Source organism: Aegilops tauschii, chromosome 5 (genome assembly GCF_002575655.3).
Source record: "Aegilops tauschii subsp. strangulata cultivar AL8/78 chromosome 5, Aet v6.0, whole genome shotgun sequence".
Lineage (NCBI taxonomy): Eukaryota > Viridiplantae > Streptophyta > Magnoliopsida > Poales > Poaceae > Aegilops > Aegilops tauschii.
Window position 1 is genome coordinate 326,171,569 of NC_053039.3, and position 72,089 is coordinate 326,243,657.

General features: G+C 44.3%; 3 protein-coding genes across 5 annotated transcripts; all 3 read right to left on the bottom strand.

Moving 5' to 3' along the window:
• Positions 1–30,108: 30,108 nt before the first annotated feature.
• Positions 30,109–33,659, bottom strand: LOC109747126 (cyclin-D2-1). 3 transcript variants are annotated; one of them, XM_040390346.3, is made up of 6 exons: positions 33,222–33,659; positions 32,893–33,114; positions 31,728–31,826; positions 31,421–31,618; positions 31,200–31,330; positions 30,109–31,090 (listed from the first exon to the last, which is right to left on the bottom strand). In XM_040390346.3, the coding sequence occupies exons 1-6, from the start codon at positions 33,232–33,234 to the stop codon at positions 30,908–30,910; spliced, it is 846 nt and encodes a 281-aa protein (XP_040246280.1). In that variant the 5' UTR covers positions 33,235–33,659; the 3' UTR covers positions 30,109–30,907. The 3 variants fall into 3 exon arrangements, with proteins under 3 accessions (XP_040246280.1, XP_020161802.1, XP_020161803.1); XM_020306213.4 differs by having other exon boundaries at positions 31,421–31,622; positions 33,222–33,658; XM_020306214.4 differs by having other exon boundaries at positions 31,421–31,622; positions 33,028–33,114; positions 33,222–33,656.
• A 6,027-nt stretch (positions 33,660–39,686) lies between these two features.
• On the bottom strand, positions 39,687–41,291 carry LOC109747122 (protein PLASTID REDOX INSENSITIVE 2, chloroplastic). Its single transcript, XM_020306207.3, has 3 exons — positions 40,991–41,291; positions 40,758–40,859; positions 39,687–40,045 (listed from the first exon to the last, which is right to left on the bottom strand). Exons 1-3 carry the CDS (start codon positions 41,216–41,218, stop codon positions 39,857–39,859), a joined length of 519 nt encoding a protein of 172 aa, XP_020161796.1. The 5' UTR covers positions 41,219–41,291; the 3' UTR covers positions 39,687–39,856.
• A 1,569-nt stretch (positions 41,292–42,860) lies between these two features.
• Positions 42,861–45,587, bottom strand: LOC109747120 (succinate dehydrogenase subunit 7, mitochondrial). Its single transcript, XM_020306205.2, has 3 exons — positions 45,301–45,587; positions 44,159–44,261; positions 42,861–43,186 (listed from the first exon to the last, which is right to left on the bottom strand). The coding sequence occupies exons 1-3, from the start codon at positions 45,415–45,417 to the stop codon at positions 43,143–43,145; spliced, it is 264 nt and encodes an 87-aa protein (XP_020161794.1). The 5' UTR covers positions 45,418–45,587; the 3' UTR covers positions 42,861–43,142.
• Positions 45,588–72,089: the final 26,502 nt, after the last annotated feature.

Here is a 72,089-nt window from a genome sequence, read left to right on the forward strand (position 1 = left end):
GATTTGTTGAGCAAGTAATGAATCGCGCTCCTTCTGAAGATCTTCATAACTCACTCTTAGCTTCTCAAGATCTTGCTTTCTTTGAAGAAATTCATATGAAAGCTTCTCATGATCAGATAAGAGAGTGTTATGATGACCTTGAAGGTTGTCATACCTAGTCTCAAGTCTCTGAAGATTTTCGGTCAAGGTTTTAGTGCGATCCATTTCTTCACCCAACATATCATCACTCTTGTCTAGCATGTTTTGAAACTTTTCAAGAGCCCTTTGTTGTTTCACAGCAATCTTAGCAAGTTTAGAATAACTAGGCTTAAGGTTTTCATCAAATTCATTTTCACTTGATTCAGATGAGGCATATTTGAGTACCTTGGCACCCTTTGCCATGAAGCAATAGGTGGGAGCGTAGTCATCATTGCCTTCATCAGCCTTGTTGGTGAGATAATTTTCTTTAGAGTTGAAGATAGACTTGCTGACGAATGCAGTAGCGAGGGCTAGGCTCGCCACACCGGATTCGGAATCCTCAGATGCCTCCTCTTCCTCATTTTCTTCAGATTCAGCCTCAGAGTCCATTTCCTTGCCAATGAATGCCCGAGCCTTCTTGGAGCTACTCTTCTTGTGAGATGAAGACTTTGAGGATTTTGATTATGAAGATTTTGAGAATTTCTTCTTTTTCTTCGTATCATCAGAACTGTAGTCCTTGTAGTTCTTCTTCTTTGATTCCTTTTCCCACTGAGGACAATCTTGAATGTAGTGTCCTGGTTTCTTGCATTTGTGACAAAGCCTCTTCTCGTAGTCACTGGATGAGGAATCATTGCTCCTTGAGGGTCTTCCAAAGCGACCACGTCTTGAGAGTTTCTGGAATTTCTTCACAAGTAGTGCTAGATCATGACTCAGTTCTTCAGGATCACCAAGACTGCTTTCAGAGTCTTCATCTTCAGATTCAGAAACTGCCTTGGTCTTCAGTGCACGTGATCTGCCATAGCGCGAACCATAGAGATCTCTCTTTTCAGCAAGCTGGAACTCATGAGTGTTTAGCCTTTCGAGGATATCAGCGGGATCAAGTGACTTGTAATCAGCACGCTCTTGTATCATCAAGGCCAGAGTATCAAATGAGGAATCAAGCGATCTCAGCAGTTTCTTCACCACTTCGTGGTCGGTGATGTCAACGGCACCAAGTGCTTGAAGCTCATTTGAGATGTCAGTGAGGCGATAGAAGGTTTGTTGAACATTCTCATTGTCGAGTCTTTTGAAGCGGTTGAAGAGATTGCAAAGAACATCAACTCGAGAGTCACGCTGTGTTGAGACTCCTTCATTTACTTTGGACAGCCTATCCCAGTTAAGCTTAGCAGTTTCCAAAGCACTCACTCTTCCATACTGTCCTTTGCTCAGATGGCCACATATGATATTCTTCACTTGAGAATCGAGTTGCTTGAATCTCTTCACATCGGCAACGTTCAGTGAGGGTGAGACTGAGGAAACACCTTTTTTCCACAACATACCAGAGATCGTCATCAATTGCCTCAAGATGCATTCGCATCTTATTCTTCCAGTAAGGGTAGTCCGTCCCATCAAAGGTAGGACACCTAGCAGAGACCTTGATCATACCTGCGGTCGACATAACTAAAACTCCAGGTGGTTAAACCAAAATCACACAGAACAAGGGAGTACCTTGCTCTGATACCAATTGAAAGTGCGTTATATCGACTAGAGGGGGGTGAATAGGCGATTTTTATAAATTCTTCACTGAGGAATTTGTGGGTGAGGAAATTAGCGAAGAACTACTTGCAGCGGAATAAGTACTCAAAAGTATGCATAGCAGAACACAAGCATAGTCATCATGATGAAATGAAAACAAGCACAGAGTACAGAAAGCGTAAACACAGGATAACACCGGACGAAGACAAACAGACTGAGGAAATTGAACTGAGGAGATTGAGAAAGTCTTCAGTCAAAGTCTTCAAACACAGATATGAACTATTGAACAACACAGGAATGAGGAAATGAAAGAGTTGAGGAAATAGAACCAATTGGGTTGGTGAAGACAATGATTTGGTAGACCAGTTCCAACTGCTGTCTCAGTTGTACGTCTGGTTGGAGCGGCTAGGTATTTAAACCTGAGGACACCCAGTCCCGGACACACAGTCCTCACCGTATTCTCCTTGAACTAAGGTCACACAGACCTCGTCCAATCACTCGTGGTAAGTCTTCAGGTGACTTCCGAACCTTCACAAACTCGGTCACTCGGCGATCCACAATTTCCTCTTGGATGCTCTAGACCATGACGCCTAACCGCCTGAAAGAAGCACAATCTTCAAAGGTAACAAGCGTCGAATCCACGCAGGATCAATCTCTTCAGTGATGCTCAATCACTTTGGGTTTGTAGGTGTTTGGGTTTGGGTTTTTCCTCACTTGATGATTTTCGCTCAAAGTCCTCGGAGGATGGGATGCTCTCAAATGACAGGTGTCAGTTTCTCTCAGAGCAGCCAACCAGCTAGTGGTTGTAGGGGGCGGCTATTTATAGGCTAGGGAGCAGCCCACATGATAAGACATAAATGCCCTTCAATGATATGACCGTTAGGTGGGTAGATATTTTGGGACAGCTGGCGCACAGCACAACAACGGTCGGAAATTTGAGTATCAAATTCCTCAGGGCTATCATGTTCCTCACTGTGTAGGCAATCCGCACTGGTGAATTCCTAACTCCTCAGTCAGAACAAATTCCTCAGAGACCAGAAGAACTTCGTCTCTGTCACTGAAGAATATGACTGAACTGTATGAGATTTCCAATGGCTTCACTCGAAGGGATTGGTAGGTGTAGGATTTGAGTTGAGCATCACATGGAAATTTTTCCTTAGTATTTCCTCGACCCCCTTTAACAATACGGTGTTTCCTATGACTCAAGAAAGAGAAAATGAAACTACGAAAACAAAAGTCTTCACGCTTCATGTTCCTCAAATGAATACCAAGTCTTCAAGGTCACACCAATTTCTTCACTTTCAAAGTCTTCAGAAAGTCTTCAGAAATCCAAAGCCTTCAGTCGAAGAACTTCATTTTTAGGGGTCGATTTTCTCTGTAATTATCAAACTCCTCATAGACTTATAGATCTGTGTACACTCACAAATGCATTAGTCCCTTAACCTATAAGTCTTCAATACACCAAAATCACTAAGGGGCACTAGATGCACTTACATCTTGCCTGTGTTACAAGGTGTGAAATTGAGTAAGACTCAAAGCCCGACCACGGCAGAAGATAGAAAGAGAATGAAAGTCATTCCCTATGCCTCAGCCAGAGGTTCTATAAAGTATGCCATGTTGTGTACCAGATCTATTGTATACCCTATACTGAGTTTGGCAAGGGAGTACAATAGTGATCTAAGGGTAGATCACTAAATAGCGGTCAAAATTATCCTTAGTGGAATAAAGATATGTTTCTCGATTATGGAGGTAACAAAAGGTTCGTCGTAAAGGGTTACATTGATGCAAGTTTTGACACTGATCTAGTCTCAATCTGGGTACATATTGATAGTGGGAAAAATTAGCTAAAGTAGCTTCATGCAGAGCATTGTAGACATAGAAATTTACAAAATACATACAGATCTGAATTTGGCAGACCCGTTGACTAAACTTCTCTCACAAGCAAAACATGATCACACCTTAGTACTCTTTGGGTGTTAATCACATGGCGATGTGAACTAGATTACTGACTCTAGTAGACCCTTTGAGTGTTGGTCACATGGCGATGTGAACTATGGGTGTTAATCACATGGTGATGTGAACTATTGGTGTTAAATCACATGGCGATGTGAACTAGATTATTGATTCTACTGCAAGTGGGAGACTGAAAGAAATATGCCCTAGAGGCAATAATAAAGTTGTTATTTATATTTCCTTATATCATGATAAATGTTTATTATTCATGCTAGAATTGTATTAACCGGAAACTTAGTACATGTGTGAATATATAGACAAACTAAGTGTCACTAGTATGCCTCTACTTGACTAGCTCCTTGAATCAAAATGGTTAAGTTTCCTAGCCATAGACATGAGTTGTCATTTGATTAAGGGGATCACATCATTAGAGAATGATGTGATTGACTTGACCCATTCCGTTAGCTTAGCATTCGATCGTTTAGTATATTGCTATTGCTTTCTTCATTACTTATACATGTTCCTATGACCATGAGATTATGCAACTCCCGAATACCGGAGGAACACTTTGTGTGCTACCAAACGTCACAACGTAACTGGGTGATTATAAAGGTGCTCTACAGGTATCTCCGAAGGTACTTGTTGGGTCGGCAAAGATCGAGATTAGGATTTGTCACTCCGATTATCGGAGAGGTATCTCTGGGCCCTCTCAGTAATATAAGCCTTGCAAGCAATGCAACTAATGAGTTAGTTGCAGGATGATGCATTACGGAACGAGTAAAGAGACTTGCCGGTAACGAGATTGAACTAGGTATTGAGATACCGACGATCGAATCTCGGGCAAGTAACATACCGATGACAAAGGGAACAACGTATGTTGTTATGCGGTTTGACCGATAAAGATCTTCGTAGAATATGTAGGAGCCAATATGACCATCCAGGTTCCGCTATTGGTTATTGACCGGAGACGAGTCTCGGTCATGTCTACATAGTTCTCGAACCCGTAGGGTCCGCACGCTTAACGTTCGGTGACGATCGGTAATATGAGTTTATGTGTTTTGATGTACCGAAGGTAGTTCGGAGTCCCGGATGAGATCGGGAACATGACGAGGAGTCTCGAAATGGTCGAGACGTAAAGATCGATATATTGGACGACTATATTCGGACTTCGGAAAGGTTCCGAGTGATTCGGGTATTTTTCGGAGTACCGGAGAGTTACGGGAATTCGCCGAGAAGTATATGGGCCTTATTGGGCTTTATGGGAAAGAGAGAGGGGAGGCTGCGCGCCCCCCCAAGGCTTAGTCCGAATTGGACTAGGGGGAGGGGCGGCGCCCCCTCCTTCCTTCTCTTCTCTTTTCCCTTTCCTTCTCTCCTACTCCTACTACTTGGAAGGGCTCCTAGTTCTACTAGGAAAAGGGGAACCTACTCCCAGTGGGAGTAGGACTCCCCTAGGGCGCGCCATAAAGAGGGACGGCCCTCCCCCTCCTCCACTCCTTTATATACGGGGGAGGGGGGCAACCCATAGACACACAAGTTGATTGTTCCAAGCCGTGTGCGGTGCCCCCCTCCACCATAATCCACCTCGGTCATATCGTAGCAGTGCTTAGGCGAAGCCCTGCATCGGTAGCATCATCATCACCATCATCATGCCGTCGTGCTGACGGAACTCTCCCTCGAAGCTCTGCTGGATCGGAGTTCGTGGGACGTCATCGAGCTGAACGTGTTCTGAACTCGGAGGTGCCGTGCGTTCGGTACTTGGATCGGTCGGACCGTGAAGACGTACGACTACATCAACCGCGTTGTTCTAAACGCTTCCGCTTTCGGTCTATGAGGGTATGTGGACAACACTCTCCCTCTCGTTGCTATGCATCACCATGATCTGCGTGTGCGTAGGAATTTTTTTGAAATTACTACGTTCCCCAACAGTGGCATTCGAGCCAGGTTTTATTCGTAGATGTTATATGCACGAGTAGAACACAAGTGAGTTGTGGGCGATACAAGTCATACTGCTTACTAGCATGTCATACTTTGGTTCGGCGGTATTGTTGGATGAAGCGGCCCGGACCGGCATTACGCGTACGCTTACGCGAGACTGGTTCTACCGACGTGCTTTGCACACAGGTGGCTAGCGGGTGTCAGTTTCTCCAACTTTAGTTGAACCAAGTGTGACTATGGCCGGTCCTGATGAAGGTTAAAACAACACTAACTTGATGAAATATCGTTCTGGTTTTGATGCGTAGGTAAGAACGGTTCTTGCTCAGCCCGTAGCAGCCACGTAAAACTTGCAACAACAAAGTAGAGAACGTCTAACTTGTTTTTGCAGGGCATGTTGTGATGAGATATGGTCAAGACATGATGCTAAATTTTATTGTATGAGATGATCATGTTTTGAAACCGAGTTATCGGCAACTGGCAGGAGCCATATGGTTGTTGCTTTATTGTATGAAATGCAATCGCCATGTAATTGCTTTACTTTATCACTAAGCGGTAGCGATAGTCGTCGAAGCAATAGTTGGCGAGACGACAACGATGCTACGATGGAGATCAAGGTGTCGCGCCGGTGAAGATGGTGATCATGACGATGCTTTGGAGATGGAGATCAAAGGCACAAGATGATGATGGCCATATCATATCACTTATATTGATTGCATGTGATGTTTAACTTTTATGCATCTTATTTTGCTTAGATCGACGGTAGCATTATAAGATGATCTCTCACTAAATTTCAAGGTATAAGTGTTCTCCCTGAGTATGCACCGTTGCGAAAGTTCATCGTGCCGAGACACCACGTGATTATCGGGTGTGATAAGCTCTACGTTCACATACAACGGGTGCAAGCCAGTTTTGCACACGCAGAATACTCGGGTTAAACTTGACGAGCCTAGCATATGCAGATATGGCCTCGGAACACTGAGACCGAAAGGTCGAGTGTGAATCATATAGTAGATATGATCAACATAGTGATGTTCACCATTGAAAACTACTCCATCTCACGTGATGATCGGACATGGTTTAGTTGATATGGATCACGTGATCACTTAGATGATTAGAGGGATGTCTATCTAAGTGGGAGTTCTTAAGTAATATGATTAATTGAACTTTAATTTATCATGAACTTAGTCCTGGTAGTATTAGCATATCTATGTTGTAGATCAATAGCTCACGTTTAGCTCCCCTGTTTTATTTTTGATATGTTCCTAGAGAAAACTAAGTTGAAAGATGTTAGTAGCAATGATGCGGATTGGATCCGTGATCTGAGGATTATCCTCATTGCTGCATAGAAAAATTATGTGCTTGATGCACCGCTAGGTGACAGACCGATGACAGGAGCAAATGCCAACGTTATGAACGTTTGGCAAGCTCAATATGATGACTACTTGATAGTTTGGTGCACCATGCTTTACGGCTTAGAATCGGGGCTTCAAAGACGTTTTTGAAACGCCATGGAGCATATGAGATGTTCCAAGAGTTGAAATTAGTATTTCAGACTCATGCCCATGTCGAAAGGTATGAGACCTTTGACAAGTACTTTGCCTACAAGATGGAGGAGAATAGCTCAGCTAGTGAGCATGTGCTCAGAATGTCTGAGTACTACAATCACTTGAATCAAGTGGGAGTTAATCTTCCAGATAAGATAGTGATTGACAGAGTTCTCTAGTCACTATCACCAAGTTACTAAAACTTCGTGATGAACTATAATATGCAAGGGATAACGGAAACGATTCCCAAGCTCTTCATGATGCTGAAATGGATGAAGGTAGAAATCAAGAAAAGCATCAAGTGTTGATGGTTGACAAGACCACTAGTTTCAAGAAAAGGGCAAAGGGAAGAAGGGGAACTTCAAAAAGAACGGCAAGCAAGTTGCTGCTCCCGTGAAGGAGCCCAAAGCTAGACCCAAGCCTGAAACTGAGTGCTTCTACTGCAAAGGAAATGGTCACTGGAAGTGGAACTGCCCTAGATACTTGGCGGATAAGAAGGATGGGAAAGTGAACAAAGGTATATTGGATGATCGGGTGTGATAAGCTCTACGTTCACATACAATTGGTGCAAGCCACTTTTGCACACGCAGAATACTCGGGTTAAACTTGACGAGCCTAGCATATGCAGATATGGCCTCGGAACACTGAGACCGAAAGGTCGAGCGTGAATCATATAGTAGATATGATCAACATAGTGATGTTCACCATTGAAAACTACTCCATCTCACGTGATGATCGGACATGGTTTAGTTGATATGGATCACGTGGTCACTTAGATGATTAGAGGGATGTTTATCTAAGTGCGAGTTCTTAAGTAATATGATTAATTGAACTTTAATTTATCATGAACTTAGTCCTGGTAGTATTAGCATATCTATGTTGTAGATCAATAGCTCGCGTTTAGCTCCCCTGTTTTATTTTTGATATGTTCCTAGAGAAAACTAAGTTGAAAGATGTTAGTAGCAATGATGCGGATTGGATCCTGATACATCTCCGTCGTATCTACTTTTCCAAACACTTTTGCCCTTGTTTTGGACTCTAACTTGCATGATTTGAATGGAACTAACCCGGACTGACGTTGTTTTCAGCAGGATTGCCATGGTGTTATTTATGTGCACAAACAAAAGTTCTCGTAATGACCTGAAACTTCACGGAGATTATTTTTGGAAATAATAAAAAATACTAGCAAAAGAATCAAGGCCAGGGGGCCCACACCCTTTCCACGAGGGTGGGGGGCGCGCCTGCCCCCGCCTCATGGGCCCCCTGGAGCTCCACCGACCTCAACTCCAACTCCATATATTCGTGTTCGGGGAGAAAAAATCAGAGAGAAGGATTCATCGCATTTTACGATACGGAGCCGCCGCCAAGCCCTAAACTCTCTCGGGAGGGCTAATTTGGAGTCCGTTCGGGGCTCCGAAGAGGGGAATCCGTCGCCATCGTCATCATCTCCCATCCTCCATCACCAATTTCATGATGCTCACCGCCGTGCGTGAGTAATTCCATCGTAGGCTTGCTGGACGGTGATGGGTTGGATGAGATCTATCATGTAATCGAGTTAGTTTTGTTAGGGTTTGATCCCTAGTATCCACTATGTTCTGAGATTGATGTTGCTATGACTTTGCTATGCTTAATGCTTGTCACTACGGCCCGAGTGCCATGATTTCAGATCTGAACCTATTATGTTTTCATGAATATATGTGAGTTCTTGATCCTATCTTGCAAGTCTATAGTCACCTACTATGTGTTATGGTCCGGCAACCCCGAAGTGACAATAATCGGGACCACTCCTGGTGATGACCGTAGTTTGAGGAGTCCATGTATTCACTATGTGTTAATGCTTTGGTCCGGTACTCTATTAAAAGGAGGCCTTAATATCCCTTAGTTCCCGTTAGGACCCCGCTGCCACGAGAGGGTAGGACAAAAGATGTCATGCAAGTTCTTTTCCATAAGCACGTATGACTATATTCGGAATACATGCCTACATTACATTGATGAATTGGAGCTAGTTCTGTGTCACCCTATGTTATAACTGTTACATGAATGATCGCATCCGGCATAATTCTCCATCATCGATCAAATGCCTACGAGCTTTTCACATATTGTTCTTCGCTTATTTACTTTTCCGTTGCTCCTGTTACCACTACTATCATACTAAATACTTTGCTGCAGATATTAAGTTATCCAGGTGTGGTTGAATTGACAACTCAACTGCTAATACTTGAGAATATTCTTTGGCTCCCCTTGTGTCGAATCAATAAATTTGGGTTGAATACTCTACCCTCGAAAACGGTTGCGATCCCCTATACTTGTGAGTTATCAAGACTATTTTCTGGCGCCGTTGCCGGGGAGCATAGCTCTATTCTTTGAGTCACTTGGGATTTATATCTGCTGGTCACTATGAAGAACTTGAAAGACGAGAAAACTAAAATTTATCCCTCAACTACGAGGGGAGGTAAGGAACTGCCATCTAGCTCTGCACTTGATTCACCTTCTGTTTTGAGTAAGCTTGCGACACCTAAATCTGCTTCTGCTATTAATTCTGATATGTCGCATGTTATTGATGATGCCACTTCTGCTATGCATGATACTTATGATGAAACTACTTCTATGCTTGATACTACTGTGCCACTTGGTGAATTCCTTGATGACCAACTTGCTAGGGCTAGAGAGAATGAAATTATTGAAACTGATAATATTGATGATGAAAGAACATGCGGTGCCCCCATGTTTGGTTTTGGTAATTGATGACAATCTTTATGGACTAATGGTTGCCTTGAGTTATATTTGAAGGTTTTGTCCATAGGCTTTTCTTGGAGTACATGTGTTGGTTTTAAGGAGAGTTTGTGTCGACCAAGGTGCTATTCGAGGAATTATCCAAAGATTGGTCATGTGAGTGTTGAGCTTATTGCAAGCATGTCTTGGAGAAGAAGATTGTGTGATCATTCATGTATATCTTCAAGACATCATCCAAATGAAGAGAGTTGGAAAGATTCAAGGTTGATCAAGACTAAGTCAAGAGTGAATCAACTTGATCAACTCACAAAGCGTAGAAGATGTACCGAGAGGGATCAAGCGATCCCATGGTATGGTAAGCATTGTCAATTACACTTTGTGTACTAACCCATGATCTTCGTGAGAGTTCTTTGTGGGGTTAGGTTGCGGTGTGCAAGGTCAAGTGAAGCATCATGAAGAGATCAAATGCTTGAAGCCTTCCGTCCATTGTGGTGACAATGGACTTGTGAAGATGTGCGGAAGAGTGGCTCACCCATAGTGGAGTATGGGGGAGCAATCAACTAGTCTTCATCGAGCCAACGCAACCAAGAAAGGTGGTCCAACTTGAGGGAGTCAAGATCGTCATCATCTAGCTCAAGTGGACCATGTGCAAGGCAAAGGTTTGCCCTTGATAGGTTTTCTATTTTACCGGTCTCATGATGGTAGTTGGGAGACCGGGTTATAGGATCGATTGCCGTACTATCAAGGGGGGATCTCGATGAGTAGCTTGATCGTATCATTCGTAGAGAGCTCAAACCATTGCATCCTTGCATCATCTTTCTTGGTTCTTCTTTGCTTCTCTTTGTGAGTTTTGGATCTTTTGGTCATCTTGTTGACAAGCTCGAGTTCATCGAAAACGGAGTTCACTTGCATCTTCTATGATGTTTTCGATGTTGGAGGTCATGTTCGTTCTTCTCTGTTGGAGGTTTCACTCCTCCATTTGTTAGGCATACCTCCCCTGTCGCTGTTTTGATGCTACTTGTCGTCTTGTTTCCAACAAGCTTGAGTTTGCTCAATTCGGAGCTCATATGCAGAAGTTATGGCAGTTTTGGTTTTCCGTGGAGTATACTTGTTTTCGTGGAAGTGGCTTTAGGATGGCGCCAGCGGTAGTACCGCTGGGCCGGAGCGGCAGTACCGCGTATCGCCACAAGCGGTAGTACCGCTGTCCCACAGCGGTAGTACCGCCCATGGCCATAAGCGGTAGTACGTCTCCGGTTGCGCGCTGGTACCGCCTCGACTCGAGACGTGGTTTTCTCGTGTCGAGTTCAGCGGCAGTAGGAGCGGTAGTACCGCTCATGTGCGGTAGTACCGCGGCTACCACCGCCCCTAGTGCCGCTCAATGGCCCTCCTCTCTGTTCCTTCTCCCTGTGCTCGTGGTAGGCGCTGTGCACGGTCCCAGCGGTAGTACCGCTGGGCCAAGCGGCAGTACCGCTGCGGCCAACGGTAGTACCGCTGGCTCCAGCGGTAGTGCCGCTCATACGGCTCTGCCTCGCCCTCTGTTTTGCTCCGCTCTCCGTGTTCTACCGCCCGGGCGGTAGTACCGCTTGTGCGCGGACTAAGCACATAACGGTTGGATTCGGGAGCCCCTATAAATGGGGGTCTTCTTCCCCATTCAACCTTATCCCTTGAGCTCGTGTTCTTCCCCCATTGTTGACCTTGTTCGAGCTTGCTAACTCTCAATCCCTCCATGGATTCTTGCTAGTTTTTGGGGGAAAAGAGAGAGGAGATCTAGATCCACATTTCCACCAATCACTTTCTCCTCCATGTGAGGGGAACCCTTTGGATCTAGATCTTGGAGTTCTTTGTGTTCTCTTCTTCGTTCTTCCTCTCATTTTCCTCCCTAGCATTAGTTGCTTCGGTGGGATTTGGGAGAGAAGGACTTCGGCACTCCGTGTGCCCGTGCCATTGCATTTGGTGCATCGGTTTGAGTTCTCCACGGTGATACGTGGAAGTTACAAGTTGAGAAGCTTATTACTCTTGGGTGCTTGGTACCCTTGAGATTGTTCCTCTTGGGTGCTTGGGCACCCTAGACGGTTGGTGGTGTTCGGAGCTCAATCATTGTGGTGCAAAGCTCCGGGCAAGCGTCGGGGTTGTTGGGAATCGTAGCATAATTTTAAAATTTTCCTACGCTCACCAAGATGCATCTATGGAGTGTACTAGCAACGAGGGGAAGGGAGTGCATCTACATACCCTTGTAGATCGCGAGCGGAAGCGTTCCAATGAACGTGGATGACGGAGTCGTACTCGCCGTGATCCAAATCACCGATGACTGAGTGCCGAACGGACGGCACCTCCGCGTTCAACACACGTACGGTGCAGCGACGTCTCCTCCTTCTTGATCCAGCAAGGGGGAAGGAGAGGTTGATGGAGATCCAGCAGCACGACGGCGTGGTGGTGGATGTAGCGGGTCTCCGGCAGGGCTTCGCCGAGCTTCTGCGAGAGAGAGAGAGGTGTTGCAGGGGAGGAGGGAGGCGCCCAAGGCTGTGTGTTGCTGCCCTCCCTCCCCCCCACTATTTATAGGACCCCTGGGGGGCGCCAGCCCTTGGGAGATCAGATCTCCAAGGGGGGGCGGCGGCCAAGTGGGGGGAAGGGGGTGCCTTGCCCCCAAGGCAAGGGGGAAGCTCCCCCCCTAGGGTTCCCAACCCTAGGCGCATGGGGGGAGGCCCAAGGGGGGCGCCCCAGCCCACTAAGGGCTGGTTCCCTTCCACTTTCAGCCCACGGGGCCCTCCGGGACAGGTGGCCCCACCCGGTGGACCTCCGGGACCCTTCCGGTGGTCCCGGTACAATACTGGTAACCCCCGAAACTTTCTCGGTGGCCGAAACTGGACTTCCTATATATAATTCTTCACCTCCGGACCATTCCGGAACCTCTCGTGACGTCCTGGATCTCATCCGGGACTCCGAACAACTTTCGGGTTTCCGCATACATATATCTCTACAACCCTAGCGTCACCGGACCTTAAGTGTGTAGACCCTACGGGTTCAGGAGACATGCAGACATGACCGAGACGCCTCTCCGGTCAATAACCAACAGCGGGATCTGGATACCCATGTTGGCTCCCACATGTTCCACGATGATCTCATCGGATGAACCACGGTGTCGAGGATTCAATCAATCCGTATGCAATTCCCTTTGTCAATCGGTATGTTACTTGCCCGAGATTCGATCGTCGGTATCCCAATACCTTGTTCAATCTCGTTACCGGCAAGTCTCTTTACTCGTACCGCAATGCATGATCCCGTGACTAACGCCTTAGTCACATTGAGCTCATTATGATGATGCATTACCGAGTGGGCCCAGAGATACCTCTCCGTCACACGGAGTGACAAATCCCAGTCTCGATCCGTGCCAACCCAACAGACACTTTCGGAGATACCCGTAGTGCACCTTTATAGTCACCCAGTTACGTTGTGACGTTTGGCACACCCAAAGCACTCCTACGGTATCCGGGAGTTGCACGATCTCATGGTCTAAGGAAAATATACTTGACATTGGAAAAGCTCTAGCAAACGAAACTACACGATCTTTTATGCTATGCTTAGGATTGGGTCTTGTCCATCACATCATTCTCCTAATGATGTGATCCCGTTATCAACGACATCCAATGTCCATAGTCAGGAAACCATGACTATCTGTTGATCAACGAGCTAGTCAACTAGAGGCTTACTAGGGACAGGTTGTGGTCTATGTATTCACACATGTATTACGATTTCCGGACAATACAATTATAGCATGAATAATAGACAATTACCATGAACAAAGAAATATAATAATAACCATTTATTATTGCCTCTAGGGCATATTTCCAACAGTCTCCCACTTGCACTAGAGTCAATAATCTAGTTCACATCACCATGTGATTAACACTCACTGGTCACATCACCATGTGACCAACATCTAAAGAGTTTACTAGAGTCAACAATCTAGTTCACATCACTATGTGATTATCACTCAATGTGTTCTGGTTTGGTCATGTTATGCTTGTGAGAGAGGTTATTAGTCAACGGGTCTGAACCTTTCAGAACCGTGTGCTTTACGAATATCTATGTCATCTTGTGGATGCTACCACGCGCTATTTGGAGCCATTTCAAATAATTGCTCTACTATACGAATACGGTTTACTACTCAGAGTCATCCGGATTAGTGTCAAAGTTCGCATCGACGTAACCCTTTACGACGAACTCCTTTCCACCTCCATAATCGAGAAAATTCCTTAATCCACTAGGTACTAAGGATAAGTTCGACCGCTGTCATGAGATCCTTTCCCGGATCACCATTGTACCCTCTTGACCAACTCATGGCAAGGCACACTACATGTGCGGTACACAGCATAGCATACTATAGAGCCTATGTCTAAAGCATAGGGGACGACCTTCGTCCTTTCTCTATCTTCTGCTGTGGTCAGGTCTTGAGTCTCACTCAATACTCACACCTTGTAACACAGCCAAGAACTCCTTCTTTGCTGATCTATTTTGAACTCTTTCAAAATCATGTCAAGGTGTGCTATCTTTTGAAAGTATCATCAGGCGTCTTGATCTATCTCTATGGATCTTGATGCCCAATACGTAAGCAGCTTTATCCAGGTCTTCCTTTGAAAAACTCCTTTCAAACAACCCTTTATGCTTTCCAGAAATTTTACATCATTTCGGATCAACAATATGTCATTCACATATACTTATCAGAAATGTTGTAGCGCTCCCACTCACTTTATTGTAAATACAAGTTTCTAACAAACTTTGTATAAACCCAAAAACTTTGATCACCCCATCAAAGCGTATATTCTGACTCCGAGATGCTTGCTCTAATCCATGGAAGGATCGCTGGAGCTAGCATACCTTTTAGCATCCTTAGGATCGACAAAACCTTCTGATTGTATCACATACAACCTTTCCTTACGAAAACTGGTAAGGAAACTTGTTTTGACATCCATCTGCCAGATTTCATAAATGTAGCTAATGCTAACATGATTCCGACGGACCTAAGCATCGCTACGGATGAGAAAAACTCATCGTAGTCAACTCCTTGAACTTGTGAAAATACTCTTTGCCACAAGTCGAGCTTCATAGACGGTAACATTACCGTCCATGTCCGTCTTCTTCTTAAAGATCCATTTATCTCAATGGCTTGCCGATCATCGGGCAAGTTCACCAAAGTCCATGCTTTGTTCTGACACATGGATTCTATCTCGGATTTCATGGCCTCGAGCCATTCGTCGGAATATGGGCCCACCATCGCTTCTCCATAGCTCGTAGGTTCATAGTTGTCTAGCAACATGACTTCCAAGGCAGGATCACGCATTACTCTGAAGTAGTGCGCATCCTCGTCGTCCTACGAGGTTTGGTAGTGACTTGATCCGAAGTTTCATGATCACTATCATAAGCTTCCCCTTCAATTGGTGTAGGTGCCACAGGAACAACTTCCTGTGCCCTGCTACACACTAGTTGAAGCGACGGTTCAATAACCTTATCAAGTCTCCACCATCCTCCCACTCAATTCTTTCGAGAGAAACTTTTCCTCGAGAAAGGACTCGTTTCTAGAAGCAATTAATTTTGCTTCCAGATCTGAAATAGGAGGTATACCCAACTGTTTTTGGGTATTCTATGAAGATGCATTTATCCGCTTTGGGTTCGAGCTTATCAGCCTGAAACTTTTTCACATAAGCATCGCAGCCCCAAACTTTTAAGAAACGACAACTTAGGTTTCTATAAACGGTGTCGTCTCAACGGAATTGCGTGGTGCCCCTTTTAAAGTGAATGCGGTTGTCTCTAATGCCTAACCCATAAACGATAGTGGTAATTTGATAAGAAACATCATGGTATGCACCATATCCAATAGGGTGCAGTTATGATGTTCGGACACACCATCACACTATGGTGTTCCAGGCGGTATTAATTGTGAAACACTTTCCACAATGTCTCAATTGTGTGCCAAACTCGTATCTCAGATACTCATCTCTATGATCATATCACAGACATTTTATCCTCTTGTCACGACGATCTTCAACTTCACTCTGAAATTACTTGAACCTTTCAATAATCCAGACTAGTGTTTCATCAAGTAAATACACTCATCATCTACTCAAATCATCTGTGAAGTAAGAACATAACGATATCCACTGCATGCCTCAACACTCATTGGACTGCGTACATCAAAATGTATTACTTCCAATAAGTTGCTCTCTTGTTCCATCTCACTGAAAACGAGGACTTTCAGTCATTTTGCCCATGTGGCATGATTTGCATGTCTCAAGTGATTCATAATCAAGTGAGTCCAAACGATCCATCTGTATGGAGTTTCTTCATGCATATATACCAATAGACATGGTTCGCATGTCTCAATCTTTTCAAAAACGAGTGAGTCCAAAGATCCACCTACATGGAGCTTCTTCATGCGTTCTACACCAATATGACTCAAGTGGCAGTGCCACAAGTATGTGGTACTATCATTACTATCTTATATCTTTTGGCATGAACATGTGTATCACTACGATCGAGATTCATTTTAGGTGCAAGACCATTGAAGGTATTATTCAAATAAACAGAGTAACCATTATTCTCCTTAAATGAATAACCGTTTTGCGGTAAACATAATCCAATCATGTTCAACGCAAACACCAAATCTCGATGGTAGAGGGAGCATGCGATGCTTGATCACATCAACCTTGGAAACAGCTCCAACACATATCGTCATCTCACCTTTAGCTAGTCTCCATTTATTCCGCAGCTTTTATTTCGAGTTACTAACACTTAGCAACCGAACCGGTATCTAATACCCTGGTGCTGCTAGGAGTACTAGTAAAGTACACATACATATAACGTATATCCAATATACTTCCGTCGACCTTGCCTGCCTTCTCATCTACCAAGTATCTAGGGTATTACTGCTTCAGTGACCGTTCCTCTCATTACAGAAGCACTTAGTCTCGGGTTTGGGTTCAACCTTGGGATTCTTCACTAGAGCAGCAAACGACTCTGTTTCATGAAGTATCCCTTTTGCCCTTGCCCTTCTTAAACTAGTGGTTTTACTAACCATCAACAATTGATGCTCCTTCTTGATTTCTACTCTTGCGGTGTCAAACATCGCGAATAGCTCAAGGATCATCATAACTATCCTTGATATGTTATAGTTCATCACGAAGCTCTACTAGCTTGGTGGCAGTGACTATGGAGAACTATCACTATCTCATCTGGGAGATTAACTCCCACTCGATTCAAGCGATTGTGGCACTCAGACAATCTGAGCACACGCTCAACGATTGAGCTTTTCTCCCTTAGTTTGCAGGCTTAAGAAACTTGTCAGAGGTCTCATACCTCTTGACGTGGGCACTAGTCTGAAATCCCAATTTCAGTCTTCGGAACATCTCACATGTTCTGCGACGTTTCAAAAACGTCTTTGGTGCCACAATTCTAAACCGCACTGAACTATCACGTAGTCATCAAAACTTGTATGTCAGATGTTTCGTAACATCTACAGACGACGCTGAGGTTCAGCACACCGAGCGGTGCATTAAGGACATAAGCCTTCTGTGCAGCAATGAGGACAATCCTCAGTTTACGGACCCAGTCCGCATAATTGCTACTACCAACTTTCAACTAAATATTCTCTAGGAACATATCTTAACCAGTAGAACTAAAGCGCAAGCTATGACATAATTTGCAAATACCTTTTTGACTATGTTCATGATAATGAAGTTCATCTGATTATGAACTCCCACTCAGATAGACATCCCTCTAGCCATCCAAGTGAAACATGATCCGAGTTTAACTAGGCCGTGTCCGATCATCACGTGAGACGGACTAGTCAAGATCGGTGAACATCTCCATGTTGATCGTATCTTCTATACGACTCATGCTCGACCTTTCGGTCCTCCGTGTTCCGAGGCCATGTCTGTACATGCTAGGCTCGTCAAGTCAACCTAAGTGTATTGCGTGTGTTCCGAGGCCATGTCTGTACATGCTAGGCTCGTCAACACCCGTTGTATTCGAACGTTAGAATCTATCACACCTGATCATCACGTGGTGCTTCGAAACAACAAACCTTCGCAACGGTGCACAGTTAGGGTGAACACTTTCTTGAAATTATTATAAGGGATCATCTTACTTACTACCGTCGTACTAAGCAAATAAGATGCAAAAACACGATAAACATCACATGCAATCAAATAGTGACATGATATGGCCAATATCATCATGCTCCTTTGATCTCCATCTTCGGGGCACCATGATCATCTTCGTCACCGGCATGACACCATGATCTCCATCATCATGATCTCCATCATTGTGTCTTCATGAAGTCGTCACGCCAACGATTACTTCTACTTCTATGGCTAACGCGTTTAGCAACAAAGTAAAGTAATTTACATGGCGTTATTCAATGACACGCAGGTCATACAAAATAATAAAGACAACTCCTATGGCTCCTGCCGGTTGTCATACTCATCGACATGCAAGTCGTGATTCCTATTACAAGAATATGATCAATCTCATACATCACATATATCATTCATCACATCTTCTGGCCATATCACATCACATAGCACTTGCTGCAAAAACAAGTTAGACGTCCTCTAATTGTTGTTGCAAGTTTTTTACGTGGTTTGTAGGTTTCTAGCAAGAACATTTTCTTACCTACGTATGACCACAACGCGATTTGCCAATTTCTATTTACCCTTCATAAGGACCCTTTTCATCGAATCCGTTCCGACTAAAGTAGGAGAGACAGATACCCGCTAGCCACCTTATGCATCTAGTGCATGTCAGTCGGTGGAACCTGTCTCACGTAAGTGTACGTGTAAGGTCGGTCCGGGCCGCTTCATCCTACAATGCCGCCGAAACAAGAAACGACTAGTAGCGGCAAGAAGAATTGGCAAACTCAACGCCCACAACTGCTTTGTGTTCTACTCGTGCATAGTAACTACGCATAGACCTGGCTCATGATGCCACTGTTGGGAATCGTAGCATAATTTTAAAATTTTCCTACGCTCACCAAGATGCATCTATGGAGTGTACTAGCAACGAGGGGAAGGGAGTGCATCTACATACCCTTGTAGACCGCGAGCGGAAGCGTTCCAATGAACGTGGATGACGGAGTCGTACTCGCCGTGATCCAAATCACCGATGACTGAGTGCCGAACGGACGGCACCTCCGCGTTCAACACACGTACGGTGCAGCGACGTCTCCTCCTTCTTGATCCAGCAAGGGGGAAGGAGAGGTTGATGGAGATCCAGCAGCACGACGGCGTGGTGGTGGATGTAGCGGGTCTCCGGCAGGGCTTCGCCGAGCTTCTGCGAGAGAGAGAGAGAGGTGTTGCAGGGGAGGAGGGAGGCGCCCAAGGCTGTGTGTTGCTGCCGTCCCTCCCCCCCACTATTTATAGGACCCCTGGGGGGGGCGCCAGCCCTTGGGAGATCAGATCTCCAAGGGGGGGTGGCGGCCAAGTGGGGGGAAGGGGGTGCCTTGCCCCCCAAGGCAAGGGGAAGCTCCCCCCTAGGGTTCCCAACCCTAGGCGCATGGGGGGAGGCCCAAGGGGGGCGCCCCAGCCCACTAAGGGCTGGTTCCCTTCCACTTTCAGCCCACGGGGCCCTTCGGGACAGGTGGCCCCACCCGGTGGACCTCCGGGACCCTTCCGGTGGTCCCGGTACAATACCGGTAACCCCCGAAACTTTCCCGGTGGCCGAAATTGGACTTCCTATATATAATTCTTCACCTCCGGACCATTCCGGAACCTCTCATGACGTCCTGGATCTCATCCGGGACTCCGAACAACTTTCGGGTTTCCGCATACATATATCTCTACAACCCTAGCGTCACCGGACCTTAAGTGTGTAGACCCTACGGGTTCGGGAGACATGCAGACATGACCGAGACGCCTCTCCGGTCAATAACCAACAGCGGGATCTAGATACCCATGTTGGCTCCCACATGTTCCACGATGATCTCATCGGATGAACCACGGTGTCAAGGATTCAATCAATCCGTATGCAATTCCCTTTGTCAATCGGTATGTTACTTGCCCGAGATTCGATCGTCGGTATCCCAATACCTTGTTCAATCTCGTTACCGGCAAGTCTCTTTACTCGTACCGCAATGCATGATCCCGTGACTAACGCCTTAGTCACATTGAGCTCATTATGATGATGCATTACCGAGTGGGCCCAGAGATACCTCTCCGTCACACGGAGTGACAAATCCCAGTCTCGACCCGTGCCAACCCAACAGACACTTTCGGAGATACCCGTAGTGCACCTTTATAGTCACCCAGTTACGTTGTGACGTTTGGCACACCCAAAGCACTCCTACGGTATCCGGGAGTTGCACGATCTCATGGTCTAAGGAAAAGATACTTGACATTGGAAAAGCTCTAGCAAACGAAACTACACGATCTTTTATGCTATGCTTAGGATTGGGTCTTGTCCATCACATCATTCTCCTAATGATGTGATCCCGTTATCAACGACATCCAATGTCCATAGTCAGGAAACCATGACTATCTGTTGATCAACGAGCTAGTCAACTAGAGGCTTACTAGGGACAGGTTGTGGTCTATGTATTCACACATGTATTACGATTTCCGGACAATACAATTATAGCATGAATAATAGACAATTACCATGAACAAAGAAATATAATAATAACCATTTATTATTGCCTCTAGGGCATTTTTCCAACAGGGGTCTCCAATTAGGTTGTGGAGATCGCCCCGAGCAATTTGACGGGTACCGGTGACCGCCCACAAGGGTTGCCAAAGTGTACGGGTTCGGTGACCGCCCCCAAGGGTTGCCATTTGTACGGGTTCGGTGACCGCCCTCAAGGGTCCCTTATTGGAATCACGACATCTTGCATTGTGCGAGGGCGTGAGGAGATTACAGTGGCCCTAGTGGCTTCTTGGGGAGCATTGTGCCTCCATACCGCTCCAAACGGAGATTAGCATCCGCTAGGGTGTGAACTTCGGGATACATCGTTGTCTTCACGTGCCTCGGTTATCTCTACACGAGCCCTTTACTTATGCACTTTAATTTGTGATAGCCATATTGTTTCTTGTCATGTATCTTGCTATCACCTAGTTATTTATCTTGCTTAGCATAAGTTGTTGGTGCACATAGGTGAGCCTAGTTGTTGTAGGTTTTGTGCTTGACAAATTAACGGCTAGGTTTATTCCGCATTTGTTCAAGCCTAAACCGTTATTATTTTAAAGCGCCTATTCACCCCCCTCTAGGCAACATCCACGATCTTTCAGATGAAAGTGATGATGAAGACTCTCCCCCTAGATATGAATTACCTGTTGTGCCTGAGGGCTATGTTATGGATGAAGAAACTGCTAGAGACTTTCTTGCTTGCAATGATAGGAATGATCTTAAGAAATTATTAGCTAAGTTGAAACAAAAAAATCTGAATGCTAGAATGAAATATGATCCTGTTTATGCTACTTCACCTATCTTTGTTACTGATAAGGATTATGAATTCTTTGTCGACCCTGATATAATTACTTTGGTTGAATCTGATCCTTTCTATGGCTATGAATCTGAAACTGTTGTGGCACATCTTACTAAATTAAATGATATAGCCACCCTATTCACTAATGATGAGAAAACTTGCTACTATTATATCCTTAAAATATTTCCATTCTCATTAAAGGGTGATGCTAAGATATGGTTTAATTCTCTTGATCCTGGTTCAGTGCGTAGTCCCCATGATATGATTTATTACTTCTCTGCTAAATATTTCCCTGCTCATAAGAAAAGTTGCTTTAAGGGAAATATATAATTTTGTGCAAATTGAAGAAGAGAGTCTCCCACAAGCTTGGGGGAGGCTTCTCCAATTACTTAACGCTTTTCCTGATCATCCTCTGAAGAAAAATGAAATACTTGGTATCTTTTATAATGGACTAACCGATGCTTCCAGAGACCACCTGGATAGTTGTGCTAGTTGTGTTTTCAGGGAAAGAACAGTTGATCAAGCTGAAATTCTATTGAATAATATGTTGACAAATGAAAATAATTGGACACTTCTTGAACCAACTCCTAAGACAACTCCGAAGAAAAGGGGTGTTCTATTTCTCAGTCCTGAAGATATGCAAGAGGCAAAGAAATCTATGAAGGAAAAAGGTATAAAAGCTGAAGATGTTAAGAATTTACCTCCTATTGAAGAAATGCATGGTCTTAATTTATCGCATGTTGAAGAAACTCATGGTCTTGATAACCCGACACAGGTAGTAAAGGTAAATTCTCTCTATAGATATGATAAAGCTGAAATCCCTCCTACTAAGTTTGCTAGCCAATGCCTAGACGAGTTTGATAATTTTATGGTTAAGCAAGAAGATTTGAATGCTTATTTTGGCAGACAATTAAAACACAATGCTTATATGATTGAACACTTGAGTGATTATATGTCTAGAGTTAAAGGTGAACTTAAACTCATTAGTAAACATGCTTTCATGGTTACCACTCAAGTAGAACAAGTACTTAAAGCTCAGAATGATTTGCTCAATGAATTAAATAGTAAGAACAATAATGATTTTGCTGTTAGAGTTGCAACTAGAGGGGTTAAAGTGACTCAGGAACCTTTGTATCCTGAGGGCCACCCTAAGAATATTGAGCAGGATTCTCAGAGAAATAATTTAGATGCACCTAGTCCTTCTAAAAAGAAGAAAAAGAAAAATGATAGGACTTTGCATGCTTCTAGTGAACCTATTGCTGACACACCTGAGAATCCCAACAAAATTTCTATTTCTGATGCTGAAACACAATCTGGTAATGAACATGAACCTAGTGATAATGTTAATGATGATGCTCAACCTAGCAATGATAATGATGTAGAAATTGAACCTGTTGTTGATCTTGATAACCAACAATCAAAGAATCAACGCTATGATAAGAGAGACTTTGTTGCTAGGAAGCATGGTAAAGAAAGAGAGCCATGGGTTCAGAAACCCATGCCTTTTCCTCCTAAACCATCCCAGAAAAAGGATGATGAGGATTTTGAGCGCTTTGCTGAAATGATTAGACCTATCTTCTTGCGTATGCGATTAACTGATATGCTCAAAATGAATCCTTATGCTAAGTACATGAAAGATATTGTTACTAATAAAAGAAAGATACCGGAAGCTGAGATTTCCACCATGCTTGCTAATTACACTTTCAAGGGTGGAATACCTAAGAAGTTAGGAGATCCAGGAGTACCCACTATACCATGCTCCATTAAAAGAAACTATGTTAAAACTGCTTTATGTGATCTTGGAGCCGGTGTTAGTGTTATGCCTCTCTCTTTATATCGTAGACTGGATTTGAATAAGTTGACACCTACTGAAATATCTTTGCAAATGGCCGATAAATCAACTGCTATACCTGTCGGTATTTGTGAGGATGTGCCTGTTGTGGTTGCAAACGTTACTATTTTAACGGACTTTGTTATTCTTGATATTCCCGAGGACGATAGTATGTCTATTATTCTTGGAAGACCCTTTTTGAATACTGCAGGGGCTGTTATTGATTGCAACAAAGGCAATGTCACTTTTCATGTCAATGGTAATGAGCATACAGTAGCCTTTCCGAGGAAACAACCTCAAGTTCATAGTATAAACTCTATTGGAAAAATTCCATCGATTATTATTGGAGGCTTTGATTTTCCTCTTCCTACTGTCAAAAAGAGATATGATATTCTTATTATTGGGGACGTGCATATCCCCGTTGAGGTAACTTAGTGTTATTCGAAATTTCTCCGGTTTCATGCAATTCGGAATGAGTTTGTTAACAAGACTTGATCAACCTTGTTAGTGGATTCCTTTTGATGAGCATGAGATGGATGAAGTTAGAAAGCACAACCTTCTGTAACCTCCTTTTATTTTCTGTTATTTAGTTGAAATAGAATAAAAAGAGTATTTTCTGTCTGTTTTCTGAATTATCCGTGCAATAAAAAATACCCCGAAAATAAAAGTTCTCCAAATGCCCTGAAATTGAAATATGATTTTTTCTGGAATATTTGAGAATATCTGGCACTAAGAACACAGTAGGGGGAGCTGGCACCTGGCCACGAGGGTCCAGGGCGCGCCCACCCCCTAGGCGCGTCCCCCTGCCTCATGGGCCCATGGTGGCTCCCCTCCACTTATTCCTGCACCTACACACTCCTTCCTCCCAATAAAAACACCAACCAGCTCAAGCACGAGTTCTAGCTCATTTTGCTGCGATTTTCGATCTCCTAGCTCAAAGCACCTCTCACAAAACTGCTTTGGGGGATTGTTCCTTGGTATGTGACTCCTCCAATGGTTCAATTAGTTTTTGTTCTAGTGCTTTATTTATTGCAAATTTGTGCTGCCTAGGTGACCATGTTCTTGAGCTTGCATGTCAAATTTATATGGTTCCAAGTAGTTCTAATGCATGATATTGTGACGCCCCGAGACCGGTGCTTCAGAAGACTTCCATATTTTCATGATCACCGTGTGTTTGTTTTGTGCTTGCTCTTTTATTTTTGCATTGCATCATGTCATCATGCCATCATGTCATTAATCTTTACATCTCAACTCAACTAATAAATTGCATAGATGGTTGATCTATTTAAATCGAGGGAAGGGTGACTTCTCTTTATAACATATCCTCCCAATATTAGGGAGCTATATTAAATATTTCTTTAATTTGGAAATCACCATAACACACTTGCAAATTATCCCAATGCCTTTGTTATCTTAATTCTTGGTCTCCAACCTTGCCATATTCTTTCATCATATTCCGGAGCTCCACCAAAAATCCGAACATTTTTGGACCTTCCCAACCCTCACTTCCTATTCAAATCATTTGAATTTAAATCAAATGAGTTTGAATTTAAATCTTTCAATCATGGCCTTTTCTATTTTCTCGGAACAAGCACATTTTTGTGAGTCCGGGAAAATTATCCGCGTGTCCAACTTCTTCCCCTAACCTCTCTTTCTTTTCTTTCTTATCTCTGTTTTGTTTTATTTTTCTTTAGAGGGAGAGAGAGAGAGCCCAGCCCAGCTACAACCTATGCCCAGGCCGACCCAAAGCCCAGCCACCTCCCTTTTAACCTAGCGTGCACCTATCGATCCCCTCTCCCTCTCGATTCCTCCAGCGCACTGGAGCTCCACCGACCTCAACTCCAACTCCATATATTCGTGTTCGGGGAGAAAAAAATCAGAGAGAAGGATTCATCGCGTTTTACGATACGGAGCCGCCGCCAAGCCCTAAGCTCTCTTGGGAGGGCTGATCTGGAGTCCGTTCGGGACTCTAGAGAGGGGAATCCGTCGCCATCGTCATCATCAACCATCCTCCATCACCAATTCATGATGCTCACCGCCGTGCTTGAGTAATTCCATTGTAGGCTTGCTGGACGGTGATGGGTTGGATGAGATCTATCATGTAATCGAGTTAGTTTTGTTAGGGTTTGATCCCTAGTATCCACTATGTTCTGAGATTGATGTTGCTATGACTTTGCTATGCTTAATGCTTGTCACTACGGCCCGAGTGCCATGATTTCAGATCTGAACCTATTATGTGTTCATGAATATATGTGAGTTCTTGATCCTATCTTGCAAGTCTATAGTCACCTACTATGTGTTATGATCTGGCAACCCCAAAGTGACAATAATCGGGACCACTCCCGGTGATGACCGTAGTTGGAGGAGTCCATGTATTCACTATGTGTTAATGCTTTGGTCCGGTACTCTATTAAAAGGAGCCCTTAATATCCCTTAGTTTCCGTTAGGACCCCGCTGCCACGGGAGGGTAGGACAAAAGATGTCATGCAAGTTCTTTTCCATAAGCACATATGACTATATTCGGAATACATGCCTACATTACATTGATGAATTGGAGCTAGTTCTGTGTCACCCTATGTTATAACTGTTACATGAATGATCGCATCCGGCATAATTCTCCATCACCGATCAAATGCCTACGAGCTTTTCACATATTGTTCTTCGCTTATTTACTTTTCCGTTGCTCCTGTTACCACTACTATCATACTACTTTGCTACTAAATACTTTTCTGCAGATATTAAGTTATCCAGGTGTGGTTGAATCGACAACTCAACTGCTAATACTTGAGAATATTCTTTGGCTCCCCCTTGTGTCGAATCAATAAATTTGGGTTGAATACTCTACCCTCGAAAACTGTTGCGATCCCCTATACTTGTGAGTTATCAGATCCGTGATCTGAGGATTATCCTCAGATCCGTGATCTGAGGATTATCCTCATTGCTGCACAGAAGAATTATGTTCTTGATGCACCGCTAGGTGACAGACCGATTGCAGGAGCAAATGCAGACGTTATGAACGTTTGGCAAGCTCAATATGATGACTACTTGATAGTTTGGTGCACCATACTTTACGGCTTAGAATCGGGGCTTCAAAGACGTTTTTGAAACTCCACAGAGCATATGAGATGTTCCAAGAGTTGAAATTAGTATTTCAGACTCATGCCCATGTCGAAAGCTCTGCTGGATCGGAGTTCGTGGGACGTTATCGAGCTGAACGTGTGCTGAACTCGGAGGTGCCGTGCGTTCGGTACTTGGATCGGTCAGACCGTGAAGACGTACGACTACATCAACCGAGTTGTTTTAAACGCTTCCGCTTTCGGTCTACGAGGGTATGTGGACAACACTCTCCCCTCTCGTTGCTATGCATCACCATGATCTGCGTGTGTGTGGGATTTTTTTTGAAATTACTACGTTCCCCAACACCCCCTCCTCCACTCCTTTTATATACGGGGAGGGGGCACCCCTTGGAGACACAACAATTGATCATTGATCTCTTAGGGTTTGCGGTGCCCCCCTCCACCATAATCCACCTCGGTAATATCGTAGCGGTGCTTAGGCGAAGCCCTGCGTCGGTAGCATCATCATCACCGTCATCACGCCGTCGTGCTGACGAAACTCTCCGGCGAAGCTCTACTGGATCGTGAGTTCGCGGGACGTCTCCGAGCTGAACGTGTGCAGTCCGCGGAGGTGCCGTAACTTTGGTGCTGGGATGGGTCGATCATGAAGACGTACGACTACATCAACCGCGTCGTCATAACGCTTCCGCTTACGGTCTACGAGGGTACGTAGACGACACTCTCCCCTCTCGTTGCTATGCATCACCATGATCTTGCGTGTGCGTAGGAATTTTTTTGAAATTACTACGTTGCCCAACAGTCGCTGCCATGCTGTCCTCTCCACGTCGTCACCATCTCCACCTCGCTCCCTTGACCTTTAACGATTTAACGTATACACTATCTAAAAGATGGACATATGTTGATATTGACATACTACAATCCAAACCTTGAAAAAAAAGGGTACATGAGAATTGAAAATACAATAAAATTTGCTGCTTATGCTAGAACTAAGGGAAGTTTTTTTATGATGGGCAGTGTGGCACCTAGTATAACTGATGTAATCTTGAAAGACGGTACCCCGGGTAGAAGCAATATATAAGCTCTCTTTTCCCCCTCAAACAAATAAAAAATAAAAGTTGTAGCAAGCTATTAAAGATTTTAAGAATGGCTGGATTAAATTTTAGAAACCGAGTAAAGTTGTTGTTGTTATTATTATTTTAATAAATTCACATATTTTTAAAAAAAATCATCTATAGTATTTAATTTTTAGTTCCCTATTATTTTTATTTTTCCTTCTACTTTCTTATTGCTCTTTTTCTTGATTTTATTGTAACCTCCATCTAAAAGGTTTTTCAATTACAATTTGAGTTCCATCGTATGTTTACCTTTTATTCACAATATATTTCTCCTCACTCTTTTTATTCAAATAGAATTTCACCAAAAATATATATATTTGGTTGTTTTTTTCAATTTTCCTAAGTGTTGTCAATCTTTGTTGACTAGGTTGTCAGGGGTGCAAAGTTGCTGCCATGTCCATCACTAAATCCATTTTCAGCGGGAAAAGGACATATTATGTGCAATTAACAATAGTCAAGGTACCAAAAGTATTTCTTTTCATAGATGCATACTACATCGTTCCGAAATATAATGTGTACAAATTTTTAGAAGTGAAACTTCTATGTTTGTCTAAGTTTCTATAACAAAATATCAACATGCACAATACCAAATCGAATCATTAGATCCATACAATACCAAATTAAATCATTAGATCCATCACGAATAATATTTTTTTCTATAATTTGGTCAAACCTTCTAAAGTTTGACTTCTAGAAAAAAAATTGGTCAAACCTTCCAAAGTTCGACTTGAAGAAAAAAATCTATAATTTGGTCAAACCTCGCAAAGTTCGACTACTAGAAAAAAATATACACACACTATATTTCGGAAGGGGAGGAGGGAAAAAATGATAACTTATTGGTCAATTATAAATTACGACCCCTTAAACATTACATTTGCAAGTCCGGTTAGCAATCTCATATCTTGAAATTGATATATGCAATCATGCTTCACAAGTGGCATTCGCGATGGTGGGCATTTGCAATTTACCACCATACGTCATATATACCCTACTTACGTGAGGTATGCCTAAAAGAAAATCCAAGAGAAGTCCACGGACATTGCAATGCGCAAGGACGGGGCATGGCAGCTGTCTCCCCACGCGAGCACAAAAGAAACACATCCGCCCCTCTCCAAATATTCTCCTATCATGCCAGCTTTTGACCATTCGTCGGGAGTCGGGACCAAAACACGCCATCGGTTCATCACCAACCGCAGCAGCCTAGAAGCATCCGACAATTCCATCTAAGCTTGAAAATTTGCAGCGACAGAATCTCACTAGAATGTCACCGTGCTCCAGCCAAAACCCAGAGCCTCTCATTGCTCATCAATGGCGCTGGGATCGATCTCCATGTCTTGGTTTTCCGGAAAAGAATAACGTTGCAAAAGGTACGTATGGGGTATCCATGCATGCAGCTGCGATTGCAATCTGTGCGCGCGTACCGGTCTTTCGTCCTCGTGGCTTTCGGGCTCGTCCGTGCATGGGATTCCAAAGTTACCTGAAAATCGTGGCTTTTTTGCGCGGGAGGAGGAGGAAAGTGCGACGTCGAATCAGCAAAGGGGTGTTGCGAAAGCTGGATCCGCTTGTTGCACCTGCACCATCACGTTGGATTCATCGGTTTTCTTGTAGAAAAAACAAGCATGAGATTCAGCTCTTTTCGCCCGGGGACATCGCCGCCGTCCGATCAGGAATCAAAGGCGATCCTTGGCTGTCAAAAAGAAAAAAACTTCCTCCCAAGTGGGTGTAACACATAGGCAAGACCATCTCAAAGCTGCTTTCCTCTCTTTTGGAAAGACGAATTTTTTCCCCCTCTCAGCCTCCTAGAAAGACTTCCCAAGATCCAACCCCTGTCAAAAGGCACCTGCAAAATTGCAACCATTTACACATAGTATGTACTCCACTCAGCTGTCTAGGATCAGGCTTTCCCCATTGTGTTATTTGGGAAAGAAATTAAATGAAGAAGGACAAGACCAAGATCAAGGATGGCATGCATGGCGCCATGCCATGGCCATATGACTTCCATGTGTGCCTCCCTTGGGTCATCATGGTCATGGTCATATGACTTTGGAAATTACCCTTCCAGAAACACTGAAAAGAGGGATTAAAAAAGATGTGACCAACTGTCTCTGTACACCTCCAATGATTCCTGAAAGCCACTACTGTTGACCATTGACCACTGTTATGAATGCATGAGTAGGCATGATGGGAATTACTATATTATTCCTCCTATGTGGCATGGCAGGGATATATATACATTTACAGAGTGCCTACCCTGCACCACCATGGGGATGTATATTATGTTCAGATTCGTTCCAATTGTAGTTTCATTACAATCAACTTGCAGTGCCCGAGCAGATTAATGTACGCTAATAACTATCGGTTAGGCGGCTTAGAGCATTATGATGTCACATTGGTTGAGTTGATAATTCTTTCTTGTTGGGAAGAAAATGGATGTGAAGTCAAGTCAATACTACTTGCAATGCATGTCTACTTCCTACAGCGCTTTAAGCATGTAGGAGGAGCCCAACCTACCCAATACTATATAACGGGCTTTCAACAATCATGTGATGTTGTATTGTTACTTGTTTGACATGTTGGGATCATTAGCAAGACAATTCAAACTTTCAAAGGATCAGTCCCTTGCTTTGTGGGGCACTTTCTGACTTTCAGTTTCCCAATTAGGCTGACAATGTACACACCAACTACATTGAGCTCTGTTTGAAAAATAAGAGGAACAGAATGCAAAGCATGGAAATTCTCACATTCTTTCAAGATAATGTAGTAAACGGCAACGTCTTTTATTGCTGATGATGGAAAAATAAAGTACAAATAGCAAGGGCCCCCAAAAGCCTCATGCTCGGACACTGTTCAGCCTGGAGATGGACAAATATTTCACTCCAGGGCAGCACACTAGCTAGGGCATGCATGTGCCTCCCAGTACACCATGCCCCCCCTCTCTCTTCAGTAACATCAACAACAAAAAACAAACAAACCACTCGGAAACAAACAAATTTCTCCCTCATGAATATGAACAGAGCTTGGCAGCGAGAAGGCCCCTACTACCACACCTTGGCTGTAGCTCTGACCACTCCTCCTTGACCACCACCATGATTTCACCCACATCTATCTATCTATCCCCATGCAATGTGCCATGCAAACATGCTGTTCATTGCCATCATTTTTACTTTTCTTGTATCTGCCATTGCATGCCAGCCATGGCTTCTTCTTCCCTCAGCATCTAATCAATGTATCCTCTGCAGTTCTGCATCGGGGTGAAGACCCATAGCCACAGGGTGGTAAGCACACATGTTTCTCTCTGACCCTCTCTCTTTCTTTGATATTTCCCACATCCTTCACAGACTGGCAGCGCAGGGGCCGCCATGATAGCACGGCCAAGCAAGGAAGAGCCCCCACCAAGGTGTAAAAAGAAAGAACCCCAAAAGAAGAGAACAAATGGGAAAAAGAATCACAACAACACAACAACAGCAAGAAATCAAAATCAAGCTCTGTTAATCTAACCCCCTCCCCCAAAAAAACCATGTAAAATGATGGTTTATCTACTCGCCGTTCCTTTGTTTTCATGTGATGACCGGTGGAGGTGACCTCTTCCTCCTCTTGGGTGGGGGTGGGGTGGTGCAGGAGGAGGAATCACAGGACAGAACCTCGTCTGAGCACAGGTTAACTGCCGCTGCTGCTGTGGTTTTTGCCCTCTTTCCACCCACCAGCTGCTGCATTAGTTGGTAGCAGCTGCTCACCCCTTCCTATTATCAGGGAAAAAAGATATATGATGTTACTTACACAACTTGATCACGATTTATAACTTGTCAGTGTGCTGAAGTTTCTGTGGTCAGAAGTTGATCCTTCTCTTACCTCTGCTAGGCCAATGCACCAATTGACTGCAAGCCTAGGGTTGAGCAATGTGAGGGACGGCGTCTCACCGGCGGCGCACAGCACCGCCGCGGCAGCCATCGACGACGGGCAGTGGTCCAAGAACTCGATGTCTGTGGCATTGCATTTTGCAGCATTATTACATTAGTGCCATGTGGCAACAGCTATATGTAGTCAACCAACAAAAAATTGCTGTAATATACCATGTATCGCAGCTAAAATAATTTGTGTGGCTCGGGCGATCAGGTATCTCATGTGCCTCCCTCTCGGGTCAACTTTGCAAGCGAAGAAGTCGATGAATGTGAACGGCGTGACCGATCGGAGCCTCCAGTTGAGCGCCGTGAGGACGAGAAGCTCCATTCGAAGGATCGTTCTCGGCTCGAAGATGTATCTTGTGCTCTCTATCTACCAATATACAAATCCATAATTCACATTACAACTCTGATGAAGTAACAAAGTTGAGGATCAGAATAGAAGTGTATGACAGTGGAATCAGGTGGGTGTAATTGCCTGAAGGTCTAGGAGGGAGGGCACCAGGGTCTCCTCCATCTTGGCAGCCAAGGAGAGGCAGGTCACAGCTAGCAGCTGCATTGCCCATCCATCCTCCTGCTGCAAGAACACAAACAAACACTGCAATTAATATAGCTGAAACAAGGATCCACAAAGCAAGGACAGATAATGTAACACTATGTCTATGTGTTCTTGTAGCACGATCTATCTCTTGTTCTTTTATGAGCAAACATGAATGAATAAACCCTCTTCAAATTCCTTAAATCAAGTGTATATGGAGTCCGGAACCGTACATAAATAGTTTGCTGAAGGCAGACTAGATGCATAGTACCATATACTACATACAGTGGGACCCCTGTAGTTATGCTAAGAGGACAACATTAACCACTGTTACCTACTGTGGGTAGCACTAGGAGAGTGATATTATAAGCCTGTTTGTTTACCATCTTAACATTGGCCCCAAAGTAATAAGGTTGGTGAGATATGCAGTCACATCAGCAATTGGATTATTCAGCTAGCATATCATCACCATCTAGTAGTAGTATCACTTGGAACCACTAATCCTTGAAAGAAATCATGGAGTGACGCCAGCATGCCATGTCTACTGTAGCTCCCACACTGAACTCCATCTAACATAACTAAATAATCCAAGGGCCTGTGTTTTACTACTAACACAGCATCCACAAAGCAACAAGAAAGTCAGAAAAACAATGCTGCTTTGTAAATAAACTACTACTGCTGGCTGTCACCACCCCACCATGCATTGCATTGCAGAGTCACTGAGGCTGAGAGGAGATAGATACCTGACGCCAGTGGCTCCAAACACTATCCCATACGGCATAGGCCATATGCTTACTTAACACGAGGATGCGGAGCACAAGGGCAGGCAGTCAGGCAAAGCACAATGATAAGGCCTGTTGTTCCACGATACTAAAAGCTTGGGCTTGAGCTAAAGCACGCTGCAAAGCCAAAAGACCGCTCTGTCTGTCTTGAGCGCATAAACAAATCCACACGCCCCCGATGATGCCCCATTCATTCCGTCTGAGGGTATAACCGTAATTGGCCGGTTCGTTGGGTTGATGGGCTAGCAGCAGTCTGCACGCCAACTTCCAAAACTTTTCTTTTTATACGGAGGAAAAAATAGCATCGGCCGAGCACTACGCACCATGGCGAAAGATACAGAGCACGAGCTGGTTATCTGATACGCGCGTGACATGGTTGTCTGACATGGTGAGATGTGTGTGTTGAGGGTTGGTGACGTGGCGGGGCGAGGACGGCGGGCGCCGGGCGGCGAGCTTACCGGCAGCCGGTGGAGGGAGAGGAACCGGTCCATGTAGTTCACGGCGAGGTAGGCCGTCAAGGGAAGGAATCCGTAGTACTCTTGCACCTGAACAAGGAAGACATAACAATACGGGATGAGATAAAGATACAGATAGCAGAAAACTACACACGCAAACATGCACCATCCAATCCAAACAAGCTCATCTATGTCACCTTGAGAGTCCATGCAACAGAGTCGGCCCGGGCGGCGGGGTCGACGGACCGCGACCGGAGCCGGTCGGAGTAGTCGGACCGGGGCGAGTAGTCGGCCTCGCCGCCGATGAGCTCGGCCACGAAGGAGGCCGCCGCCGACTCCTCCTCGGCGCCGGAGCACCAGCCACCGATCTGCTCGGCGGTGGTGCAGGTGCTGGCGGTGGCGGCGTCGACAAAGAAGAAGGCGTCCTCGGCGCACAGGAGGAAGGACGCGTCGTCTTCCGGCATAGCCGGGCCGGTGGGGGCCGTCACTGAGCAGCGGCCATTGCCGTCGAGTGGGCGGCGTGGTGGTGGTGGTGGTGGTGGAGCAGAGGCGATGCGATGCGGTAGTGGAGCTGAGATGGTGGCTACAGATGAGTAGCCGCGCTCTACTAGTGTGAGCGATGTGTGGGAGCGCAAGGGGATATATAATACAACATGTGTGCAAGTGTAGGACAGAAGTGTTCACTCATGAGTGTGTGTATGTATGTACGAGCTTTTTATCCTTTGCGTATATGTTGTGGTACAAGAAAAGATGAACAGCCTCCATAACTGATAAGTAGGGAATGATTAGTAAAAATACTCCACGTGCCATGATGCTAAGCTGTGTCCGAAATGCAGTCAGTGGAATGCAGTGATGACAATTTTTTTCAGAACATAGTACATACGTGCTCATACATATGCACATATACTCATCCTATAAAAGCAAACACACACCCTACACCTATGAGCACCTCCGAGAGATTGAGCCGGCGCATTATTTTAAGATTGACGAAGTCGTCACAGACGTCTTCGTACTTGACGGGAACGTCTCTCCTCATTGAATGCACTGATGACAATCATATACCTATATGTGAATTCCAAAAATGCATGAATAGGAATGTTATGATTCGCTCAATCTTACAAAAAATCTAAACACAAGAATCTAATGACAGAAATCCACAATTTCATTGTAGATCAATGGTCTTGCCACTTAATCATGTTGGTGTCGCGTTTTACACAATTACTTATGTTCGTTGGGTAGCTTGGTTTCCTTGGAGTTATGGAAGAATACTACCATATTTTTAGAAACCATGGTTTTAAATACTTCAATATATTTGGCATTAATTAATAGAACGTTTCTTAAACGTAGCATACCTAATACTATGTTTTAAGAGAATTGTTTTAAAAGAGGTGTCAACATCTTTTTTTTCTTCTTATAAACCAAACTGAAAAGAGGTGTTTAATGATTAAAAGAAATAGCCCACGTGCCATGTATGCCAAGTTGTGTCTGAAACGCGGTATATCTATGAATTCCAGTGGAATGCAGTGATTTCTACTACAGTCGTAGGACTATACTATGTGAATTCCAAAGATGCATGGATAGGAATGTCATGATTCACTTAATCTTACCAAAAAATCTAAACACATGAATCTAATGACAAAAATCCACAAACATTGCAAATCAATGATCTTGCCATCAAATCGTGTTGGTGTCACGCTTTACATAACTACTTATGTTCATTGGGTAGCTCGGTTTTTTTGGAGTTATGGAAGACTATTGTGGTCTTTTTAGGAACCATGGTTTCACATACATTCATATGTTTGGCATCAACCAATACCGTGTTTTAGAATTGTTTTAAAAAGAGGTATATGCATTTTTTTATAAATCGGACTGAGAAAACCACATTTTTTTGAAAACTAGAGTATTCATCACCTAAGCATTGGAATGCCACAGTTATAGGAAACTTTGCCGCCAAACCAGGCTCTTCTCATGTACAAACAGCATAAAATAAAACACATAAACCTGTAATTTGTACAAACTGCAATGAAAGATGTCTAGTATTTTTAGTATAAAAAAATCTGGATCATAATTTTGGGAACTATATTATTTTGATTTTTTTAATTTTTTGACAAAAAATGGTGTAAAGATGAACTTGGGATGAAATTTGAAGGTACAAACATTTTGATAACCGCCAAAATCATCAACAAATACTTAAAGTTCAGGGAATATGTTGATAAATTTAAGTCTCACTGCCACCCACAATTGATCTTGTGTTGGAGGTCAAAAGGTTTGTTGTGCCTAGGAAAATAGGGGGAATCAACTTACTTGCTTTGTTTCTTTTTACTCCGGTATTAGATATCTAAGAATTGATGATATTTATCTTCCAAATATTAATATTTACAATACCAAATAGATACAATATCGAGAATATTGAATATTTTCTACAAACTTAGACAAGGTTCGAAATACTTGACTCAAGACATTCCTAATATGCAAAGTAAAAAAATCGGTGGAAGTATTAAGTTAGGTAATACTCCCTCTGTTCCCGTTTCAAGAAGCATGCGGACTATATTTATATTTGACCGTCATCTAGACCAATAGTGTATGAGTTATGATAATGGTAGTAGTATAATTTTTTATGTCACATAACTAATACTCAGCAAGTACAGTTTATTATTGAAATGCGTGTGCGCCTTATAAATGGAACTTATGAAGTTTGGCCAATGAGTTAAGTGCAAACACCATATGACAACAATAATTTTATACCCCCTCTATGTATTTACAAATGGAAATATTTGTTAGACTTTATATATTGGCTCGCGGAGCTGTTTGACATAAATACTCCCGATGCATTGGCTCGTTGTGTCTCAATTTTCTAATATGTTGTAATGTGAGTATTAACATAAAAGCCTAGACAAGGTATATCATGAGAAATGAGGGAGCGTTATTTTAGGGCCCTATTTTAGTAGGTGCCATGACACCTGAATCTGCCCATGGAAAGTGTGTGCATGGAACATATAAAAATAATAATGAGATAGTTTAGTCTCTTAGTAAAGATTTGGGTCGGCAGTGCGCCCAACGCGTCGACCCATATGTGCCAACGTGGCCGGCTGACCGCTCTATTTCAACAAATACCTCGTTTTTGCATTGCTTTTGCATTCAAACATATAGTCAAATAACATAGTTTCAACCGAATAAAATAGCATAGTTTTACAAGCCGAATAAAAGTAAAAATGTCTTGTATAGTTCTGCAAGCCGAATAAAGAAGATACATCTATTGGTTGTCAACATGAACCCACATATGCTCAACCAAATCATTTTGCAGTTGCACGTGAGTTTTTCAAACACGCATGTCATGATGAAATTGGATGAACTGTCAAACGTTGCTGCTCCTCCATACTCAGGCACAATATTCTCACCCTGAAACTAAAACCCTTAATCGTACGGACGTTCCGGGCGCTCATCTTCTACGATCATGTTGTGCATGATCACACAAGCAGTCATCACCTCCCATAGTTTCTGCGTGCTCCAGGTATTAGCAGGATACCGAATGATGCCCCATCGAGATTGCAAAACACCAAAGGCACGCTCGACGTACTTCCTAGCACTCTCTTGCTCTTGGGCAAATCTTTTCCTCTTCTCTCCGATAGGGGTTGGGGATTGTCTTGACAATAGTGGTCCACTAAGGATAGATATCGTCACTCAGTTAGGATCCTTTATCGTAGTTGTGGCCGTTGATAGTAAAGTTCACCGGTGGGCTGTTACCTTCGGCAAGCCTAGCAAACACCGGCGAGCGCTGAAGCACGTTGATATCATTGTGTGATCTGGCCATGCCAAAGAAAGTGTGCCAGATCCAGAGATCTTGAGACGCCACGACCTCTATTACGACAGTGCAAGCCTTGACATGGCCCTTATACTGCCTTTGCCAAGCAGAAGGGCAGTTCTTCCACTCCCGGTGCATGCAGTCTATGCTGCCAAGCATCCCTGGGAAGGCCCTGCTGGCATTCATCGCCAACAAACGGGTTGTATCTTCAGGAGTCGGCTCTCTCAAGTACTCAGCGCCAAACACAGCAATAACATCCTTGCAGAACTTATACAGGGACTCTAGGCATGTAGACTCGCTCATACGGACGTACTCGTCAATGAGATCACCGGGCACTCCGTATGCAACCATTCAGATGGCGGCAGTGCATTTCTGATAAGAGGAGAAACCAATCTTTCCAACGGCATCCTCTTTGCACTCGAAATAGTCATCATAGCCGACCACCCCCTCTCTAATACGATTGAAAAGATGTCTACTCGTACGGAAACGGCGGCGGAATTTCTGATGTTTGAACAACGGATTTGTTGAATCAAAGTAGTCCTTCCAAAGAAGGAGATGCCCGCTCTCTCGCTTGCGATTCAACGCCGGAAGGTGGCCCGGAATGGAGCCACGGAATAACGGTCGTTGGCTATTGAGGTGGTGATGGACCAACACGGCAGCCAATATCTCCTCCTCGTCATCGGACGACGAATCATCGGAGTCGTAGGAAATTGTGAAAAAAGAATTCATCGGCGGAGTCCATTTTGTACCTTGGCAAACTGTCGAACAGTTTGCGGGCGTCGACGAAGGAGACGACCGGCGAAGGGAGTCGCGGCGCGCACGGACCAGCTAGCTGCCCTGTCGGCGTCCGACGAGCGGGCCGGCGAGGATCTGGCCAAGGTGGCGAGGCGGCTTCTTGGTCGTGGTCGCGACTGTGTCGGGGGGAGCGGGGGTGGAAAGCAGTCGGTTCCCCGGCGGCAAGACGGCGGTGGCGGGCGACGTGGGAGGTGGCGGCGTTACTGAGCAGATGTTGCGGCGCCGGCAGCTGGCAGAGTCACCGAAAAAATGGGCAGCGGCGTCGGCGACGAAGGGGGCGAGGGTTGCTATTGAATGAGGGGAGGCCAATGTGCCACCGACCAGCGGGCCCGGGGAGGAGAAGGCGAGCGCACGCGCGTCCGTGCCGACGCAAATCCGGCTCAAAAATAGACCGGGAATGGGTCGCTCGTGGATGAAAATTGGACGCGCGTCCGTTTGGGTCAGCGCGTTGGGCCAACTTTTGTGTCCGCGCCGGCTCAAACGGACGCCAGAGGACGAAATGGGTCGCCCAGTTGGAGTTGTTCTTAGTATTTCTTTACGGAGGGGAATACATCTTATGTAAATTTCGTTCAGCTAATTTCATCAAGAAGCTCGTGTACGAAAAAAAAAGCGTATGGATGCAAAATTCTTGTGTAAACCGAGACCGAGAGGTAGGAACGGAGCGCGCATGTGACGTCGTTGTCTCGTTTCACACCCCAAAAAAAAAGCTTGTGCAGGAAAATCGCAGCAGAACAACAACCAAGACGTAGAACGTGGGCCTGTTTGCGCAAGGGTTTACCCTCTGGCGTGTGGGGACATAAAGGAGAAGTGACCAGGGCAAGGCAGGCAGGGAGGGAGAGACCACTTGGAGCGAGCCGCGACGCCATGATTGGTCCCCCGGGTGGTCAAGATCTACTCGAGCCGGCCGTGGCCATAGCCTTTGTCCATACACGCGTGCACGGCTTACCGGTCGATGGATTCGGGCCGTGCTTGCTCCGATGGCCTCATGGCCATGGACATGGAGTGAGACTAGTCATGCTCACACGCTCAGTCGGGCAGTCAGAGAGAGAGGAATGACGCGGCCCTCCCTCCCTCCACTGCTCACGGGTCGTGTTGCGGCTGTCAGGCAGAGAGAGAGGGGCTGCGCGTCATCTCATCTCATCTCATCTCCGGCTTTGGTGCTTCCACACTCACATCACACGGGGTGGACGCGCCTCACGGATTTGGTGTGGATGATGATGATGCTACTGTGCTGTCCCTGCCTGCCTCTGCGCTGCGCCGCGCGCGTACGGTACGGCGTGCATTCAGTGCTCGGTTCCGTGCGTGCTTCGCCGGAAGTAAAACTTACTACATGCATACACGACTGTCATTAGGAACTGGGAAGAAGAAAATTAACAGGGGATCGATCGAGGGCCACGCCATTACAGCTATATGACTGACATCTTAATGGGGATGGATCCAAGCTGCCATTGAGGCGCTCACGGGCCGCGTCACACCCCAGTCCAGCGCCAGCGGCAGAGCAAGCTATGCGTGCATCATGATAAACACTCGTACGTAGATCGCACAAGCAGTGGAGCTAGCGTGCGTGCGCGCATGCCAGCGGCGACGCGCCAACAGAAGTCACGTCGGTGGTCGGTCAGAGCGCGGGCTCGGCGCCATTTCAGGAAGAAACCATCAACCATGCACACCTCCTCCTGCTACGTCGCCCCCTGCGCTGCGCTCCTTCAATGGCATGGCCCCCTTCCGACTGACTGCATACGGACATGGCATCCAACAAAAGGAGCTCCGCACTCCGCGGCCATTGAATGAACTGTGCGGCGTTGACCGGTCACCGGCGAGAGGGACTTAAGTTCGCACCTGCGCACCATGTCGTTGCGGTGCCGTGTGGTGCCCCCTGCTCCTGCCGCGCCAGGGAAATGCCATGGATTTCTTGCCCGGTTGGGCTAGGATCTGACGACCTGCCGCGTTAGAAACTTACTGCTACTACTACTTGGCTGGCAGCAGTTGCTTGAAAAAAGCTTTGCTAGTTTTTACCACATGTGGCAGGAATATGTTCAAGAAGGAACGGATCAGGATCAGGCCGGCCTTCATCAAGTTCAGAGCATAAATTAACTTCATGCGTTTCACGGGCTCCAGATCGGATTAACATGACTACTCTAGAATCTATAGCTAGATTCAAGTCTCTACTGAAACATCGAGACTACTACTACAGGTACAACAAACAGCTGCTACAGCAGAGACAAAAGGAAATCAGCGCTAATAATCTCCGGTCCACTCCTTCCAATCCTTGTCGATGTTCTTCTCAGCCCACGCGATGGCGGCGCGCGCGGCCTGAGGCGCGCCGGGGAGGCCCCTCTCTTTGATCTCGCCCTTCATGTCCAAGAATGGGTGAACCAGGAGCGTCCCGGGTCCGCAGTACTCATGTTGCAAGAACGTGCCCAAGACCTGCAAATCAGAATCACATCTCAGAGATTTCATCTAGCGGACTAGCTGAAAGTGTAGTGCGGTGCTGTCACATCTAACATCGAACTGTCGCCTACATAAGCAACTCCATCACTCTTGAAGGTCCTACTAAGCCTAACATATGCTGAACTGAATGAAGACTGGTTGAAATAATAGCATGTGAACATACAGTGAGGGAATTCGAGTTCGAGCTAAGCGAGGTTGCGAGTTGTAACTAACTGGTGGCAACTTACAAAACCAATGGACGACAGCCGTCCTCATGTTTACTTGCATACATTGCACGGTGTCATGGGCCTGCAGTTTCTACTCCCAAACAATTGCAATCTTACCTATCTAAAGATAAAGATGCTTCGTACCAACACATATGAACTTTGGCTATTTGAGCTACTTTACCGGTCTCTACCGAAGAATGCAAAGACAGAAACACGACAATAGTTTTCTAATGCTCATTCCCGGGCTAATTCATGGCATATGCTTTGCTCATCAATTTCCAAACCACAGATTTTCTTCTTATCAGTGTCAATTCTAGTCTAAACTTTCTCGATTATCTTAAAAACACAGCAATCTTCTTTCACCATTGTCGGGGCAACAACAAATTCTTATAACCTAAACCATGTGACTCGACTACTCAAGAACCCTTGACAGAAACTCTGCTCAATTCAAAGTACTAAAATGTGGAGACTGGGTGACGTGCCTCGGTGCAGACGTCGACGATGTCCTCCACGTGCTCCCCGAAGTACTGCTCCTTCTTCTGCTCCAGCCGCCACGTCATGTGCTCCCTGAACTTGCTCGTCTCCTGGGACAGAACAGAGAAGACACCGGCCACAAGCCGCACGAAATCTGTCACACACAACAGAACGAAGCGGGAGCGGAAGCTCCGTCCCGAGAAGAAGACGCAGGGGGAGAGGGAGGCAGGAGGTCGCTGACCTGCTCGGCGAACTCGGGGATGGGGTCCGGGAACTTGTAGTCCTCGAAGGCGGCGTTCTTGGCGCGGCGGCACACGACCCTGGCCGGCAGCGGCGGGCGGCTGCGCAGGCGGAGGTGCCCGGGCGGCCGCGTGGAGGGGGCGGGCCTGCTCGGACGTGGGGAAGACGAGAGGGGCAGGAGAGTGGGGTTTATGGCCGCCGCCGACGCCGCCCACACCCTCGTCGCCATCGCTGCTCCTCTCCGGGGTTTTACGGTCGTCTCCTCCCCTTATCGGTTAAGACTATGACAGGGTAAAGCACTAGGCAGAGCCTTTTCTTTTCTTTGTGTGGGATTTTCAGCTGCGGCACACCGTCCGATCCAACACGCAAGGCTAGGATTTTGGAGGGAATGGAGTGACACATATAACGCTATCAATTTACATGACAAATATCACAACCCTCGTGTTTAAGACACTAGCGTGTTTGGCAATATTTGGGAAGGAGAATGGGAGTTTAAAGTAGAGAGTTGAGTCGAGATTAGACATGGGATAAGTCATTTTATTCCCAATCCTTTTTGGTGCGTGACAGGAGTTATGTGTGAGAATTTAAGAAGAAATTGTATGACATGGGACTAGACAAGAGAAGTTAGAATGAACGGTTAAGATCGACTCACTTAAACAATTCCCTTCCAACTCCCACCCCCTTCCCTATTAATAAAACGGTGGGAGTTGGAGTCTCAAGTCCCATGCCTCTTCCCTTATGAATTCTCAATCCCTTTAACCAAACAATATTTCTTTTAAAACCCCTCATATATTAATTAACCAACATAGTCATTACAATCACTCTCGCTCTAATCACCCAAACAATAGATTTGAAGTTTTATACCCCTTCAATTCCCATTCCCTGGCTCTAATTACCCCCACAGCGCATTTGGCAATACTTAGGAGGGGGAATGGGAGTTTAGAGTAGGGAGTTGTATTGAGATTAGACATGGATGAGACGTTTTATTCCCAATCCTTTGGGCACATAATAGGAATTATGTGCGAGATTTGAGGAGAAACTGTATTCCCTTGTTTGGTTCATGAAAATTGGCGAGGAACTAGACATGGGAAGTTAATGTAAGTTATGATGAAGGACTAAGATTGACTAACTAAAACAATTCCTTTCCAATTCCCACCCCCTCCCCTATTAATAAAACGATGGGAGTTAGAGTCTATAATCCCATGCCTATTCCCTTCTGAATTCTCAATCCTCCTAACCAACCAAACACACTGCGGGTTCCAGCGAGTTGAAGCGGAATCTGACACTATCTGTGGACAAATATTGTTCCGATGAGAATACTTGGTGTGACTTGGCGGCTGCAATTTTCACTGAGTGTGTGGGTATCTCTACCTTGATTGGAAAGATCATTTTTAAACACTGTTTTAGATCTGCAAATCAAGTGGCGGATTTTCTAGCTAATCTCAGTTATTGTAATAAGTTTTCTTCTAGTTGGACCGACGAGCCTCAGCAAGCTCGTGGACAATGTATCAGTGTTTAATCAATAAAGCTAGCCATGACAACCTTCCTAAAAAAACCTTGAACTCAAGCTTAATCTTTACCGGGCAGCAACAATAGTAAGCTATAGAAAAAACACTTAACTCAAGTTATGTGATCCAGGCTGAAGTATTATTTTCCCAACAAAACTTACAATTCACTTTATATATTACTACCTCTGTTCAAATTAAACTGCCAAACCGTCTTATATTTAAGAAAAGAGGTAGTGTAGCTAACATAAAAAAATGCGTTCTATTGAAAAATGTCTCTCAGTGAATGAATTAGCACGTAGAGCCTTTTTACTCTCATCGCTGCTCAGACGCACAAACCCATAGACACCAGACGGCACAAACGGATGCATAAAGAAGTGATCAGACATCAAGCCAATCAAAGATCCGAGGTCAACAGTTTATTGAAACATCCTCCAATAGCAGATCGACTCCTCGGGATTTGTGTACAGGTAACAAATAGGCAATAAAACTAGAAAGTGACTCGCAAATAAGGCCAACCTAGTTTGTTTTTATTTTACATGATATAAGATCGACAGGACGCTCAAAACGAGTACTGATATAATGCCAGTTTATGAGATGAATCACTTTCTGGAAGATCTAAGGGGCTCACACCGATTGCACTTTACTTCATTGGGTGCTTGTTGCCAGTGCAACGACCTCGTAGCTGCAGGCTGCAGAATAAAACATAACAGACGGTAGTCAGCGTAACTGCGAAGTGAATCACCCATAATCAGATGCAACAACAGGTGCTACCACAACCTACAAGGCCAATGAAATAAAGCACACATTACGATATTTGCTCTATGCCGGAAAAGGTCTACTAAGTATACGTAGCAGCCTGTGTGCTACACAAGATTTCTCTTCAGAAGTTGAGAAATTCCTACTGAAATGCACAACATGTTTCTAAACTAAAAGGATCACATGCATTTTGCCAGTATGAAAAAGGCAACTGTATTCGGACCTACTGCATGCTTCAGGACAAAGCATGCCCTGAAAATTGGTGAGATGAATAAGTAACTTCAGTTTTCAGACGGTCGGTTACTACGGCCATGGTGAGGCGACTAGCAGCAATACCAAGAACCAGAGATTCAAGGAAAATGTGTTTTTAAAAACACATATCATCTTCGAAGTTACATAATTGCAATTGTTAGTTACAAGAATTCATCGTGCAACTGAAACAAAGAGACGAAAAGTTATGAGTTATTTTCAAATGGCAACTCAGCACTCAAGAAATAATGCTGTATAATACACTCCATGGTCAGTATAAGTACTCCAGACAGAAAATAAGCTAGAGTGTCATGAATAACAGAGGGATGGGTTGCCAGAATTCATATGGAAAAAATAGCTACCATACGGAGTTGCCAACTTTACTACACAGAAACTAACCAGTGAAGCATACTACCATTTCCCTTACATTATCGAACCCAACTACAAACTTAGTTTAGAAAGTAGAGAGATACTACCCACGCCAACTAAATGCCTATATCATAAAATGAAGACACAACTAACATGATAACAGGCATATAACAACATCCAATTACAAACTGTATCACTAATTATTGCACAATGCAATCCTTAAAGAGAGAAGACTAATACACAAGAATAAGAAGTGGTCTTAAAGATCCAAAAGTATGATAACATACCAGCAAAGACAACGAGAGTGAGAACATTCCCGATTTTCGAGACCCGTTTCACACTGTTCTTGTATGATTTGAACCTCTTCAAAGCAACATCTTCCTCTAAAAGCTGCAAGTGATGAAGAGTCAAAACCATGCTAACAAGAAACTAGCACAATGTAAAAGCAATAAACTAAACACTACTTTGCAAGTTGCGACTTGTAGAGTTGCAGGCTTTTCGTATCAAATCTGATAACAGTAACTGCATGGAATCTTGATTGTACAACTAGACTTTACATAAAGCGCAGTTTGCAACAAAGAAATAAGATGCTTATATGAGAACCTCGGCACCAACTGAATTGCCCAAAAAAAGCACAAGGCAATAGATCATGTATGCCAGTGCTACATATAAAAATACCGTTTCTGCAAGGAGACTACCAATAATATAAAATAACTAAACTTCGCAGTTGCAGAAAGGCGATTATTCTGTTAACGCAAAATAAAGCAATCACCAAAATGCACCATCCTAGAATTCAAGATAGAAACCTTTAGTTACCTAAAACGTCAGAAGCACTAAACTACAGTGACACAAAACACTGTGGCAGCGATACAAAACCCTGAAGATCAGCAAACAACGGCATTACACTGATCGATTCTGAGGATATATGGCGCACCTCTGTGCGGACAAGGATATGATAGGACAAGATGACTTCTGCACCATTCAACTAAACATAAGGCACATATTTGTATATCTTTCCTGTGCATTACAACACGCATTGCGCAGCTAGTATGCATAAACGTCAGTTGCAGATCTCTTATAAGGATTATAGTAAGCACCATCATTAAGTACCGCCACTGCAGTTCGTAAACCTAACTAGAAAAATCCAGTCCCCACACGGCACCTGAACTTGACGCCGATCACTCTGAATAAAGCTGAATACTATCACCCATCACGTGCAGTAAGGAAAATTCCCTAATCGGTAATCACAACATCTCACCAGTTCCAAGTCAGATCGAATCGATGCGTTTCGAGGTCGCGCGCAGATCAGAACCACAGTGGCGATCTGCGCCTCCGAACAGAGGAATCGCAACGACGAAGAGTAAAATCATACAATCTAGCGATCGAATCGACAGGCGAAAAGAGAACTGCAGGGGAGGAGAGGGCTGACCGCTTTCTCGCGTGCGCCGAGCTCGACGTGGTACCCGCGGCGGGGCTGGATGTGAGACGGCGGCGGCGGGGACCGGAGGTGGGAGCGGAGGGAGGAGAGGAAGCCGTGCTGGGCCATGGCGGAGGCAGAGGGGGGAGAGATGGGGGGCACACGGCGGCTCGAGGAGAACGGCGAAGGTGGAGAGAGATTGGAGACGGGCCAAAGGGCAGAGCTGCGCTGTTTTCTCGATTTGGCCCCGGTGTAGATGCGCGTTTTCGTGAAAGGGCCTGGGCCTGGCTATCGCAGTTTTTCCTCGCAATCACCCTTTGAACAAAGAAAGAATGAAACTCCTCCTTGCGAAAAAAAGAAGAAGAAAATGGATCTTTTTTTTTGTGAGAGAAAAAAATAATGAAACTAACAGGATAGGACCACAAAACCAATTCAGGGGTAGCTTTATCATAATTTGGGCAATTATTCTAGGTTGGTTTCAGGGATTTATTTATGGAAATGTCTATGTCATATATTAATATAGTATTAGACATCACATGTCCTTACAAACACATCCTTACAGAAAACAAAAACGATACATCCAAATTCCTGGGAGAGCCGAAGTCTTCTTCCTTCTGCATTCCCCGACGGTGCGCTGTGAGCAAAGCTCGTTGCCGTTTCTAGGCATCCGTCTCGACAGAGCAAACTTGTTTAAACCCAATACACTACTAGGGAAAAATTTAGCAGTAGCGCGGGTCTATGGCTATCAGTAGCGCGGGGTACCGCGCTACTGATACGGCGCTACAACTAACACTTAGCAGTAGCGCGTTCCTACCCACGCTACTGTTATAACTACTTAGCAGTAGTGCTTTTCATACAAGCGTTGTTGCTAATCTAACTAGTAATAGTATTTTTCATGCCCCGCGCTACCATTTTTTTAGTGTTTTTATACGCCGTTATATAAATTTTGATACAATATTAATTAAGAGGTTGTTATATCATTGTGTCGATGATGAATTAATATATCATTGTGATGAATAAACATGGATTAGATTCATTTAGATGAATCAAAAGTTGAATTAGGACGACGATCCTACTAATTCAACTTTTGGTCACTTTTGATCCATCCGCATGAATCTAATCCGCGTTCCTTTCACCTATGATATAATAACTAATCATGATCATAATAACAAATCATCATGATAATCATGATCAACATCATCATCATATTGATATACAAACTCTTGCATCATATCATCACCAACAACACTAGCTAATAATCATCATAGTCATTACCACCAACACTATTTAATCATCATAGTCATAGTGTAGCTATCTAATCACCACCAACACTAGCTAATAATAACCATCATAGTCATTACCACCAACACTAGCTATTTAATCATCATAATCATATTGTAGCACATCATCATCTTCAAACTCATTCTAGCTAGCTAATCACTCTTGCTGCTCTCTCTCTCAGGTAAAATAGCATAGAACATGTGTAGTACTCTTGCTTCATCATATTGGAGCATGCAGATGAACCTGTCTCCTAATTGTGGGTTGCGCTTCTGATTGCTGCCCCTAGTACTTCTCTGCTGCCATCCTTCATAATTTTTCTCTAGTCTTTGACTATTAAGACTTGCTTGCTTCGAGAAATCCTGAATGCACTCATGTGCAATGTAGGATGTCTTGGCCGTAAGCTAACCATTTTCATGCGACCTTTAGCCTCGATCCAATGAGGCACAACTATCATCGGGAGTCCCTGTTGAAGAACATCATAGTAACATACTTAGCAATGAAGTTTAGCTTAAAAAATAATGCATGCAAAAGATGCACTGAGGACAAATAGCAAAAATCTTACCATCTTTCCTAAATAGATGTGACCGTAGTTCAGTACGCACACTAGTGGTCGCACTTTTTGAGTACTAATATCTCGAAGTCCAGAAAAATAACTTGTCTTGACAGTATCAAGATCCTCAAGCCATGAAACATAATGACCTATCTCCTCGCAGTTTAGTTCAACCCCGGGACAGTAGTAGGTGTTGTCTACCAAGCGCCGGACAGGTTTGCTTGAATGGAAATAAGGTGTCAATAGAAATTAGTTGCCAACTATTTTTGAATAAACAATATAAATTACTTAATAAATATAGTTGAGAAACTCGCATAATGGTAAAACTGGAGGCGTCTGCACATCGACCCAGATGTCGATATTACCTTCAATATCATCTTCCGGACGAATATCAAAGGTGATAAGCATATCAGGCTCAAATGCATAAGCCTTGCATAGTGCTCTTCAATTTTTGCATTCAAAATAGGTGTAGGTGTCTGCATTATATAATGTTACCGCAAAAGTATAACCATGCTCGGTCCTCAAGTGAACTCTCTTTAGCTCCATACTTTCCATAGGACTGACACCAATCTTATCCAAGACATAAATTCTTGCATAGCAGGGGATACGCTAGTAGAATAGTAAAAAATTAAAATTTTAAGTTGAAGCAAAAGAAGCAGAAGTCGTGCTTAATTACAAACAAAGACTTGTCGTTGTGACTTACTGTATCCACTTCGAAGGTCTCATCCAGCTTGATGCTGAAGCGCCTACCACCAACTAGGTGAGGCCTGTCGCACAGGCCGCGTTCGTCTTCGCAGTATTCACACATACCGAATTCCTTTTCGTCGTCAGACATTTCCTATGTTCATAGTTGAAACATTAATTGAAAATTGATCGAAGGCAACTACCAGGAAACTCAGCACACAGATCACTATTACTCAATATGCAACGGTTTGACTTTACGTCTGTCGAGTCTTCCTTCCTAAACAGTCGGCACTCCCTCTCTGATATTGCGACCGTCGGTGATGGTCGCTACTCCTCCTTTCTCTAGTGCATTACAAATATCTAGCACAAGGAAAAGAAGGAGAAGTGACTCCCACGACAACAGTCGGCATTCTTCTTCTCTCATATATGGTGGACACTCCCTCACCGTTTCGACCGTCGATGATAGTCGCTACTCCTTCTTCCCCTAGTGCATAATAAAGGTCTAGCATAAAGAGAAGAAGGAGAAGCGACCCCCACGGTGTAAGTGCTAGTTATCGACTAAAGGGGGGGTGAATAGGCGATTTTTATGGAAGTCTTCAAAACATGAGAGTTTCGAAGACAAACAATAGAAATGAACCTATTGATATGCAGCGGAAGGTAGACTACACTAAGCAAGCCATAGTCAAGTATGCAATGAAGTGAAAGCACGAAGACTAATAGCAGCTAGGTAGTAAAGATCAGGATGGAAGATAGTATGAAGCCAAACAATGATAGTAGTCACACAGTGAAGTCAAACAGGTGGTGCAAGCAGGCAATGACTTCACGAAGACAAACTGTAAGTAAAGAGAGGGAGAGGATAGAACCAGTCACTTGGTGAGGACACAAGAATTGTTGGACCAGTTCCAGTTGCTGTGACAACTGTACGTCTGGTTAGGGAGGCTGAGATTCAACTCAGAAGACCACGTCTTCACCTTATTCCCCTTGAGCTAAGGACACCCAGTCCTCGCCCAATCACTCTGGTAAGTCTTCAAGATAGACTTCCAAACCTTCACAGACTTCGTTCACCAGCGATCCACAATGACTCTTGGATGCTCAGAACGCGACGCCTAACCGGCTGGAGGATTCACAGTCCTCAAGTGTAACAAGTCTTCAGGTCACGCAGACAGAAAGACTTCAGTGATGCCTAACACTCTTTGGCTCTAGGTGTTTGGGCTTTGTCCTCGCAAGGATTTCTCTCTCTCAAAAGCTTCGGAGGTGGGTTGCTCTCAAACGACAGAAGCCGTGCACTAACTCTGAGCAGCCACCAATTTATGGTGTAGGGGGTGGGCTATTTATAGCCACTAGGCAACCCGACCTGATTTGTCCGAAATGACCCTGGGTCACTAGGGAACTGACACGTGTTCCAACGATCAGATTTCAAACACACGCGATAGCTTGACTTGGGCTGCAAGTAAGCTGACTCATCCAACTCTGGATAAGATTTGCTCTCATTGTCTTCGCTCGAAGACATAGGATTTTGGTTGAGCATCACTTCAGTCACTCTGACTTTGTTCACTGGGACCCCACTTAACAGTACGGTGGTTCCTATGACTCAACAAAGAAGAAAAGGAAACAACGAAACAACTAAGTCTTCGCGCTCCAAAGTCTTCACGCAATGTCTTCTCTTGTCATAGTCTTCAATGTGAATATCTTCACATACCACCATTGTCGTCAATGTCTTCATACATTTTTAGGGGTCATCTCCGGTAGGTAAACCGAATCAATAAGGGACTACTACCTGTGTTATTCTGCAATTCTCACAAACACATTAGTCCCTCAACCAGGTTTGTCGTCAATACTCCAAAACCAACTGGGGGTGGCACTAGATGCACTTACAATCTCCCCCTTTTTGGTGATTGATGACAAACTGGTTGAAGTTTTCAACGGGGATAAAAGTATGTGGAATTGTAAAGGATTTAGGTGTTGTCTTCATAAGTAGCAAAAGGCTCCCCCTGAAGATGTGCATACAAGTAATTTGCTTTTGGAATGCAAATGCACATGGCAGGTTGTACTTGTGGAGATCCTCTTCAACTTATGAAGACAATTCATCATGCATGATTTGATATAATGAAGATAATGACATGCATAATGAAAAATGGACGTCTGCAATATGACTTCGTGCGGGATTTATCATCGCACATGCGGAATTTATCATCGCATCACAGAATAGCAAACAAGTAGCAGACGACCATCAAGTTTAAGTGTTACAACTCAAAGAACCAAATGTATCAAAAGCGGGAGTTGTAAACACTGAGCAAAATGTAAAGCAACCGCCCATATGGACCCGCTTGAAGACTATCAACACATATGGTTCTCCCCCTTTTGTCAGTAAGGACCAAAAAGGTTTGAAGACATAGAGCCTCTACTCGTTCCCAGAAGGAGTAGGAGAAGTTGCAGGGTCGGCGTCGGGGTTTGGCGGTGCAGAAGAACTTGGTGCAGTGTCGATACACGCTGAAGTTGGAGGTGGTGAGGTAGCATCATCTTGGGATGTGTGAAGCTTTGGTGATCAGCATTGTGAAGATAAACAGACTCCTTGGCAGGCTCGGGGTATATGGCTTCAACTGACATATCAACCTCTGGCAGAAAGATCAGATGGTTGCGAGCAGAGGGCTGATAGTTGACAGCTGAATGAAGCTTGATGAGGCGCATAACCCATGGAGCGTAGAACTTCAGTCCAAATAGATTAGAGCCTGATGCAGCCAACTGCCTGATAAAGAAGTCTTGAGCATTGAAGCTGACGCCATTGAAGATATAAAAGACCAAAGTCTTCGTTGCTCCTTCAAGTTTTGCTGCAGAAGAATGTCCTTTGACAGGCCATAGAGTTCGCCTGATGATATGATAAATAGTGTGGGGTAGATACTCTAGGTCTTCAACAAAGAACTCCTTTGGGTAATCAGCGTCATGTGGCAGAGGCTTCATCATGCTCAGCATTTGGCTCATGTTGGGCTCTGGCTTCTGAAAGATGCTCTCCAAGGCATTGCGGTGAAGCTGACAACCAGGTTCATACAGTTCACCTGGAGTGGGCAGACCAGTAAGCTCAATAATGTCAAAAGCTTTAGCTTCATGGTGTACGTTGCCCGTCATCCACTCAAGGACCCATGTCTTTGGATCCCTGTTGTAGCCTCGAATGTGGAGGGTGGCATAGAATTGCAGCAGAAGCTCTTCATTCCAATGCTCCTTATCAGTCACAAAATTCAGCAATCCAACATCACGGAAGCAGTCAAGGGCTTCTTCAAGGCATGGCAGTCCAGCAATGGCTTCACAGTCAAGACGCATATGAGGGAAGATGCGCCCTTGGTCATAAAGAACACAAGAATAATAACTGTGTTGCTGATAGCTCCAGAACCGATCTGATGAAATCCTTGGCTTGGAATAGGGGTTCTTGGCGCTATCAAAGAAGGTGTTGTGCACAATGAAGCCATTGGCATTGAAGGACCCTGGTGAAGTGGCAGTACCTGGAAACCTGGGCAGTCTTGGCTTAGGCTTCTGGACCTGAGGCCTGTGCTCGACATGGTAATCAAATTGCGGACCAGTAGCAGGTGGAGGAACCAGAATAGGCCATCTGACAGTGACCAGCTGACCATAATTGTATGCTTGCTCGATAGTATGTGGCCTGGGAGGTGGTACAGGAGCAGTGGCAGTGACTTCAGGCTGCAGATTTGCATCAGGTGTAGTATTGACTGCAGGTGCTATCACTTCGGGCACCACATTGACTTCTAGCGCCACATTAGCTTCAACCATGACAACGTCATTGGCTTCAGTGTTGGTGTTGGTGGTCACCTCAATGTTGTTAACCTCCACTTGAGTAGCTGGAGGGTCGGACACGTTCTCCTCGAGAACAACTTCAGGGTAGGTTGGGGGTGTGGCAACACGAACTTCTTCAACTCTTGGTTCTTCTTGGTCATCGGTTGATGCAGTCGGAATATCTTCAGCCGCGTTGGCTTCAGACTCAGGGTTGTTCACAGTTGGAGAGGCTTCAGGAAATACTTGGCGTGTGATACGTCTCCAACGTATCTATAATTTTTGATTGCTCCATGCTATATTATCTACTGTTTTGGACATTATTGGGCTTTATTATTCACTTTTATATTATTTTTGGGACTAACCTATTAACCGGAGGCCCAGCCCAGAATTGTTGTTTTTTGCCTATTTCAGAGTTTCGTAGAAAAGGAATATCAAACAGAGTCCAAACGGGATGAAACCTTCGGGAGCGTGATTTTTAGGAAGAATATGATCCAAGAGACTTGGACCCTACGTCAAGAAACAAAAGAGGAGGCCACGAGGTAGGGGGGCGCGCCTACCCCCCAGGGCGCGCCCTCCACCCTCGTGGGCCCCCTGTTGCTCCACCGACGTACTCCTTCCTCCTATATATACCTACGTACCCCCAAACGATCAGATACGGAGCCAAAAACCTAATTCCACTGCCGCAACCTTCTGTACCCACGAGATCCCATCTTGGGGCCTGTTCCGGAGCTCCGCCGGAGGAGGCATCCATCACGAAGGGCTTCTACATCATCACCATAGCCCCTCCGATGAAGTGTGAGTAGTTTACCTCAGATCTTCGGGTCCATAGTTATTAGCTAGATGGCTTCTTCTCTCTTTTTGGATCTCAATACAATGTTCTCCCCCTCTCTCGTGGAGATCTATTCGATGTAATCTTCTTTTTGCGGTGTGTTTGTTGAGACCGATGAATTGTGGGTTTATGATCAAGTTTATCTATGAACAATATTTGAATCTTCTCTGAATTCTTTTATGTATGATTGGTTATCTTTGCAAGTCTCTTCGAATTATCAGTTTGGTTTGGCCTACTAGATTGATCTTTCTTGCAATGGGAGAAGTGCTTAGCTTTGGGTTCAATCTTGCGGTGTCCTTTCCCAGTGACAGTAGGGGCATCAAGGCACGTATTGTATTGTTGCCATCGAGGATAACAAGATGGGGTTTTTATCATATTGCATGAATTTACCCCTCTACATCATGTCATCTTGCTTAAGGCGTTACTCTGTTTTTATGGACTTAATACTCTAGATGCATGCTGGATAGCGGTCGATGAGTGGAGTAATAGTAGTAGATGCAGGCAGGAGTCGGTCTACTTGTCTCAGATGTGATGCCTATATACATGATCATACCTAGATATTCTCATAACTATGCTCAATTCTGTCAATTGCTCAACAGTAATTCGTTCACCCACCGTAAAATACTTATGCTCATGAGAGAAGCCACTAGTGAAACCTATGGCCCCCGGGTCTATTTTCCATCATATTAATCTCCCGACAACAAGCTATTTCTTTTGCCGTTTTTATTTTGTTTTCTTTACTTTGCATCTTTATCACAAAAAAAACAAAAATATTATCCTATCATATCTATCAGATCTCACTCTCGCAAGTGGCCGTGAAGGGATTGACAACCCCTTATCGCGTTGGTTGCGAGGATTTATTTGTTTTTTGTAGGTGCGAGGGACTCGCGCGTAGCCTCCTACTGGATTGATACCTTGGTTCTCAAAAACTGAGGGAAATACTTACGCTACTTTGCTGCATCACCCTTTCCTCTTCAAGGGAAAACCAACGCAGTGCTCAAGAGGTAGCAGCGTGAAACCGATTGGCGCTCTTCTCCTTCTGGAACACTCGACAAGGTGACTTGAGCCCTTGGTCACTTGCGAAGCCTGCGGAAAGCTGGCGACGCTTGTGGAGATGGAGTAGGTTGAGCCTCAAAGTCATCATCTTCAAGCACTGAAGCGGTGACTTGAGTTGGGGGAGTAGTTGATGTTTCTTCTTCACGGGGTGACTTTTGTGGGTGATCAGCCCATGAGTCATCCTGAGCAACTGGCGTCAAAGGACGACCAATGCTGATGAGCTCGCTGTTCGTAAGAACAGGCGATGATACCACATTGTGTTCGATCTGAGGAAGGACTTCATCATCTTCAACATTGTCTTGATGACCAATGTCTTCAGCTGCGGTGGGGTCAACAGCTGGAATGTCTTCAGCTTCAGGAGCCTCTGGGGAAGTAGGCTCATGAACTATCAAACGGCGTTCTTGTTGTGCAGATGCAGGACGAGCAACAAAAATTGGCTCGACGACAAGAGGCTCTGTGGGAGCAGCCCGATCTCTCTTCTTGGTCTTGCGCTTCTTGGTGGGTGGAGCATCGTCAGTGGTGTTCTTGGTCTTGCGCTTTCGGGCTTTGGCTTCAGCTGCCCTTGTCTTCTGAAGCTCTGAAGCCACTGTGGGGACCTTAGGCTTCACGCCTGTCATACTGGCGGGGAAGACAATGCGAGGTTCTTCTCGCCTGGATGGTTCATCTTGGTCCACAGTAGGCTTCTTCTTCTGCTTGGCAGCCATCTTAGGGTCGATGCCAGGACGCCCAAGTGCCTTGCACTTCTCAGCTTCATTGTAAGCTTGAACGCACTTTGCAGCCATAAGCTTCATTCGCTCTCGAGAGCCTTTGGCTTCTTCACGTTTCTTGTGAAATGCTTCCTTGAGCTCATGCATCATGACCTTGAAGTTCTGGACGTCTGTTATGCTGAGCTTGGCCATGTGCTTCTTGAACCGAGCCTTTTCATAGTCGATATTGTCCTTCAGCTCAACAATTTTCTGTGCAAGAGCCAGTTCAGGAGCAATGGCGCCATGGAAGGAGACGCTTAGCCCAATGGGAAGTTGCAGATCATCAAAGCTGAGATTGGGGGTGTCAAACCACTCATCAATGAAGTTGTTCAACACTTCCACGTCAAAGAGAGGCAAATCATTGAAGATTTCCGCCTCTTGCTTGCTCTTTATCAGCTGCTCAAGAGCGTCATCAGCAAGATCGTCGTCACTCGACAGATCAATGGCGTCGTTCTCATTCCTCAGAATAGCAGCAGGGGTCAGAGCTGGACCAGGAGTGTGGATGGGCTTCTTCTTCTTTTTCTCAGACTTGGAGATGCGTGAGAGATCTTCTGACTACACACTTGGTGCAGGAGGAGCAGTGGCCAGAGGCTTCGCTCGCGAAGCTTTTGGTGCAGTGGAAGGCTTCGAAGCCTTGGGTTTCTTCAGCTTCTTAGGCTTCGGTGGTGCAGGCGCTTCGTCAGAATCAGCGTCATCTGCAGGTTGATCCACGTCTGTCCCTTGAACCATAATATGAGTGATGAGACCTTCTAGGTTGTAGAAGGGCCCAACAAGATTGGATTCAGCTTCGCGTGTGCCATCGGCACGAGGAGCAGAGGGACCTGGGTTGAAGTCTAATCCCCACGACTTCTTGTTTTCTTTGGCCGAGTTCTTGGCAAACTGGAAGTTGCGCTTGAACAGATTGTCGTCACGACACCATAGCAATGAAGATGGGTCGGCATCTGCAGGCTGTGGTCCACGGACCATGCAAGGGTAGAAACCTTGTTCAATGGCTTCAGCTCTGGACCTGGGTGGAAGATTTTTGTACAAGATGTCTCCCCAGGGTCACTTGATGGCATTCTTCTCAGCATATTCCTGGGTCACGAACATGTACTTGTACCATTGTTCTGCCCAATATCTTTGAATCCATTGGATTCGGGTTTTTCGCTGATTGTAGTCCTCCTCTGGATCTGTCTTGTACAGCTCATTGAGGTCTGGTGGCAAATCCTTTGATGTATTCCCACGACGCTGTTTGCCACCCTTCCTTGCAGACTTATCTGTTACCATGAATTTCAGACTGAATGGCTTCAACACTGTCAAAGGCTTCCGTCTGCTGGTCAGACAGGAACTGGCTTCAGGAAGTTGATATGATGTTGTAAGAATTCTGCAAATGAATGCAGACTATGAGAACCAAGGGATTCTCCCACGGACATGTACCTGTGACAACATTAGAGATGCGAGGGAAGGGGAAGAGGTCATATGCATTCTCAGAAGATTTTGAAGATAAATCAGTTTAGAAGACGTTGACCTCATAGCGCGAAGACATTCACTTATATGTTGAGAGTTGGTTCCAGATTTGTACGAATCCAAGAATAAGTACAAGTGAGGAATCTAACTACGTGTGGAGCATAAGTGAATATACTAGGCATCATATGAGATGCAGACAGGATAGATCCAAATTTGTGGAGGCAGAAACCACTTTTGGTAGAAAGGATGAATCTATAGGATCAAAATGACGGTAAAAAGAGGGTTTTAATTTACCACACGATGAACTGCTAGACGGAGTAGAAGATGAGGCCGAGCAGTTCGATCTGGCGACGGAGGACACCTACGGCGGCGGCGGAGAAGACGATGTCCGCGGCCGGCATGAAGACGGCGTCGGAGAGGTCGCGGGAACTAAGCGCTTCGTCGCCGGTGTCGTCGAGAGCTAGCGGTGGCGCTAGGGTTTTTCGAGGTGGAGAGGTGGAAGAAAGATTTTGACAGCGATTGGATGTGCATTTATAGGGAAAGGGACGGCATAGCGCAATTACGCAGGTGCCCCTGGCGGTTCACATCTGAGTGACACGTGGCGAACATGCAACACATTTGGAGTTGTCCCACGTTCCCACGCCCGCCTGGACCGTCGGGTGGTCGTTCCGGCTTCTCCGGGTTCCAGGCAATAAGAATTGAGCATTTAAAACAATTTTAATGTTTGTCTGTGTATCTTCTGCTGAGAAGGACACAGAGAAGACATTCGATAGTTTCAATTGAATGCATATGATTTGGATAGATAGAGTTTGAGGTAGACATCATAGAGAGGTTAGGGTCCGATCACATTCACTTAGTTCAAAAGATTCAAACGAGAAGACATAGCTATAAGTGAATGCTGTAGAGGACAAAACACTAATATATGTACATATCAGAATAAAACCAAATCATCATTGTGAAGATAAACATGAAGACATGTTGATATTGAAGACAAACCAAATGCGAAAACATAGCAAATGTAACGCCATGAGAAAAACACTTCAAAAAGAAGAATTTGGTGGTGGCGTTACCAACCGTATAGGAAGTATTAGACCCAGACACGTCGCACAATTATTGTGGCACTCCGAAGTCAAATTCCGCGTTAATGTATTCACACTTAGAGTGTAAGTCTTCATTGACTGAAGATATACTTTACTTCGTGTGTTGCACATCTAAGTCATCAACATGCATAAGTGTTAGGATGTGTGCCTGATCACAGGACATTCGAGGATTCCAAGATATTTAGCTCACATCGCAACTTGCAAAACCTTTTCTCATCCAAGGGCTTTGTGAAGATATCTGCCAATTGCTCTTCAGTGTTGACGTGAATGATGTCAATATCTTCCTTCATAACATGATCTCTGAGAAAGAGATGACGAATTTCAATGTGCTTTGTCTTCGAGTGATGAACTGGGTTGTTGGCAATCTTGATGGCGCTTTCATTGTCGCGGTAGAGTGGTACTTGTTTCATATGGATGCCATAGTCCTTGAGTGTTTGCTTCATCCATAGAAGCTGAGCGCAGCAAGATCCAGCAGCAATGTATTCAGATTCAGCAGTGGAGAGTGATACACAGTTCTGCTTCTTTGAAGACCAACAGACAAGTGATCGTCCCAGAAAGTGACATGTGCCTGATGTAGACTTGCGATCCACCTTGTCACCAGCATAATCAGCATCCGAGAATCCAACTAGATCAAATTCTGAGCCCTTTGTATACCATAATCCTAGTGTTGGGGTGTAAGCCAGATATCGAAGAATTCGCTTCACAGCTAAGTGATGCGATTCCTTTGGTGCCGCTTGAAATCAAGCACACATGCAAACACTAAGCATAATATCTGGCCTAGATGCACATAAATAAAGTAAAGAACCAATCATGGAGCGGTATACCTTTTGGTCGAACTCTTTACCATTGGCGTCAGGACCCAGATGACTCTTGGTTGGCATTGGCGTCGTATAACCTTTGCAGTCTTGCATTCCAAACTTCTTCAGGCAATCTTTGAGATATTTCTCTTGAGATATGAAGATGCCATTGCTTTGCTGACGGATTTGAAGACCAAGGAAGAACTTCAGCTCACCCACCATGGACATCTGATATTGCTCTTGCATCATGTGTCCAAATTCATCACTGTATTTCTGGTTGGTGCAGCCGAAGATAATGTTATCCACGTATATTTGGCACACAAACAATTCACCATCATATGTCTTCGTGAAGAGTGTGGGATCCAGGGAACCAGGTTTGAAGCCTTTGCTCTTCAGGAAGTCTTTGAGTGTATCATACCAAGCGCGAGGGGCTTGTTTGAGGCCATACAGTGCCTTGTTTAGCTTGTACACCATATCAGGATGATTTGGATCTTCAAAGCCAGGAGGTTGTGCGACATACACTTCTTCTTCAATCTTTTCGTTGAGAAATGCACTCTTCACATCCATTTGATACAGCAGGATGTTGTGATGATTTGCATAGGCTAGCAATATGCGAATAGCTTCAAGCCTAGCGACAGGAGCAAATGTTTCATCGAAGTCAATCCCCTCAACTTGAGTGTATCCTTGAGCAACGAGGCGAGCCTTGTTTCTGACAACTTGACCATGCTCATCTTGCTTGTTGCGATATATCCATTTTGTGCCTATTATGTTGTGCTTGCGAGGGTCAGGACGCTTGACAAGTTCCTAGACATTGTTCAGCTTGAACTGTTGAAGCTCTTCTTGCATAGCTTGAATCCATTCAGGTTCCATGAAGGCTTCAACAACTTTCTTGGGTTCAGATATTGAGACAAATGCAAAGTGCCCACAGAAATTTGCTAGCTGTGTTGCTTTTGAACAAGTGAGTGGACCAGGCGCATTGATGCTATCAATTATCTTCTCAATCTGTACTTCATTTGCAACACAAGGATGAACTGGACGAAGATTTTGTTCTTGCTGATCATTGTCATCGTTAGGAGGATTGTCTTCGGGCTGAGCATTGTCTTCAGGTTGATTAGGTGCGGAAATGATAAGTTCCTCTTAAGGTTGTGCTTCATTTGGTATGATTTCTCCAGTTCCCATGAGCTTGATGGATTCACTTGGTGGAACTTCATCTAGCACATTTGGCATGTGCTCTCTTTGCGAGCCGTTAGTCTCATCGAACCGCACATCCACAGATTCAACCACTTTATAGTGAAAGAGGTTGAAGACTCTGTAGGAGTGTGAATCCTTTCCGTAACCAAGCATAAGACCTTCATGTGCTTTTGGTGCAAATTTTGAAGTGTGATGTGGATCCTTGATCCAGCACCTAGCACCAAATACTCTGAAGTAACTGACATTTGGCTTCTTACCAGTGAGGAGTTCATAGGATGTTTTCTTTAGAAGCTTGTGAAGATAAACACGATTGATGACATGGCATGCAGTATCAATAGCTTTAGGCCAGAACTTTCTTGGAGTCTTGTATTCATCGAGCATCGTCCGAGCCATCTCAATGTGTGTTCTGTTCTTGCGCTCCACGATGCCATTCTGCTGAGGTGTGTACGGAGCTGAGAACTCATGAGTGATGCCCAATGTATCCAGGTAAAGATCGAGGCCGGTGTTCTTGAACTCTGTGCTGTTGTCACTTCTGATGTGCTTGATCTTGACACCATAGTTGTTCATGGCACGGTTGGCGAATCGTCTGAAGACATCCTGCACTTCAGTCTTGTAGAGAATTATGTGCACCCACACATATCTTGAGTAATCATCAACAGGGACGAAGCCATAAAGACAAGCAGTAGTAGTGAGAGTAGAGTAGTGAGTAGGGCCAAATAAGTCCATGTGTAGCAGCTCGAAGGGTTGTGATGTCGTCATGATTGTCTTCGAGGGATGCTTGGCCCTTGTCATCTTTCCAGCTTCGCAGGCACCGCACAAGTGATCCTTCTTGAACTTGACGCCCTCGATGCCTATGACATGCTTCTTCTTTGCGAGAGTGTGTAAGTTCCTCATGCCAGCATGCCCTAGTCTCCGATGCCAGAGCCAACACTCTGAAGCTTTTGCAAGAAGACATACGGCAAGCTGTTGTCCTGCTGAGAAATCTACCATGTACAGATCATCTTTCCGGTACCCTTCAAAGACTAGAGACTTGTCAGATTCCATTAGTACAAGGCAACGATATTTTCCAAATATCACAATCATGTTCAAGTCACAAAGCATTGAGACAGACATTAAGTTGAAACCAAGGGATTCAACAAGCATCACTTTATCCATGTGCTGATCCTTTGAGATTGCAACTCTACCTAGACCCAATACCTTGCTTTTACCAGTATCAGCAAATGTGATGTGACTCTTGTCAGATGGACGTAAAGTTGAGTCCATGAGAAGACTTCGATCACCAGTCATATGATTAGTGCATCCGCTGTCCATAATCCATTCTGAAGCATGAGGTGTCATACCCTACAATACAGTTAGGGGGATAGGCTTCACCAAGAGGATTGTGAAGCATAAACATTTGACGCACAAGAGGATTATCAAAGCTCAGATCAAGATTAGGACTGATAGGATGATTGGCAAGTGATTCAGGAACAAAATACATAGTAAGACCATTTGGGCATTTGACTCTTGCGCCCTACAAGATGTTTTAGGTCCCCAGCAATAACATCAGACGCCTTTGATTTTCGGCTGGAGACCTTTCCCTGCAAAAGAAAGTTAATTCTTCTTAACCACCCACATCTTCAGGGGTGACTTAGAAGCAATGAGTCTAAGTGCAGCATCTGAGAACTTCGGCTTTGAAGCCCTAGCAAATAGCCTTGCAGGAGATGAATGATACTCATATGAATAAGCAGAAAAGTTCTTAGTTTTATTAACATAGCGGTTTGAAGACACAACCTCATATTCATAAGTCTGAGTACGATTTCCCTGCAAAACATTGGCGTTAGGGTGACTCAGTTGAGTCCTGTATCTGTATGAAGCCTTTGGACCATATGAAGCCTTTGGTCTGGGATTTGTCTTCTTCCCAGGTGGTGTCATGATGACATTCACAGGAAGATTCTCAAGACAACTTTTGGGAACCCAGATCTTCTTCATAGGTGGCCCATTCCTGCAGTTAGTACCAATATACCTGGCAAACACTTCACCATTCTGATTCTTAAACAGTTTATAGTTTGCATCAAAGGATTCATCAATGATAATAGGGTTAGCACAAGTGAAGGCAGATAAGGTGGATGGATCCACTGAAGGTCCCTTTGCAGCAACCCATGTGGTTTTGGGATACTGCTCAGGCTTCCAGTAGGAGCCATCAACATTCATTTTCCTCTCGAACCCAACACCCTCTTTCCTAGGGTTTCGGTTCAGAATCTGCTTTTTGAGGACATCGCACAGTGTCTGATGCCCTTTGAGACTTTTGTACATCCCAGTTTCAAGCAATGTCTTCAACCTAGCATTTTCATCAGCAATAGTAGTGGTATCCTCAATAGAGGGGTTAGTTACCACATCAACAGTTGAAGATATTGCAACAGTAGCAGCAGTAGAACATTCAGCAACAGAAGTAGCGTTATCACGCTCAAGGCATTTTAGACATGGTGGTTCAAATCCTTCCTGAGCGGGACTGATCTGTTGAGCGTGAAGTGACTCATTCTCTTTTTGAAGATCTTCATGAGCCGCTCTCAATTTCTCAAGCTCTTGCTTCCTTTGAAGATAATCATAGGAAAGCTTTTCATGAGTGGTTGAGAGCGTTTCATGACGACCTTCAAGTTCCTGGTACTTAACATGAAGATTTTTTATGTCTTCAATTAAGGTCTGAGAATGGGTCATTTCCGCGTCCAACAGGTCATCGCTTTTGTCTAACTGTTTTTGAGTATGTTCCATAGCTTTTTGTTGTTCAGTTGCAATTTTAGCAAGTGTTTTGTAGCTGGGTTTGGATTCACAATCAGAGTCATCTTCACTTGATGTTTGAAAGTAAGCATCGTGTGATTTTACCTTGGCACCACGTGCCATGAAGCAGTAGGTGGGAGCAGAGTCGTCCTTGTCATTAGCATCAGCGTTGGTGACGGGACCATTGTCTTCAGTGTTGAAGATGGACTTGGCAACGTAGGCTGTAGCTAGAGCCAGACTTGCAACGTCAGGGTCGGAGTCCTCCTCGGACTCCACCTCCGCCTCCTCAGAAGCAGACTCCTCCTCTGAATCCATCTCCTTGCCAACAAAAGCATGAGCCTTTCCAGATGAGCTCTTCTTATGAGATGAAGACTTTGATGAGGACTTGGAAGAAGACTTTGAGGATTTCTTCTTCTTCTTATCATCAGAATCATATTCCTTGCTCTTCTTCTTCTTCTTCTTCTTCTTGTTCTCATTGTCCCACCGTGGACACTCAAAGATGTAGTGTCCAGGCTTCTTGCACTTGTGACATGTTCTCTTCTTGTAGTCATGAGTGGAAGCTTCATCATTTCTTGAAGACTTTCTGAAGCCCTTCTTCTTAGTGAACTTCTGGAACTTTTTCACAAGCATAGAAAGTTCCTTTCCAATGTCTTCAGGATCATCAGAACTGCAGTCAGATTCTTCTTCAGATGAGGAAACAACTTTTGCCTTCAAAGCACGAGTTCGGCCATAGTTGGGACCATAGATATCTCTTTTCTCAGATAGCTGGAACTCATGTGTGTTGAGCCTCTCAAGTATGTCAGACGAATCGAGTGTCTTGAAGTCAGGGCGTTCTTGTATCATCAGGGAAAGGGTGTCGAACGAGCTGTCAAGTGATCTCAGCAGTGTCTTGATGATTTCATGCTTGGTGATCTCAGTGGCGCCGAGAGCACGAAGCTCATTTGTGATGTCAGTGAGGCGATCAAACGTGAGCTGGACATTCTCATTGTCGTTTCTCTTGAAGCGATTGAAGAGGTTGCGAAGAACACTGATCCTTTGATCTCTCTGGGTTGAGACGCCTTCGTTGACCTTGGAGAGCCAGTCCCAGACTAGCTTCGACGTTTCCAGAGCACTCACACGGCCATACTGTCCTTTGGTCAGATGACCACAGATGATGTTCTTGGCAGTAGAATCCAGTTGAATGAACTTCTTGACATCAGCAGGAGTGACACCTTCACCAGTCTTGGGAACGCCATTCTTGATGACATACCAGAGGTCGACATCAATGGCTTCAAGATGCATGCGCATCTTATTCTTCCAGTAGGGATATTCAGTTCCATCGAAGACGGGGCAAGCAGTGGAGACTTTGATTATCCCTGCAGTCGACATAGCTAAAACTCCAGGTGGTTAAACCGAATCACACAGAACAAGGGAGTACCTTGATTTGATACCAATTGAAAGTGCTAGTTATCGACTAGAGGGGGGGTGAATAGGCGATTTTTATGAAAGTCTTCAAAACATGAGAGTTTTGAAGACAAACAATAGAAATGAACCTATTGATATGCAGCGGAAGGTAGACTACACTAAGCAAGCCATAGTCAAGTATGCAATGAAGTGAAAGCACGAAGACTAATAGCAGCTAGGTAGTAAAGATCAGGATGGAAGATAGTATGAAGCTAAACAATGATAGTAGTCACACAGTGAAGTCAAACAGGTAGTGCAAGCAGGCAATGACTTCATGAAGACAAACTGTAAGTAAAGAGAGGGAGAGGATAGAACTAGTCACTTGGTGAGGACACAGGATTTGTTGGACCAGTTCCAGTTGTTGTGACAACTGTACGTCTGGTTCGGGAGGCTGAGATTCAACTCAGAAGACCACGTCTTCACCTTATTCCCCTTGAGATAAGGACACCCAGTCCTCGCCCAATCACTCTGGTAAGTCTTCAAGGTAGACTTCCAAACCTTCACAGACTTCGTTCACCGGCCATCCACAATGACTCTTGGATGCTCAGAACGCGACGCCTAACCGACTGGAGAATTCACAGTCCTCAAGTGTAACAAGTCTTCAGGTCACACAGACAGAAAGACTTCAGTGATGCCTAACACTCTTTGGCTCTGGGTGTTTGGGCTTTGTCCTCGCAAGGATTTCTCCCTCTCAAAAGCTTCGGAGGTGGGTTGCTCTCAAACGACAGAAGCCGTGCACTAACTCTGAGCAGCCACCAATTTATGGTGTAGGGGGTGGGCTATTTATAGCCACTAGGCAACCCGACCTGATTTGTCCGAAATGACCCTGGGTCACTAAGGAACTGACACGTGTTCCAACGGTCAGATTTCAAACACACGCGACAGCTTGACTTGGGCTGCAAGTAAGCTGACTCATCCAGCTCTGGATAAGATTTGCTCTCATTGTCTTCGCTCGAAGACATAGGATTTTGGTTGAGCATCACTTCAGTCACTCTGACTTTGTTCACTGGGACCCCACTTAACAGTACGGTGGTTCCTATGACTCAACAAAGAAGAAAAGGAAACAACGAAACGACTAAGTCTTCGCGCTCCCAAGTCTTCACGCAATGTCTTCTCTTGTCATAGTCTTCAATGTGAATATCTTCACATACCACCATTGTCGTCAATGTCTTCATACATTTTTAGGGGTCATCTCCGGTAGGTAAACCGAATCAATAAGGGACTACTACCTGTGTTGTCCTGTAATTCTCACAAACACATTAGTCCCTCAACCAGGTTTGTCGTCAATACTCCAAAACCAACTTGGGGTGTGGCACTAGATGCACTTACACACGACAACAGTCGGCATTCTTCCTCTCTCAAATATATATATGGTGGACACTCTCCCTCACTGAAAGACACACAAGGAGCCGAAACATACCTAAAGTCAACCCGTTCCATATATTGAGCAATGACATAGAAAAAATGCCCTATGTTTTGCTGAAATATCATTGAATTCCCGTTATGGAAAATCACAAGCACTCGATATGCCCTACATTGTAGCACAAGTCATGCTAAATTCATGAAAAATTTCGGCGTGACCTTTGCTAAAGACATGACATATCGAGCGCCTGAAATTTGACGGGACAGAAACGAATCAACATTCCGGCAAAACATAGGCCACTTGGAGGCACATTGCAAACAAGAACACCAAGACATCCTCTATATTCAGAATGCATCATCATCGACATCAATGACATGGCAACTATATAGCACTAGCATTTTCATCATCGACATTTACAGCACATAATCATTTGGCTATTCTCACCTAGAGGTCTTAAGGGGTTGACGATGGGGACGACTGCGGGGATGAGGCAGGGGCAAACTTGATTTCTGCATAAACAAAATATAAACAAAATATGTTAACCACTTACTATAAATAAACTAATTCTATTAAGCACTTACTATAAATAAACTAATTCTATTAAGCACTTACTATAAATAAACTAGTTCTATTTAGCACTTGCTATAAATAAACTAGTTCTATTAAGCACTTACTATAAATAACCTAGTTAGTTAACCTAGCTAGTTATCCTAGTTAACCTAATTAAACTAGTTAACCTAGCTAGTTTGAATTTTTACTAATTTACTAAAAAATCTACTCTATGCAAGAACAAAGTGAGGAGAGATGAGGGAGGGAGGAGGGAGCAGGGGTGGGGGAGGGAGGAGGATCGGAGGAGGGAGGAGATAGGAGGAGGGGGGAGGGAGGGAGGAAGAGGGAGGAGAGAGGAGGAGGGAAGGAGGGCGGGAGGAGGAGGAGGGAGGAGAGAGGAGGAGGGGAGGAGGACGGTGGGAGGAGGGGGCGGTCGGAGGAGGAGGGAGGAGGGGGCGGCCGGAGGAGGAGGAGAAGGAAGGAGGGGCGACCGGAGGAGGATGGAGGAGGGTGCGGTGGGAGGAGGAGGGAGAGGAGGGAGGAGGGCATACCGAGGAAGGAGGAGGGAGGACGGCGGCGGCAATGCGGTGGCGACGACAATGTGGCGGCGGCGGAGGAGTGAGGCAGCGGGAAGTGAGGGGAGGAAGAAGATGGTCGGGGCGTGGGGGGAGGAAAATTTGGGATAAGTCACCCATAGCAGTAGCACGGTCCCAGGAAGAGCGCTACTGCTAAGACTAGCAGTAGCGCGTTCCCAGGAAGAGCGCTACTACTATACCTAGCCTGCCGGCAATGGTGTGGCAATTATAGTAGTAGCGCTTTTTACCAGGGACGCGTACTGCTACTTATATAGTAGTAGCGAGCTTGTACACAACGTGCTACTGGTAAGTAGCAGTAGCGCATGTTTTTGTCCATAGCTACTGGTAAACTTCTGTGTATAAGGTGTTCCCTAATAGTGATAGGTTGTAGAAACAGTGGCCTAGAAGTCATAGATGTAGACCAGAAGACGCCAACCACCACGATCCGCGTAGATAATCACTGCCTCGAAGAAAAAACATCAAAGAAAACATGTAAACACTCCAAAGACCATGAGCGTCAACCATCGCCACGACACTACGACCAAGACACACAAAAGCGTCTGCCCAAATCAAATATGAAAGAATCCATATGACACAGACACAACATTCTAGATCCAACACCAGCAACTAAAGTCGTCGCATAGGGTAATATCTGGAGGAACCTTACTCGCCGTCGCCATCCCCATCGATGGAGCCGAAGCCATGAACAGACAAAAATCTAAATTGGAAACACATAAAATATTGAACATGCGGGATTAACTAAATGTCTGGAAGGGGTGAGTAGACTACTATGACAAATAGATTATTTTTTCAAAAAAAAATCCTTAGCATTTTATAATTTTCAAGCAATTTATCAAGCACCCTACACATGCAAATATACAAAAGTGTAGACAACAAAATGTAAGACATGCGGGTGTATGTAACAAGGTAGAATTAGAGATATGCAAACACGGTTTTGCGCGACGAAGATTTTTTCCTTGGTTCGGATAGTTGGCGCTATCTTACATACATGTTCGATCCACTAAAGATATAAATCACAAGGATCCCGTTGCGAGGTTCCGCTAAGGAACAAGTCCACGAAGGACAGTCACCCACGAAAGGTGCAACCACCTATGCCACCATGGATTACAACTACGAAGCACTAGCCTTACTAAAGGTATATTTGCACTTTACAAAGCTTTTGGTTTCTTCACGAACTTGAAGGCTCCCAGACACCAGCCGATCTAGGAGCCGCACATCCTTCAAAAGTAGTAAGATTAGGCTGCTTAGTGATGAATCTATTGCACTTGTGCTTTATTAATAGTATTTGCCTTTTGGATTGGAGAAGTAGGATTGAAAAGCAAATAGGGATTGAATCTCAAAGGAAGGACTTGAATGGTTGGAATACAAAACCCTTTGAAGTCAACACAAAGAGGTGGACTTCTCTCTTGGAACATATAGGAGTGGAGTTTGCTTCGAGTGCATGGATGAGATATGTGGGGGTATAGAAAGGCTAGACCAGAAATCTGACCATTACACACTTTTTAACATATTGTAGCTTGGAAGCTCCAGAGTGATCAGCTCAAAGGCTCTAAGCTATACAAAAGGTAAACTTTCAGATAGCTCAGCCAGTTCAAACAGATAGTGATAAGGCCATGAGAAGATACAATACAATGCCATGTAAAATCCATCGAGGAGCCGATGGAAAAATATGAGTATTGTGCGGTCCAGAAACAAGAGGTAAAAATAAATATGCACATGGGAGAAGAGTTCACTATAGCATTGTCGAGGTAAAAAAGAGTCAGGAACCAGAACCAGAGGAGATAATCCCCACGTCCAGAACTCCACCGCAACAAATCCAAATTGGTTTGTTTCAATTCTCGAGGAATAAATAAAAGGAAGCCACATTACATGCTATTGATAAATGCATGTGCATGTAATCAATAAGGATATCATGTTAGGAAGTTTCCTAGTGTACTCGTTACGTTCCTTTGGGGAAATATCATGTGCTCCCATCCTTGGGGTGCTCCCTATGCTCCAAGTCCAAAACATCAATTTTAAATGTTTCAAATTTTTTGAAAAAAGTTGTAAATGTTCAAAAGCAATGTGACTACACCCCCTAAAAATTCCGGGTCCAAACTCGAAATGTACATTGAGAAACAAAAAAGACAAATTCAGATATGAATAGTGTCAAATGTTGCTTTTGTCTTTTTATGACACTATTCATGCTAGATTTCACATTTTTAGGAGTTGTAGTCACATTCCTTGTAAACATGCATATTTTTTCAGAATTTTTTGAAACATTTAAAATTAATTTATTTGAAGATGGAGCATGGGGAGCACCACAAGGATGGGAGTACTAGATATTTGCCCACGTTCCTTGGTAGTTAGGGTCCTATTTACTTTCCTAGTCCTAGCCATGCACGACTTGGCTGACATGCGTTGGCCATATAATAGTCAGGCTACGACCATTGTACTGAGGAGTTAGATCAGCTTTTGTTTATTCGTGAGTTATGAGATATACAGAAAAACGTCCGTAGAAACGGGCCGCCGTATTTTGTATATTATCTATGATTTTTCCGTCGTGAAAATTTACGAGCGATGGAGGGTTGATCATCATATCGGTGCCTACGTGCTGATCCAAGGGGATCATTTTTTTATTCATGTATTTTGCATGCGGGTGAAAATTATTATTGAAGGTTGCCTAGAGGAACAAGGCAAATGATGAACAGTTGATCAAGAGTCTTCGTGAAAGATCGGGTCATCTATACGCATGAATTAGCGTCTTGCTAGTTTGTGTTTCATCAAGTGGTGTCATAGCAAAGGTTGGTCACGGAGGTCCAGTTTGCAATATTGTCTGCGGAGGCGAGCATCAATATGTTTGAGCAAGAACATATTGATGGAGAAGGAAGGCATTGGCAAGGTCGTTCTTTTTCACACTCGTTGCATCGTGAAGGAGTGGTGTGTCAATTTGACGATTGATGAAGGTTTTTTTGCGGGTAACGATTGATGAAGGTTCCGTGGTCAACAAGGTGAGCATCAAGGCGGTAGAAAAATTGGGGCTGAATATGAAGCCTCTTGAAAGACCGTATACACTGAAGTGGTTTAAAGGTGACATCAATTACACATCAAATTTTGCTAAATTTTTTATCTGGGAAAATGTTGTTGTGCGGATTTTTTTTCACGTTTTTCCAGTGCCCATGGTGTCGAGCCATCTGCTACTTGGGAACCCATCTGTTCGGAATGTCAAGAAAAATACTTTCTCTTTATCATGGAAGGGTCAAAGAATTTGTTTTATTCCTATGCCAGTAGATGTGCTCACGAAGGATTGGAAAAGTCGTTTTCTTAAAAGAAGAGAAGAACAAGAAGAAATAAAGGAAGAAATCAATGCACTAGTAGAGGGGCTAAATCTTTTGGCAGAGAAGGTGCAAGATGATGGTGGTGCAAAGGGGCGATGGTGGAGTATTTTTAAAACATAATGTAAGATCAAAAATAGTGCTTGCAAGGAAATAACTGATGGTGACCGCTTTACCAACGTCATTAGCAAAGATCTGGTGCAACCTTTGGGTCTGTCCAGGTGGCGGCATCCACGGCCGCACCATGTGGAGTGGTTGTACAATTCCGCTAAATTAAAAATCACACACAAGATGTGTGTAGCATTTGCGGTTGGAGAATATATTGACAAGGTGGATTGTGATGTATTGCCGATGGACGTGTGATACGCCTCCGTTGTATCTATATTTGATTGTTTCATGCCAATATTCTACAACTTATGTATATTTTTGGCAACATTTTATATTATTTTTGGGACTAACATATTGATCCAGTGCCCAGTGCCAGTTCCTTTGTTGCATGTTTTTTTGTTTCGCAGAATATCCATATCAAACGAAGTCCAAACGGGATAAAAATTTACGGAGATTTTTTTGGAATATATGTGATTTTGGGAAAGAAGAATCAGCGCGAGAGGTGGTCCACAGGCCCCACAAGCTCATAGGGCGCGCCCTGGGGGGTAGGCGCGCCCCTAGGGCTTGTGTCCACCCCGTAAGTCGGTTGGGGATATGCTTTGGCTGCAAGAAAGAGAATATCCGGAAGAAAATCCCCTCAAAATTTCAGCCCAACCGGAGTTACGGATCTCCAGGAATTTAAGAAAGGGTGAAAGGCCAGAAACATGGGTCGTGAAATAGAAGAGAAACAGAGAGATAGATCCAATCTCAGAGGGGATCCCGCCCCTCCACCACCATGGAGGCCATGGACCAGAGGGGAAACCCTCCTCCCATCTAGGGGAGGTCAAGGAAGAAGAAGAAGAAGGAGAGGGGGGGGGGTTCTTTCTTCCTCTCTCCCGGTGGCGCTGGAGTGCCGCCGGGGCAAGGATCATGACGGCGATCTACACCAACAACCTTGCTAGCATCAACACCAACTCTCCCCCTTCCATGCAGCGGTGCAACACCTCTTCTCCCCGCTGTAATCTCTACTTAAACATGGTGCTCAACACTATATATTATTATGCAAGGATATGTGGTTATCCTATGATGTTTGAGTAGATCCATTTTGTCCTATGGGTTGATTGATGATCGTGATTGGTTTGAGTTGCATGTTTTATTTTGTTGTTGTCATATGGTGATCTCCGTGTCACGCAAGCATGAGGGATCCCCGTTGTAGGGTGTTGCAATATGTTCATGATTCGCTTATGGTGAGTGGCGTGAGTGACAGAAGCACAAACCCGAGTAAGTGGATCATTGCGTATGGGAGTAAAGAGGACTTGATACTTAATGCTATGGTTGGGTTTTCCTTAATGATATTTGGTAGTTGCAGATGCTTGCTAGAGTTACAATCACAAGTGCATATGATCCAAGTAGAGAAACTATGTTAGCTCATGCCTCTCCCTCATATAAAATTTCAATAATGATTACCGGTCTAGTTATGGATTGCCTAGGGACAAATAACTTTATTATGTTACAAAAAGCTCTCTACTAAAACCAACTTAATTGTTTCTTTATCTAAACAGCCCCTAGCTTTTATTTACGTGTTCTGTATTATCTTGCAACCTACAATGTACTTCTAGTTTCATACTTGTTCTAGGTAAAGCAAACGTAAAGTGTGCATAGAGTTGTATCGGTGGTCGATAGAACTTGAGGGAATATTTGTTCTATCTTTAGCTCCTCGTTGGGTTCGACACTCTTACTTATCGAGAAAGGCTACAATTGATGCCCTATACTTGTGGGTTATCAACGCATGTCAATTGGCATTGGGAAGACCATGGCAGTTCGATCATGATGCAGTGCATTTCGGAAGATCGAACACGTACACTTTCATGCATGATAGAAGGTGACACATACTGAAACCAATGGCGGACAACGCAATGGACCTAGAGCTGCAAATTCCGAAGAAGGTGGAGCGGAATGTTGACATGAAACCAGGGATGGTTTCGCTTCAAGGGGGAGAGGATGATAAGGCCATGAGAAGATACAACACAGTGCCGCATAAAATCCATCAAGGAGCCGAGGAAATATGTAAGTATTGTGTGGTCCATAAATAAGAGGTAGAAATGAATATGCACATGAAAGAAGAGTTCACTATAGCATTGTCCAGGTAAAAAAGAGCAAAGAACCAGAACCGGAGATATTCCCCACGTCCAGAACTCCACCGTAACGAATCCAGATTGGCTTGTTTCAATTCCCATGAAATAAAACAAAGGGAGGCACATTATATGCTATTGATAAATGCATGCACATCCATTTTAATAATAAAGAGACTTGCTTCTCGCGGTACGCCATCAAAATTGTACCTAAAATTGCAAAATATTACCCACTGATGCCACCTGTAAGTGATAAAAAAATATCCCACATAGAAGAATCCCCACCTGGGCCGGCCCATACAGTAGGAACATACTATACTGCGCTCTGCGCGCTGGGAAAAGACACAATATGTTTGTTTGGGCCGGCCCATGTCCAGGCAGCCTGTTTTTTAAATTTTGTTTTTTATTTTTTGTTTTCCTTTTCCATCTTCGCTTTTTCTACTTTAAGTATTTGGGGACTTCAAAAAAGTTCCAAAAATTAAAAAACTGAGAATTTTGAAATAAAATATTTAATAATTCATAAATGTTTCTAGATTCAGAAAATGTCCGTGCTTTTAAAAACTGTTTGCATATTCAAAACAAATTCTCAATTTTGAAAGCAAATGCTTAGGAAATCAAAAAATGTTCATGATTTTAAAGAAAAGTTCATGCATTAAAAATGTTAATGAAATTGAACAATTTTTTGTCAATTAAAAAAATGTTCATAAATTGAAAATAGCCCAAAAAATCAAAAACCGTTCGTGACTTACAAAATAGTTTATTGATTCAAGAAAATGATCATGCATTTCAAAAAATGTTTGTTAAATAAAAAATCATGAATTTCAAAAATTGTTCCACCAAACAATTTCAAAAAAAATGTTTGTCGATTCTAGAAATGTTCGCGTATTCAAGAAAAATATTTTTAAAAATGTTCACAATTTATTCAAATGTTTGTAAATGGTATAAAATTTCCATGAATTAAAAAATGTTCATGATTTTAGAAAATCTTCAAAAATTTGTAAAAATTTCATGAATTCATATATGTCCATGAATTAAAAAAAACATGATTTTCAAAAATTGTTCACGATTTCACGAAAATGAGAGTGATAGTGTATCTC

What these genes read in the sequence shown, in the direction of transcription:
- LOC109747126 (XM_020306213.4), bottom strand. Translation starts at nt 33,488, where the DNA reads ATGCCGGAAGACGACGCGTCCTTCCTCCTGTGCGCCGAGGACGCCTTC. An exon ending in CCTCCCTCCTAGACCTTCAG is followed by an intron (nt 31,623 to 31,727) that starts GCAATTACACCC and finishes GTATATTGGTAG; the next exon opens with ATAGAGAGCACAAGATACAT. An exon ending in GGTGCATTGGCCTAGCAGAG is followed by an intron (nt 31,091 to 31,199) that starts GTAAGAGAAGGA and finishes CCCTGATAATAG; the next exon opens with GAAGGGGTGAGCAGCTGCTA.
- LOC109747120 (XM_020306205.2), bottom strand. Translation starts at nt 45,417, where the DNA reads ATGGCCCAGCACGGCTTCCTCTCCTCCCTCCGCTCCCACCTCCGGTCC. An exon ending in TCGGCGCACGCGAGAAAGCG is followed by an intron (nt 44,262 to 45,300) that starts GTCAGCCCTCTC and finishes CATCACTTGCAG; the next exon opens with CTTTTAGAGGAAGATGTTGC. An exon ending in CACTCTCGTTGTCTTTGCTG is followed by an intron (nt 43,187 to 44,158) that starts GTATGTTATCAT and finishes TTTATTCTGCAG; the next exon opens with CCTGCAGCTACGAGGTCGTT.
- LOC109747122 (XM_020306207.3), bottom strand. Translation starts at nt 41,218, where the DNA reads ATGGCGACGAGGGTGTGGGCGGCGTCGGCGGCGGCCATAAACCCCACT. An exon ending in TCCCCGAGTTCGCCGAGCAG is followed by an intron (nt 40,860 to 40,990) that starts GTCAGCGACCTC and finishes GTTCTGTCCCAG; the next exon opens with GAGACGAGCAAGTTCAGGGA. An exon ending in TCGTCGACGTCTGCACCGAG is followed by an intron (nt 40,046 to 40,757) that starts GCACGTCACCCA and finishes TCTGATTTGCAG; the next exon opens with GTCTTGGGCACGTTCTTGCA.